The sequence below is a fragment of the Capra hircus genome, chromosome 16, assembly GCF_001704415.2.
Source record: "Capra hircus breed San Clemente chromosome 16, ASM170441v1, whole genome shotgun sequence".
In the NCBI taxonomy this organism is placed as follows: Eukaryota; Metazoa; Chordata; class Mammalia; order Artiodactyla; family Bovidae; genus Capra; species Capra hircus.
Genome location: NC_030823.1, coordinates 72049127 through 72120618, shown reverse-complemented (window position 1 = coordinate 72120618; position 71492 = coordinate 72049127). Strand labels below are relative to the sequence as shown.

General features: G+C 46.1%; 1 protein-coding gene across 3 annotated transcripts; it reads left to right on the top strand.

Moving 5' to 3' along the window:
* On the top strand, positions 18601-47621 carry DIEXF (digestive organ expansion factor homolog (zebrafish)). 3 transcript variants are annotated; one of them, XM_005691034.3, is made up of 12 exons: positions 18601-18818; positions 19832-19871; positions 21202-21445; positions 23136-23306; positions 25269-25357; positions 26707-27117; positions 29303-29522; positions 36357-36559; positions 37899-38081; positions 38214-38326; positions 39525-39770; positions 46739-47621. In XM_005691034.3, exons 1-12 carry the CDS (start codon positions 18712-18714, stop codon positions 46980-46982), a joined length of 2271 nt encoding a protein of 756 aa, XP_005691091.2. In that variant the 5' UTR covers positions 18601-18711; the 3' UTR covers positions 46983-47621. The 3 variants fall into 3 exon arrangements, with proteins under 3 accessions (XP_005691091.2, XP_005691092.2, XP_017916263.1); XM_005691035.3 differs by having other exon boundaries at positions 18602-18818; positions 21202-21442; XM_018060774.1 differs by lacking the exon at positions 19832-19871 and having other exon boundaries at positions 18722-18818.

Genomic DNA, 71492 nt, shown 5'->3' with positions numbered 1-71492 from the left:
TGCAGCCAGCCTGAATCTCAATTTGTCTGACCTAAGCTGAGGCCTGCAAGGTGACTAAACAAGATAGAGGGTTAACCCAATCCAGGAAGAAAGAGAAGATATACATACCATCATAAGAGTTCGGCATTAAACTCGTTTACTCCTGACCACGAGAACCTGAGAGTCAAGATCAAAAAAGGATCCAGATCTTTTCTAAGACAGACCCGAACCAGAGCCCTGGGTCCATCCCACGTGAGACACAGCATCATCCCTTCATTCATCCTTCAGTAAATATTTGTTCAGTGCCTCCTATTCGCCAGACAAAATCCCCACCATCAGGAAACTTACTGCCTCCTATTGTCTTCCTCTACTCCTACTGAAGCCCTCTGTTTAAACTTTCACTTATATATCTTTCTACTATTGTGCCCCCCCACCAGCTTCCACCCCCACCCTAATCTCTCCTAAGGCCCTTTGTGAGCTCTAATTGGTTTACTTTCCTCGTTGAAAACATTCTGTAAGACTTAGAGGAGGAACTTACAGTTGCCAGGGGGAAGGAATAGTTAGGAAGTTTGGGATGGACGTGTACAGACTGCTATGTTTAAAATAGATAATCAGCTAAGATCTACTGTACAGCCCAAAAAACTCTGCTCAATGTTATGTGGCAGCCTGGATGGGAGGGGAGTTTCGGGGCGAATGGAAACACGTGCATGTATGATGTGAGTCCCTTCGTTGTTCACCTGAAACTCTCACAATATTGCTAATCGGCCATACTCCAATATAAAACCAAAAGTTTTAAAAAATTTCTGTGACTCCTCAATGTTTATTGAGTCAAGAACCTTGATTCACTCATCCAGCAAATGTTTACTGTGTATCTCTGGGCCAAGCTCTGTTCTAGGTGCTGGGGATACATCAGTGAGCAAGAGAGAGAAAATTTTCTGTTCTCCTAGTGCTTATATTCCAGTGGTGGAGACAGACAGTAACCAAGATAAACGAATACAGTAAGAAAAGTCAGGTGGTGATAAGTTCAAAAAGGACTTCCCTCGTGGCTCAGCTGGTAAAGAATCCGCCTGCAATGCACGAGACCAGGGTGTGATCCCTGGGTTGGGAAGATCCCCTGGAGAAGGGAACGGCTCCCCACTCCAGTACTCTGGCCTGCAGAATTCCATGGACTGTATAGTCCATGGGGTCACAAAGAGTTGGACACGACTGAGGGACTTTCACTTTCACACTTTCAGGAAGAAGAGGGGGTGAGGGAGAAGTGGAATTTTAGATAGACTTACCAGAGAGAAGATGACAATCTGAGTAAAGATCTGAGATCGTGAACCCTGGGGATTGCAGAGGGAAGACGGTTCCAGAAAGAGGGGCTGGCAAGTGCAAAGGCCCTGGGGTGAGAGCACACTTGCCCAATAAAGGATGAGCAGAGAGGTCGGAATGAAGCCCAGTGACTGGCAGAGAGTGAGGAGAGAATAGAGGTTGTTGGGCTGTGAGATTTGAGATCTGATAGCTGCAGCTTTCACTCTAAGAGAGGGGGCGGGCCACTAGGGGCTTTTGAGCAGAAGAGTGGCAAGGGGTGACTGATTTTGCAGGATCAGTCTGGCTGCTGTGTTTCAGGCAGAGAGAAAGGAGAAAAGGGCCAAGCAGAGAGACGAGTTGAAAGGCTCCTTGCTGGCCTTCATCTGTTTGTCCAGTCGCATATCTTACTATTCCACTGCCGCCCTAATCAACACTTCTTCCCTGAACACACTTTGCAGCTGCTGACATATCACCCTCGATGAAGCGGCCTCTGCTTGAAATAATCATCGCAACCCGAATAATTGCTGCTGCTTATCCAGCATCCATAATTCCGTTCAATTTAAGTGTTGCCTAATTTCACTTACAGACGTGGTTTCGTTTAATGTTTCTATCTTGTCCCTATTTCTTGGGAAAGCTGAGGTTTTTTACAAGTTGTTGCCAATGGCAAGGTCCTTGGGCCCAATCATAACATATAGAACCATCGATGCCTCTTTGTTTTCAAGTGAACCATTTGATTTCTTTGCAGGTCTCCAGACTGTATGACCCTCTGAGCAATGCCTCACAGGAATGACACACAAAGGGAGAGGAAGATGTTTAAGATAACCCTTGAAAATCAACATCAATTATCTGCATAGAAAAACCAAAGCAAAAGACATTTTAGGCAAAGAAAATTGCACTGCAGAGCACCACACAGAATGGTCAGGAAGTTGCAGTTTGCTGGCACATAGCATTTATAGGGAGGCATTAAGCAGGAAGCTATGACCAACCTAGACAGCATACTAAAAAGTAGAGACATTACTTTACCAACAAAGGTCCATCTAGTCAAAGCTATTGTCTTTCCAGTAGTCATGTATGGATGCGAGAGTTGGATTATAAAGAAAGCTGAGCACCAAAGAATTGATGCTTTTGAACTGTGGTGTTGGAGAAGACTCTTGAGAGTCCTTTGGACTGCAAGGAGATCCAGCCAGTCCACCCTAAAGGAGATCAGTCATGGGTGTTCATTGGAAGGACTGATGCTGAAGCTGAAAGTCCAATACTTTGGCCACCTGATGCGAAGAACCAACTCATTTGAAAAGACCCTGACGCTGGGAAAGATTGAAGGCAGGAGGAGAAGGGGATGGCAGAGGCTGAGATGGTTGGACGGCGTAACCGACGCAATGGACATGAGCTTCCGTAAGCTCCAGGAGTTGGTGATGGACAAGGAGGCCTGGCGTGCTGTAGGCCATGGGGTTGCAAAGAGTCAGACACGACTGAGCGACTGAACTTAACTAATTAGGCAGGAAACAGAACTGAAAGGCCTTGAAGTTTACAGCAAACAGCTGGACTTTCTCTTGTTTACAGTGAGGGAACATCAGAGGGTTTAGATAAGCAAAAATATCATTTAATTTCTAGCAAGGTGGGAATGTTGAGGACTGTGGCGACCTGGAGAGCGTGATTTCCTTTCAAAGGAAACAGCCCTAGTCTGGTTGATAGTTGCTGTACAGAAAGGCAGGCCCAGTTTTGCCCACTGGGAAATCCAGATGTGTACATACAATCTTCCAACATTTTATATGTTTGCAACAAGTTTTTCAAAAATCTTAATAGCATATAAACCACCCCACAGGAGCTGCCCTTTGGGGACTACTGCCTGGAGTGTGAATAAGCGCCGCTGTGTTTTCAGAGCTTGCCACAGGGCCTGGCAGTCAGTCAGTGTTCAAACCCATTTGCTAAGTGCATGCGCATGGGTTATTTATTAGGATTCCCATTTTACACATAGGAAACTGAGGCTCGTGGAGGGTAATAGATGATGGGGGAAAGGGCCACAGTCATGTTCAAGTTCAAATCTCTGAACTTGGAAATCAGCAGAATGTCTTGTAAGAGAGACGGCTTAAGAGTAGAAGAGTAGAAACAGCTCTTCCTCAGACCCCTCCACCAGCCACCAGCCCCTACCCAGGTCGTGGGGACAGCCCCATGTCCTACGCGCACCTCCACCTGCTTTTGATCCCCCTGGGGAACTCCCCATCCCACACTCTGGGACTGTTTTCCCTCTCTCTTGTTCAGACCTAGGAATCGGAGATGATGCAGCCCACTCCCCACCTGTCCCTTCTCAGCCCACTGACATCTGTAAAACGTTGAGTTGCTAGCAGTAACAGTCTCTTTGGGGCCTTTCAGATCCAAACAAGGACCCATCAGATCTTGCTGGCCAGGAGTCTGGCCAACTAAATCCTTAGGGGTACCACGTAGCCTCAAGGCTTTTCCCGCTCTCGTTCACTATTTACAAATATTTATCAGCAGAGCTGGGCAGAGCTGCTGCATACATAGAAATGAAAGGAGGTGGGAGAACAGGAGAGCCAGGGAGGGGGAATTCGGGGAAATAGAATATCAGTGTTGGAGGCTTCTAAAATCAGAGTCAGGATTTCTGCTAAGACGTGCTCAGTTGACATAAAATTAATCCTTCCTTCCTTCCCTTCTTTCTTCCTCTCTTCCTTCCTTCATCAAATTAGACCGTAGGTTGGTTAGTCAGTCAAGGGACATTTATTGATCAGTTCAGTTCAGTTCATTTGCTCAGTTGTGTCCAACTCTTTGCGACCACATAATTGCAGCACGCCAGGCCTCCCTGTCCATCACCATCTCCTGGAGTTCACCCAAACTCATGTCCATCGAGTCGGTGATGCCATCCAGCCATCTCATCCTCTGTCGTCCCCTTCTCCTCCTGCCCCCAATCCCTCCCAGCATCAGAGTCTTTTCCAATGAGTCAACTCTTTGCATGAGGTGGCCAAAGTATTGGAGTTTCAGCTTTAGCATCATTCCTTCCAAAGAAGACCCAGGACTGATCTCCTTTAGAATGGACTGGTTGGATCTCCTTGCAGTCCAAGGGACTCTCAAGAGTCTTCTCCAACACCACAGCATCAATTCTTCAGTACTCAGCTTTCTTCACAGTCCAACTTTCACATCCCTACATGACCACTGGAAAAACCATAGCCTCAGTGTTCAACAAATTCCCTTAATTGGCAGGTAATCATTTGAATGATGCCCATGACCTAAGGGTGTCACAGTTTGTTCACTTTTAATTTATTAAGAAAGGATAATGTGAGAAGGAAACACTAGCAAGTTTTACCAACTATTACAGTTGGCGGAGGAAAGCTGTTGTTGTTCCCTATACAATTCTTAGAGTAATCCGCCGGTTTCTGGACTCCTTCCAGGATCTCGGATCTGAAAGCACAGTCGCGGCTCAGTGCTCTGCTTTCCCTACCAAAACCCCTTCTGCTGCCTTGGTCGCCAGTCAATTCATCTTGCACACATTCATTTTCCTTAAATGGATTTATTTTCAAGTCCACCGGGGGGATTTTTCTTAAATTTAATTTTTAAAAGAGTCTTTCTTCTCCGAGGTCATTCAGCTGGGGTACATGGTGAGTAGGAAGCTGGCCAGGCCTGACCTGTCTGACCTCGTGCCCTTTCCATTCGGTCATGGAAGGGAACCCGAGCTGCCAAATGTTAAATCTCATCCGTGGGCCCAGAGTGATCTCCTGGACCATCTGTCTGTCCTGGGGGTGTGAAGAAGGCACGAGGGGCTCTGCCCTTGACCCTGAATGACTTGAACCCAGGGGCTGGATCTGGGGCTTTTGAGTGGCCTGGGAACCTCTCTCCAAGGGCGTCAGTGTCTGGAGGCCCCGAGAGTTTCGGAGTTTCGGAGCAGGCCCGGCCGCCTCCCAGGTGCTCTCCTGCTGGTGGCAAGTGCCAGCTCGCCTTCGGCTCCCGCCCAGCCCAGGAAACCAGAGGTATTTCTAGCTCAGGCCCAGACCCGTCCCGGCTGCCTGGATTCCACTGCTGAGGTAGGGCGCTCATCAGTGCCCAGGGACCATTTCTCTCTGGGGTTTGTCACAGAGGAATTTCCATTCCAGCCGTTCAGGGCGATGCGGGCAGCTGGGTGGCCACGGGGCTTCTCCCTCAAGCTACGGAGGGCTGGGGTCTATAGCAGGGCATCAAGGGAAGGGGAGCTCTAGACATTCCATCCCCGAGGCTGTTTCATCCCCAAATCCAAGGCAAATAGAGGAGTTCGGAAGGCTGGACTGTCTGCCTGCCCCACGGCCCAACCCTGCGTCCCGCCTCGGATCTCTGAAAGAAGGACCTTCCCACAGGAGGCGGGGGGAAGAGGCTGGGTCTGGGCATGTCTGGAGAGCCCCAATCCCACGGCCCGGGGGGAACACGCCCCAGCTCGCTGAGCTCTCCGGTAGGTGTCTCTGGGGTTAGGAAGCCCAGCCTCTGATATGACTGGGGCCGTGTTTGCATGTGCGCATACGTGCACCCGTGAGTGTATGTGTGTGTGTGTGCATGCATGTGTGTGTGTGAGCAACAGATAATCATTTAGTGAACCCATGCACTTTTTGCTTATTTGAAATTCAGATTTAATTGAGTGTCCTCTACTTATCTGGCAACTCCAGTAGAGAGGGCAGGGTTCGGGAGGACTAGACTGAGGCTGACACTCCATGCCCCTGGGTCTTCAATTTCAGGGAGGCAAGGGCCAGCGTCTGGACACATATCCCTGCCTTGAGCTGCTCCCCACCCTGAAGCGAGAGAATTCCTTGAGCCCTGCCTTTCCCACAGAGCTGGGGCCCCTCGAACTCCAGACTGCAGTTTTGCAACTCCAGGGCCTTTCATGTCGACTGGTATGCAGCACCCTGGAGTCCCTTTGAAGATGAAAAGCTCTTCTGAGAAATGCTCGGTTGTTGTAATTAACGTAATTAAAAGCAGTTTTGCTCGCAGCCCTGTAGGAAATTGGGGGACTTCGCTTCTCATAAGAAACACCTACCTCACTCTCCCAGGAGATGGCCAGCCTCTTCTAATCCAGTGTTAGGGGTAGGTGTCCCTGCCAGCCCCAGTCTCTGCTCCCACCTAACTTGACTTCATTGTTGTTTCGTTGCTAAGTTGTGTCAGCCTCTTTGTGACCCTATAGGCTGTAGCCCTCCAGGCTCCTCTGTCCATGGAATTTTCCAGGCAAGAACACTGAGGTGTGACACAACATCATTGGAGGTTGCCATTTCCTCCTCCAGACGATCTTCCCGACCCAGGGATTGAAACAGCGTCTTCTACACTGGCAGGTGGATTCTTTACTACTGAGCCACCAGGGAAGCCCCAACCTGACTTAGGCTCATCTTTTTACCTGTTCAGATGATTTTTCACTACAAGACACCCAACTGTCCCCGCACAGTAGTCAGCCTCTCTGGGGAGATGTCTGTGCCTTTTTGATGATCAGTAAAGCCTGGAGCTAGCTACTCAGAGAAGGGGTGCTAGCTGCTGTCGTCTCTCCTCCCAGCCCAAAAGCCCTGACCACTGGGAGCAAACTCTCCTTTGATTCCAGGAATTAGGTTCTTGCTGTACCGCGTGAGCACACAGGAGGTGTGTAAGCATTTCCTTCTGAAGGTAACTAGTCATACAGTGGTAACCAGGGCACCTAGAGGTCATGCCCAGAGTTTGTTCCCTTAATTATTTATTTCTAGAAGTGCATCCTTCTGCTTTCCCCAAGGAGGTGATCTTGCACAGGAAGAACCAGAGCGTTTCATTCTGTAAAGGCGTAGCATGGAGGAGAGACTCAGCATTACAAATTGGGTTGTGCCAAATGAAGGTTTGTGATAAACCAAAGAAGGATGTCTGCCTTGCTCTGAATTCCCAGGGCTCTTGGCAGCTAGCTCTGGGTTTGCTGGCCTACCTACCCTATGATTTTTACCTGGCCTGTTATATGATGGTAAAGACTTACAGAAATGTTTTCTGCTGTTACTGTTGACAGTGCAACCCTCTGCCCAAACTGGCTGAAGCTTCAAGAATTCAGACAGTTGACTCTGATGATGGCAAATTAGTGAGAGGTTATAAAATTCCCCCATCGCCTCAAATCTGACTTCAGTAGTTTTGTATTTGTCCTACCCCAGACTCTCTGAGGAGATCACAAGAAAGAAAACTAGAGTCCTAGACCTCAGAAGAATAAGGTGTCAGTGCCTGGCCTTTACAGCCTGTTCCTCTCCCATACATGTACATACAGACAGACACACATGTACACACAGAGACACATGTACACACACACACACACACACACACACACACACACACACTCACCTGGGAGCAGCAGAGTCAACTCCTCCCTAGCCTTCCTGTTTCATTCAGTTGAACAGGGACTTGTGCTTAGTACATAATGCTCAACAGCAGTGGCGGCTCACCCTGAGCTTTGCAGATCTAGTCTCTTTGAGATTCAGCGTCACAGGAGCATGTCAGATGAATAAAGGGAGCCTGGCAGAGGCTCAGTGACAGACAGCTGTGACAAGGCCGCTGCAATGAACTTCACCATAAGACAGTGGCGACCTAGGGCCCGGAGCCCCTCCGAGGGAAGAGCTGGCTCTGGGAATAGCTTGAGGCTGAAGCTGAAGCCTCCTTCCAACCCACCCACCTTGGCTTATGGGCATGCCGAGGGAAATGACTATGCTCTTGTCAAGTGAAGAATCTGGACCCTAAAGAGCTCCACTGGGAGCTAGTTGCATGCCCGAGAATGAGTATAAACAATTGAGGGGAGCCGTGGGGAGGGCACAGGGAAGGCCAAGGAGAATGCCTGTTCTTGTCTCCTGGAGCACAGCCAGGCTTCAGCAGTGACCGCTAATGAATGTAACCAGGAGTGTCCCTTTGGGCTGGGTCAGCATCATTGAGAGACTTGGCCATAACCAGGGGGAAGACTGGACTTCTGGTTAATCTACTCATGGAGAAGCTTGGTCTCTTAGTCCGTCTGGGCTGCTGTAACAGAATACCACAGACTGGCCGGCTTATAAAAAACAGACATTTATTTCTCACGGTTATGGAACCTGGGAAGTCCAGGAAGATTTGGTGTCTCCCGAAGACTCACTTCTAAGCTCTTACAAGGCCATCTTCTTGCTGTGTCCTCCCACGGTCGAAAAAGTGAGGTCGCTCTCTGAAGTTCCTTTTAAAATGGCACCAATCCCATTCATGAAGTCTCCACTATAAGGATCAAGTCATTTTCCAGGGGCCCCAGTGCCTGCTAACATCACATTGGGGGTTAGGATTTCAATGTGTGAATGTGGTGCTGTGGCTTCCCTGGTGGCTCAGCTGCTAAAGAATCCGCCTGCAATGTGGGAGACCTAGGTTCCATCCCTGGGTTGGGAAGATCCCCTGGAGAAGGGATTGGGTACCCACTCCAGTATTCTGGCCTGGAGAATTCCATGGACTGTATAGTCCATGGGGTCCCAAAGAGTTGTGCACAACTGAGCAACTTTCACTTTCACTTTAGGTACGAGAGTAGGAGATGGGGGATGGGGACACACGCATTCAGTCCGTTGTACTCATTGACTACGCTAAAGCCCTTGACTGTGTGGATCACAACAAACTGTGGGAGATTCTTCAAGAGATGGGAACAACAGACCACCTTACCTGCCTCCTGATGAAATTAAAAGATGCTTGCTCCTTGGAAGAAAGCTATGACCAACCTAGACAGCATGTTAAAAAGCAAAGACATTACTTTGCCGACAAAGGTCCGTCTAGTCAAGGCTATGGTTTTTCCACTAGTCATGTATGGATGTGAGAGTTGGACTATAAAGAAAGCTGAGCGCTGAAGAATTGATGCTTTTGAAGTGTGATGTTGGAGGAGACTCTTGAAAGTCCCTTGGACAGCAAGGAGATCCAACTAGTCAATCCTAAAGGAAATCAGTCCTGAATATCCATTGAAAGGACAAATGTTGAAGCTGAAGCTCCAGTACTTTGGCCACCTCATGAGAAGAACTGACTCATTTAGAAAAGACCCTGATGCTAGGAAAGATTGAAGGTGAGAGAAGAAGGGGATGAAAGAGGATGAGATGGTTGGATGGCATCACTGACTCAAAGGACATGAGTTTGAGTACACTCTGGGAATTGGTGATGGACAGGGAGGCCTGGCGTGCTGCAGTCTATGGGGTCGCAAAGAGTCAGACACTACTGAGCGACTCTACTGAAATGACTCAGTGTCATTGGATACCTACTTTAAAAGAGACTCAGTCCCTTTAGCTAAAAAACAGAATCGCAGGGACAACTTTGAAGAACACTTATTTTTCAGATTAACATGTACCCTTTGTAGAAAATAAACCTTAGCTATCTTTTCTAAAAGAAAGGCTAGTATTTTCTTTATCTTTGAATAGGGCTACAAAATTCTCTAACTTTCTTTTCTTTTAATGAGTCTTTGTGGTCTTTTTGCTTTCAGAACAAACACCGATTCCTGGGTGTATTCCTGGGAGAATGTCTTCTGTGGATCCTACCTGACAATGCTCAACACTCACCCATGTTGCCCTCATCTCCTTGCCTCAGCCCAAATACAGTCATGTCATCCACCCCGTCATCAAAGAGACTGCAGTTACAGTCACTTTAGGATTAGAGGACACAATGATCCAAGCATGCATCTGACTCAAAAAAATCCCCTGTCCAGGCAGGGTTGGAGGAGCTCTAAGTTTGCAGAATGGGGGTAGTCCCCCACTGTACTCGGTATTAACTTACAAGCAGCTTTGCAATCTGCCTTTGTGGAATTTTCAATGCAAGAATATATGGTAAACTCACGAAGGACATCTTTAGTTGCAAATCTTACTTCTTAAATTTTTTAGTTCTAGCCAGAATAAATGCACAGAGAGGAAAACAAGGACAAATAGAAAGCAGAAGAAGATGCTAGAAAATCTTCTTCATGAGAAATGTATGGTAGTTAAATATGGGAAAGGCTGACATTCGTGAGGCTTCACCAAGTGAAGAAGAAAAGCCGCCCCTCAAATGAAAGGCAAATCATTGCCCAAGGAAAAAGATGAAGATCACTGAAGCCTCCCACACCAGATGTAATAGACTCCGCCATTAAGCCTGTGATGGGAGGACCACGCTGGGGAATGATTTGCTAACACTCAAAAGTGGGACAACATAACAGCTGCTGGTGCTTTGGGCTAATAGGCGATTATAAGTTCAATTTAATTCAAGATGGTAATTCTTAACTTCGTCTTTTTAATTTTTTTAAAGTAGGACCATAGTCTATATCCCGAGGATTTTCCCCCACTTCTTTCCTTCCAAAGAAGAACATTCTCAAATTGTCCTGTAGGTTAATTACTGGTGCTCAGCAGAGTTGTGAATTTCACGGGCAAAATGGCACATAAAAGATGAGCAAGAAAAAAAATGCATCCCATTTAAGCCAGGCCATTGCCGGCTGGATTAATCACGCCTCTTCTGTTCTCTCAGTGCATGGCTCATACTTTCATTCAAGAATTTACCATGTTGTGATGTCACAGAGACTCACTGGCTTCCAAGCCTTCGCCTTCCCTCTGGACTCCAAGGGCCCTGAGGCCAGGGCCTTCGTTTCATTCTTTCTCATCAGCTCCTTTGGCCCCGTGTGCCCAGTGTGCAGGAGGGCTCAGTCAATGGTTACTCAACAAATAAATACCCTCCAGGTCCGACACTAGCCCGAGTGGCACATATGAAGCATAACCTCATTTTGTTCTTACTAGGTTACTGAGATCCGAATCCTGACACAGCTGAGTCCAGTATCCTCGGGCTTAACCCCTTTGCAAACCTACCTTTCCTGAGAGGGATTGATTAGTAAGTGGGAGACAATACCAGCTTTCCGATGGAGATGGTTGCCCCTTCTCCATCACTTGCTGGTTCTTCCTCATCAACCCCCACCCTGAAATTTACAAGGCCCCAGGGCTCAGTTCTCAGGCTGTATTTACACAATGAGATCTCACTGGGTCTCATTTCCTTGCTGACCACTCCCGTTTGGGTATCCCGGCATTCTGGACTACCACCCCCCACCCCCACCCTGAGCCCCACGTGCACATGTATCCATCTCCTGGACTCTCCACTTGGACATCTAATAGAAACCTCAAGCTTAATGTGCGACTTGAATGATCTTGACATTTATTTTATTGTCTACTAAGGTCACAGACGTTGTTTATGATTTTAAGTTTACATACTGCTCCAGCATTATGTTAACACCCTACGAGCTTCAAAAAACCAAATACCTTTACAGTAGGATTATCGGTTGGTCACTAAAATGATGGGAAAGGAAACTTTACAGTTGTGAGAACGCAAAAAAAAAAAAAATGCTCTCATCAAGGCAATATTAACCCAGACAGTCATTTAGAATCTGTCAGCATGGATACAGAGATCTCTGAGCCACAGGAGCAAGCAGAGGGAGAACAGAAACAGCTAAACAGTGATGGGGAGCAGGGCCCATTAGCTTGCACCGTAAGATTCCTTCATGTTGTATCCACACCCTGCAAGGAACTAGCATGGATGGCATGGATTTCATAGACTGAATTCACTACAGTCTCAGCTTAGGAGAGACGATCAGGAGAGACTAGAAGTACTAGTTTCGAGAAACGTTGACAAGTGCGAGGAAGCATTTTGGAGGTGGGCAGCATGAAGAGTGAACTAACTGGGACTTCCCCGGTGATCCAGTGGGTAAGAATCCATCTGCCAATGCAGGGGCCCCGGGTTCGATCCCTGGTCTGGGAAGATCCCACATGTTGCAGAGAGACTAAGCCTGTGAGCCACAAGGACTGAAGCCCCCCCCCCCCCACACCTAGAGCCTGTGCTGTGCAACAAGAGAAGGCACCACAATGAGAAGCCTGCACACACAGCAGAGAGCAGCCCCTGCTCGCCACAACTAAAGAGAGCCTGCACGCAGCATCAAAGACCCAGTGCAGCCAAAAACAAATAAATAAAACGTTGAAAAAAGAGCACTAACTGCTCCAGGAAGGCGTCGGAAAGGAAGATTTAACATCCTCGCCATCCATACAGACATCATTGCAATTTCTCTAAAGTCCGCATCTGATCACATAACCCCCTTGCTTGAAATCCTTTAACAGCCCCTCACCTCTGCATGGAATTGGGCCTCAACTCCCCAGCAAGCGGTTTAGAAGACTGACTTCTCACCTGCCCGTCTCTCCAACCCCTCCCCTCCCACGCACTCATCTCAGCACCGTGAACCACGAGCAGTTCTCCAAACATATCTTTCCCACCTTGTTCATGCTGTCCCCTCTCTCTGGAACGTCCTTTCGCAGGAAACTCTGACTCACTGCATCCTCTGTGCAACTTCCCATGACCTTTCCTCTCTCCTCCACGGCAGGATGAACTTCTTTGTCTTCCAGGTTCCTAAAACCCTTTGCACAAGGGCATGGCAACCCACTCCAGTACTCTTGCTTGGAGAATCCCCCCTGCACAGAGGAGCCTGGCAGGCTATAGTCCATGGGGTCACAAAGAGTCGGACACCACTGAGCGACTAACAAAATCCTTTGTGCATCCTTCTCATCCAGCTTTTAGCCCATGGCTAACTGCTTTGTCTCGCCAACTAGACGGTGAGGTCTTCAAGGGGAAAGTCTGAGATCTGAGTATTTTAAATCCTCAGTGCCTAATGCTGTAACAGGAACATGGTAACTGCTTAGAAAATGTTTGATTAATGTTTGCCAGAAAATGTGAAAAACAAAAGTGTAGTTATACCAACATTCCGCTAGAGGGAGGAATTAAAACTTTATCCCCTGGAAGGATGCGAGCTCAGTCTGTCCAACTCTTTGCAACCCCCTGGACTATTGCCCTCCAGGCTCCTCTGTCCATAGAATTTTCAAGGCAGGAATACTGGAGTGGGTTGCCATTTTCTACTCAAGGGATATTCTTGACCTAGGGATTGAACCCACATCTCTTTCGTCTCCTGCATTGGCAGACGGGTTCTTTACCGCTTAGCCACCTGGGAAGTCCCTCCATCCCCTCTAGAGGAGCATTTTCCCTTGTTCTCAATAAATGAATGTAATCTGATAAAACATGTCCGTTTTAGGCTAGGTCTAATATAAATCAACCTCCGATAAGCTTGAGGAAGCATATTTAAAGGTCATTCTGTGCCAGGCTCTGGGTTTGATAATGGGTAGTTCTTATGGATACAGATGAATAGAAAGGGTAGACACTGTGTACAGTAGTATTTTACATTTTCAAGTTATGTGGAGTGCACCGAAATGCATCACAAAGCTTTCTCTTTTTTCAGACATCATCTCATTTTCTAAAATATGCTCCACCTAGAGAGCTCATTGCTCTTACACAATAAACACTGAGGAATCCGATGACTACATAGCTTTCTAATTTCCTGTTGCCCTATATCCCTCATACCCTGTCTTGAACACACACACACATGCTGTTCATGAAGTCAGCAGAAACACCGCCTACAGCCTAAGGTCTAGAATCTAGAGTCATCTCAAGTTCAATACTGATGTTCGGTGAACGTGACAGACGGAGAAATGCTCAACAGCAGAAAGTGACCCTCCGCCCCTGGCCCCCGACCCCCACGGGCCCCCAAACACTGACCTACCTGCTTCCTTAGCACCCAGCCTCTATCAGTTCAGCATTAATCATGGTGTATCTCTTCATACTTATCCATGCCTGGCTGAGGCTGAGAACTCCTTGAAGAGGCTGGCATGCACCCTCTTCTTTCTCCCAGCCTCAGCTGCTAGCCCAGCACCTGGCCCAGGGTGTTCAGTACACTTTTAAAAGTGAATAAACAAGCTCATTTCATTAGAAGGGTAGCGAGAGACTGATTCCCGCCGGCACTCTCAGGGAGGGGCTAGATTGCTTTAGGCTGTAAATAGACATGTGTGTGGACACGTGGTGGAGAAGCCGGTCTTGTATGTAGAAAACCCTCTGGTTTGAGGCCTCCGGGAGGAGACATACTCCCCTTCTCCAGAATCCTCCCAAATCAGTAGCTGAGGCGTAGGAGCTTTCATCATTAGAGTCATACCTTTGGTATGGCTCCCTGTCAACACATCTTGAAGCCATGTGCCCTTCTTATCACTGTATTATCACATAAATTTCAAACCCCAAACATCGCCAGTGTCTGATCTGTGTCCTCAAATTATGCTTCCCCTGCAGCCTCCCCTTCCTGCTCTGCTGGGAATCTCGAGCAGACTCCTGCTCACTTTGCGTGGTTTGCGTTACAACGTAGTTTGCCTTTTCAAACACATCACTATATATCAAACAAGCTCTTGCCAATCGTATACACCACAATCTTTACAAGGGACTGAAACACATCGATTTGTGTAATTCCACGAGTTCACAATGATACATAAATTAAAAAAAAATACTTGGTCAGCATTAGAAGATCTACGGAATTGATTCCTTGAGTTTAAAATTAGTAAAAGAAGGGAGGGAATCAAGCACTTTCCCTGCCTTTCCTATACTAACAGTTGTTGTTCAGTTGCCCAGTCATGTCCGACTCTTTGCGACCCCATGCACTGCAGCACGCCGCTTCCCTCTCCCTCACCATCTCCTGAAGTTTCCCCAAGTTCATGTCCATCCCATTGGTCATGCCATCCAGCCATCTCTTTCTCTGATGCCCTCTTCTCCTTCTTCCTTCAATCTTTCCCAGCATCAGGGACCATAAAGAAGGCAGAGTGCCAAAGAATTGATGGCTTGGGACTGTGGTGCTGGAGAAGACTCCCGAGAGTCCCTTGGACAGCAAGGAAATCAAACCAGTCAATGTTAAAGAAAATCAACTCTGAATATTCATTGGTAGGACTGATGCTAAAGCTGAAGCTCCAGTCTGTTGGTCATCTGATGCGAATAGTTGGCTCACTGGAGAAGTCCCTGATACAAACAGCACCATTGGGTAAACAAAATTTAGAAGGAAAAGCCTGTTTTCAGAGAAATAGTCCAACAAGGAAGTGAAGAAGAAACGATCGAATTAGAATATCACCCCCTATGATAGAATGCAACCTCTAGTTCCCTGGTGGCTCAGACGGTAAAGTGTCTGCATACAATGCAGGAAACCTGGGATCAATCCCTGGGATGGGAAGATCCCCTGGAGAAGGAAATGGCACCCCACTCCAGTACTCTTGCCTGGAGAATCCCACGGATGGAGGTGCCTGGTAGGCTACAGTCCATGTGGTCATGAAGAGTCAGACATGACTGAGCAACTTCACTTTCAATTTCTAATGAATTAACAAATTTAGACACTGATTACCTATGACTGACACTATCACAAAATGAAAGGCAACCAGATGTTGTATGCCTCCTGACAGAAGTATAAAATACCAACTACAGTGACGTGTGATCCAAGTTCTAGATCCAACAATGTATTCATGAGAGAGAGAGAACATCAGAATACATTAAATTAAGTGTGTAAAAAAAAGACATTTATGAGAAATTTGAACACTGACTGGATATATGATGATACCAAATATTTTATTAGGTAAAATAGTGCCATTGTGGCTGTCTTAAAGAAATAACCCTATCTTTTAGATATTTTAAAATATATGTTTACAGATGAAATAATACGATGTCAGAGACTGACTTCAAAAATAATATGGGGTGGGGGCTGGAGGGGTCAGGGGTAGCGGGTCGGTGATTGTATAAAACAAGATGGCTCTTGAAGCTGAGAGAAGGGAGCACAGGAGTGTCTTATACAGTCTCAACTACTTTAGCATTTGGCCACCTCATACGAAGAGTTGACTCACTGGAAAAGACTTTGATGCTGGGAGGGATTGGGAGAAGGAGAAGAAGGGGACGACAGAGGATGAGATGGCTGGATGGCATTACTCGATGGACGCGAGTCTGAGTGAACTCCGGGAGTTGGTGATGGACAGGGAGGCCTGGTGTGCTGCGATTCATGGGGTCGCAAAGAGTCAGACACAACTGAGCGACTGAGCTGAACTGAACTGAACTGAACTGAACTGAAATTTTCCAAAGAAAAGGTTTCAAAGAAAGAAAAATGAACACTATTCTGAATATTCTAACAATCTTGTCCTAAGGGGCAGTCATCCTTGTCTACCCCCAAGGATCAATATCCCAGGGAGTCTCCCCAAATGGAAAGCACCCAGGGAAAAGTAACACTGATTCATCAAGCTCTCTTTACAAACTAGTATAAAAGATTACTTCCTGCACTGTTTTCACCACTGAAAATACTGAGTGCCTGAGGGGAAAGGTGGAAGAAACCCTTGAAGGAGGGGGAAGAAGAGTCAAGTGTGGGAAGACGAAGGGGAAGAACACACTCTGCCTTCCCTACTCTTTTCCCAGGGCCCTCACTAGTTGGCACGTGTATGTTCTTTGTGGGGGCTTTACTAAGAGAACTTTCACAGGGGGCAGGAAGAAAGTGTTTCAGTTCTGAACTCTCGGGTTAAAACTGCACAAAGCACCCACTTTTATGTTGTCAAAGGCTAATATAAATAAATATTTTCGGAAGCAGGCTCACTGAGCCAATGATGAGACCGCTTGGGTGGAGCTAGGACACAGTTTTTTCTGGACCTGGGAACAGTCTGGACCTGTCCATAGGACTACAATGACGTGGAAACCAGGAGAGAGTTAACGAGCCACCTGAAGTGCTCAAGAGTATACCTTTTTATAGCAGATCTCTGGAAGAACACCAAGAAACTGGTTGCCTCTGGGGAGGGAAGCTGGGGCACTTGGAATAGGGTGGGAGGAGAAAAAAACAGTATGGCTTTATTGTTATAGCCAGGTTATACTGTGGTTAGTGCCTTAAACTATATGATGACATTCTGCAAACAGCCTTTTGTTGACATAAGTGACTGTACTTTTTATCTTGGAATTAGACAGAAGACAGATGTCTGTTTGTTTATGGCTTCCTTGGCTGGGTCAGCTGCTGGCTCTACCTGCTGTTTGCATATTTTCTTGATTCTCCCTCCTATCCCCACCCTCTCACCCAGCCTCCCAGAATTTAATTAGAAGTAGTAGATGGTCCCTAGAACCACAAGCCTAGGATTCTGATAGTTCTGGTGCAACTTCTGTAGGTGTGACATGGAATTGTACAAAGTTCAAATGCTCCCACTGAAGCGTCGGTAATAACAGAGCAAGTGAACACTGTCTTTAACGGCTCCTGTTTTACCTTAAATATTCAGGCGAATGCTGTGGTTTATAATTGACATTTTAACTTACTATTAGGAAAAAAGCATCTCTTTGTGTTTATTGAGTGGTTTTTAAGTAGTTCTGCATACATGCTGCATGTCTCTTGAGTTTTAAGTCCAGTTGCATTGTTTTTTCCTGTTTATCGAGATTATTATTTACTTACATTAAAACGGACCCATTTAAAATGTACAGTTTGATAAATTTTGATAATTGTATACAAGGTGTAACCAACCCCATGATCCAGGTGGAGAAAAGTTACTTTACCTTTAAAAGTGTTCCATCCTGCTTTGCCCCAATTCGGTTTTGAGGGTCTTGATTTTTACTGCTTTCGCTATTATGACTCTCTGGGTGATTTAGGAAAGTCACCTCTCTGGATGTGTTTCTGCTCTTGGACCATGAAAAAATGTCAAAACAGATTTGTTACTAGGGCCCCTTGCAATACTTTCAGAAAATGAGCAGGTAGGGTAAGGGCAAGGATCTCAGCCTTGTGTCCCTTCTGTCCCCAATGTCAAGACATGCCACAGGCATGCCACAGGTCCCGGTGGGAAAAGCCTGTGGTCGCATCCGACAGACTTGGGCTTCCATCTCCTCGCTTGTTAGTGTGCATGTAACCTTTTGAAAGCGTCAGCTTTCTCATCTCCAATATCAGGTTTATTAACAAGTCTCATTTGTGTACTGCTATGAGGATGAATTGAGACGAGCCAGCACCCTTAAATGTTGCTTAGTACTCTTGCCTGGAAAATCCCACGGACGGAAGAGCCTGGTAGGCTGCAGTCCATGAGGTCGCTAAGAGTCGGACACGACTGAGCGACTTCACTTTGACTTTTCACTTTCATGCATGGGAGAAGGAAATGGCAACCCACTCCCGCATTCTTGCCTGGAGAATCCCAGGGACAGGGGAGCCTGGTGGGCTGCCGTCTATGGGATCGCACAGAGTCGGACACGACTGAAGCGACTTAGCAGCAGCAGCAATATAAAGCACTGCATTCACCCATCTCCGCTACTACATGTTCACGCAGGCTGATTCTCGCAACCACAAGAGATGCACAAAATACATTCATCCATCTGGGGAAGCCGGAGGCCCGCCTGCCTGCTTTTGGCCTGTCTTCTTTTTACAGCCCAGAAGAGACGGGCATGCGAGCACGTCCTTCCAAAGAACCCCGCTAGAGGGCGAAACAGGAAACAGGAAGTTCCAACCCCTGTCGCACAAGCGCGACGTAAAGCGGGTCTGCTTTATGGTATGCCCCTGCCGCCGTAAAGCGCCGCCGGAGGTCGCGCGTGAATGGCTCGACAGGCCTACTCCCAGGCGTGAAGCTAGTGGAGGTGGGCGGACTTGCGGTGCTCACCATGGGCAAACGTGGGAGCCGGAGCCAGAGCCAGCTGCTCGGCTCCCTGACTAAAAAGCAGAAGAAGCATCTTCGGGATTTCGGCGAGGAGCACCCCTTCTATGACAGGTGTGGAGGGGCGCAGCGGGACCCGCGCTGCCGGCCCCCTCTCCCAGAGGGAGCCCGCGTGTCCCGGCGTTGGGCCCGCGCGCGCCCCGGGGCTGTGACAGGGCGCCCCCGCCGCCCCGGCTGGGCTTCCTGGCGACTTCCCGCCCGAAACGCGTTCTCCCGTCTGCCTGCCTTTCGTTGGGCCGGTCGCTTTCTGCCAGACCCTACACACCTTAAGTGGGGGCGGGTGTCAGGGGTTGGTTTTTGTATGGTCAGAGATTTTTCTGAGGTAGTTTTTTTATGTTTTTAAAGATTTGCTTGGGGCTACCCTGGTGGCTCAGACGGTAAAGAATCCGCCGGCAATGCGGGAGACCCGGGTTCCATCCCTGGATCGGGAAGATTCCCTGGAGTAGGAAATGGCAACCCACTCTAGGACTCTTGCCTCAAAAATCCCGTGGACAGAGGAGCCTGGGGGGCTACAGTCCATGGGGTCGCAAAGAGTCGGACGCGACTGAGCGACTTCACACTGGGGCCTTTAGCATCACCGGTCTATTCCGTGACCGTGAGGAAACTGATGTGTGGGTAGATGTGGGTTTCTTCTATAAGTGTCCAGACTCTCAGTTTGGTCATAGCTCTTACCGGACACTTTGGGCCGCTTTATCAAAAAGTTAGAGGGACGGCCTAATTAAGAAACTTGCTAGAAAAGGGTGAACCCCAAGAGCTTTTATTTGCCAAACTTTCCTATCTTTCGGATGAGAGCTAGTTACTGGGTGGCTCTGGTATTTGTCCTGAGATTTTGTTAAACTTTTACATTTGTCAATTATCTGTTTGGCATTTTCTTGCAATCCCTGCCCAAGTGCATATGGAGTTTTTACATGACTATGGTTATAATGTATTTATAATGTATAGTTATACTGTATTTATGTTACAATATATTGCTAGTCTGCCATGCTTATTTAAAGTTGTATCATTAGACTTTTTCCTAATTGTTACATACCAGTAGTGAGAGTTTAACACTACCTGTTTCTTCTCAGGGTTTCCAGAAAGGAAGCAAAACCACAGACTTGTCAACTGGTAATGCTTTATACCTTCCTTACGATAGTTAATTCTGGGCTGTTACTTCTCTGAGATTATATATAATAATAAAGTTTGACTACATTTCCGCTCTTTCATTTTAGATGTAAGCTATTTTCATAATATTGCTTAGTTCTGAATGTGGATGTGTGTTTAAATTCCACTGTGATAACTAATACAGTACAGAGTTTGAAACTGTCCTGAGAGATTAGCATTTTAGAACTTGTTAAGGAGGCATACCAGAGGGCTCTTAGTAAATCTTAAGAGGAAGTACCTTGTATACTTAATGTAAAATAGAGTGGAAAATCATCAAAGGTCTTAACTCATTAAAGCAAACTCAGAAAAATTGCTACATTTTTGTTGTTGTTGTTGCATTGTAGTTTTTTCTGTTGCTCCTTTAAAAGTGCCAAGTGTCTGACACAGGTGCGATTGCCTTATAACCTAACCCTCAGTGTCTCTAGTCGGCTTTCTTCCCATATGGAAGATTAGCAGTTCAAAGAAGAGGAAGAGCTTTTAGAAGCATAGCTAGGCTCAGTTCAGTTCAGTTCAGTCGCTCAGTCGTGTCTGACTCTTTGCGACCCCATGAATCGCAGCACGCCAGGCCTCCCTGTCCATCACCAACTCCTGGAGTTCACTCAGGCTCACGTCCATTGAGTCCGTGATGCCATCCAGCCATCTCATTCTCTGTCGTCCCCTTCTGCCCCCAATCCCTCCCAGCATCAGGGTCTTTTCCAATGAGTCAACTCTTCGCATGAGGTGGCCAAAGTACTCAAGTTTCAGCTTTAGCATCATTCCTTCCAAAGAAATCCCAGGGCTGATCTCCTTCAGAATGGACTGGTTGGATCTCTTTGCAGTCCAAGGGACTCTCAAGAGTCTTCTCCAACACCACAGTTCCAAAGCATCAATTCTTCGGTGTTCATCTTTCTTCACAGTCCAACTCTCACATCCATACATGACCACTGGAAAAACCATAGCCTTGACTAGACCGACCTTTGTTGGCAAAGTAATGTCTCTGGTTTTGAATATGCTATCTAGGTTGGTCATAACTTTTCTTCCAAGGAGTAAGGGTCTTTTAATTTCATGGCTGCAGTCACCATCTGCAGTGATTTTGGAGCCCCCAGAAATAAAGTCTGACACTGTTTCCACTGTTTCCCCACCTATTAAATAGATTTGGTGCAAGGTTTGGTTGAATAGATATTGCATATTTACAGAAAAGCTAATTTTAATTTAGAAAAATCTGAACTTGTTCCCCTGTGGACCTGATGATAGTGATGGGGTAACCATGAGAACAGTATACTTCTTGTTTTTAAAATCCCTATTTTCCTTCCAGTCAGAAAGTTCAGATACTTCAAGTTCTGAAAGTGAAGCAGAGAGTGAACCAGAACAAGTGTCTGGTTACCATCGATTACTCGCCACATTAAAGAATGTTTCCAAGGAAGAGGAGGAGGAGGAGGAGGAAGAGGAGGAAGAAGAAGACAGTGCTACGGATGAGACAGAAATGAATCTTGAAGATGGTGATAGTGACATCAGCGAGGAGGAAGAGATGGCAGCAGAGTCTGCTGACATGCAGGGCAGTAAGCGTCTCTGGTGTGGGTCTAAGATCTTTGCTGGGACCACAGACAGATTGCCCCAGGGGTACGGTGCCTTGTGCTATATGAGCTGGGTGAAAGCACATGGATTCAAAGCAGAGATTCTTAACTTTGCTGGGCTTGGTGATAACTCTGAGGTCTGACAAAACACAGGACCCTCTGGCCATAAACATGGAGAAGTGACATTTTTGCTTATGATTTCCAGGACTTCAATCTAGTTAAAGTTCCCCTGATTGGGAGGAAAGGGAGCATAATTCTGTTTTTGTAAGTCTCAACTTATTAAAGAGATTACTGTCCCTCCCTTAGAGGAACTGTGTGTAATGGAAGATAGACATGAAATACACAGAACATTTCAAGCAGCAGATGTGGATGGAACAGATAAATATAAGGTGGTGAAGAGATGCAAAGTGGTCACATGCTGCCAGGGTAAATGAGGGAAGGCTTCAGAGAAGAGCTGGGATTGAAAACCTAAAGGGACTCTGCCTCACTCAGACGTCTAGGTGACTTTTTCATTTAACTTTAAAATCAACTGTATTGAGGCATGATTTACATACAGAAAAGTATACCCATTTCAAGTATGTAATTCAGTAAGTTTTGACAAATGTGTCTGTCTGTATTACCACCACCGAAGTCGAGATACAGAATGTTTCCCATACCTACAAAAAGTTTTCCTGTCCCTTTGCAGTCAGCTTCCCAGGCTGGCATCAGGCAACCACTGACCAGCTCTCTTTCACTATATATTAATTTTCTCTTTTTTAGAAACTCTTACAAATGCGAGCATACCATAAGTAGCCTTTTGTGTCTGGCTTCTTTGGCTTCTCATGTTTTTGTGACTCATCCGTGCAGTTCATATTAGTAATTCACTTCTTTTTGTTGCTAGAGTAGTAGTCCATTGTCTGAATATGTCTTTATAGCCTTTTATACCCTATTATCTTAATACCTATTTGCCTGACTATTGTTTTCTGTACTTTAAGGTGTCACACACCAGTCTTAGTGTTTTAATTCATCATTTGTACTGGTGTAAATAAATCATTGTTTTAGACTGAGGGATTTCTTGTTTAATTTTGTTGCTTTTTCAGCTTGCTTTCATGTTTCGGGTTTTTGCAGATGAAAAGTTTTTTTTTTTTTTTTTTAATTGTAAAAGTAATATATATTTCCTGTAAAAGTTTAAGAGGATAATATAATATAGTATTTGCACCACCTTGAGATGAACACCTTTACCGTTGTATATAACCTTCCAGACTACTTTTTTATGGATATATGAGTGAATACAGGTCTATGCAGATATTTGTGAGTACGGTCTCATACATTCCTGTAACTCCCTTTTCTTTGTTAATAATACAATGTTTGTAACTGTGGATTCACATTGGCTTAATCACAGAGTATTCCATTGTGAATACTATGAGATAATTAGTACCCCATCAATAGAAATGATGAAATAATTTTTCCAGTTATTTTTTATAATTAGTGCTGCATTGAACATCCTTACACGTACTGGGTCAAAAAGTCCAGCGTAATTTTGAAACTTCTGTCTTTGAACCTGAGTTGGCTTAATGATGGCAGTGAGTGTCACTGTCAATATAGGCTGAGGAATTAGATTTCATTTGTCAACAGAAGTGTAATTGTATTCAAAAGCGTAGTAAATAATTTTATAAAATGTTTCCCAAAATTGCAGGTGTGCCCTCACCTGCTGACCCTGAGGGAAAAGACGGGCATGGGCCACCCGGCACATCAGAGGAGTCCCCCGAGGAGTTTACAGACGCAAAACATGAGTCACTCTTCAGCCTAGAAACCAATTTTCTCGAAGAGGAAAGTGGCGGTGACTCTTCCCCAAAAGCATCACAAGGTCAGAGCCTGGTGTACATTGTTTGAATTCACCTGGTGCTAGATAGGGGCTGCTGCTGCTAAGTCGCTTTAGTCGTGTCCGACTCTGTGCAACCCCGTAGATGGCAGTCCACCAGGCTCCCCTGTCCCTGGGATTCTCTAGGCAACAACAGTGGAGTGGGTTGCCATTTCCTTCTCCAGTGCATGAAAGTGAAAAGTGAAAGTGAATTCACTCAGTTGTGTCTGACTCTTAGTGACCCCTGGACTGCAGCCTACTAGTCTCCTCCGTCCATGGGGTTTTCCAGGCAGGAGTACTGGAGTGGGGTGCCATTGCCTTCTCCAGGTAGGGGCTAATGCGTGTTAAATCTCCTGATACTGGAATGGGCAACAATAGAAACAGTTTAGCAGCTAGATGTAGAGCTGGGAGGAAATGTTTCTCCAAGGTATTTTCTGTTTTTCAGGGCTTAGGCCTTGTTGGGAGTGGGAGGGTGTTCAGGAGAGCAGACAGTTGAAGAATGATAGCAGGCAAGACCAGTTCCCCAGACCTGACATTCCTGCAGTTGGGGTCAGGGGAAGATCTCTGATTTTGTTTCCCCGAGCAGAGAAGGAAGAGAATAGTACTTTGCATTTTTCTCTCTACCTGTCACTTCTCAATTCCTGTAAGCAGCAATTTTACAGGTTTGTGAGCCCCGGAAGTGGCTGATCTAGTTGGTCCTTATTACCAGGGAGCACCTCGGAAGCCAGCGCGCTCCGCCTTATCCGCTCAGTCTCTCTCCACCTCTTGACTGCCCTATGGTTGTGGCAGTCTCTTGGACAGGGCCTGCCTGTGGAAGGCTGAGGCAGGTCTCTGCCGTCTCTCAGGGTCCGTGTCTCCACGTGTGCCTGGATGGGCAAGTCAGCTTGGTCTCAGTCCCGCGTCCTGACTGCCCTTTTTGGTCCCAGTGCCATTCTTTAACCAGGTCTGCCACTGAAGTTGAGATTTTAGTCCTCATTTGGCTATTAGCTCTTCTGGAGAAGAGGGAGAAATAGCAGGTAGAATTTGGGCACGAACCCCATTCTGAACTTAAAAAAACCCTTATGTTTCATAAGGAAGCTTATCGTAAAGTTTCTCTGGTGGTTTTGCCTGTACAGATATATTAGCACCTTGAATTCTTGTTTCCTATCGTTCACCCTTGTCTTAGGTTTTGTTGTTAGGTGCATTGCATTTGAGGCTTTACTGCCTGGGTCCTGAAAAGGTCATTGAACTTTGCTTCTGAAATGGGTGGGACTGGAAGAGAAGACTGGTGCCAGCATGGAGCACTGAGGACGACCCTGAGTGCAGGTGGTGCCGTTTGAGCCTTTGTTCACCTCGGTTGAGTGTTGGGCATGTATGGATGTCTTCAGTGCAAGTTAAGTCAGACATGAAACCTGCCCTCAGGGATCTTGAGGTCTAATTAGATGAAGTAGGACATACACTTGTGTGTTGGGGTGGATGGTGGGGGTCTTGAGAGTGATGACTGTAGGGGACCAGAGATGGCCTCTTCGTGGAGCCAGCCCTGTGCCTGACACAGGAGCCTCCTGGGAAATAGTTGTTTACTATAATTCAGGGGTAACACTCAACTGATCCTGTTTGGATATATGAAAATGAGGTGAAGGAGAGGGTAGAATTTTCAGTTAAAGGAAGGAAAACCACAGTGGCAGAAGAATTTGAGAGCCATGTCATTCAAAAATTACATTGGAGAAGTAGGTTAGAGGTGTATGTTGATTTTCAGACTGAGAATTTTCTTCAAAGGTTTTTGAGCTCGGAAATAACGTGATTAAAGAAATGCTTTACGGAAATGAATGTGTCAGAAACTTTTATGCTCTGGACTGGGATAAATGATGGGGGATGTAGATGGGGAAGAAAGTTGAATTAATGTCATGAAGAACACCATGTCATTAAAAGGGGAGACTGAGAAATCACTGTCCTTTGCTCTAACTGTTCTCATCTTTATTTCTGGATTAGATCCATTTGTACAGCATGTGAACACAAAACTGAAAGAAAAAGAAATCCAGGCTGTTGCCACAAACCCCAGAACTACCCACCAGCTAAAAGTAAGCGTTGTTCCATCATCACAGTCACAAACGGGGAGAAGCGGTGATTTGGGGTTCCAGTGATCTCCCTAAATGTGTGATCCACACCAGTGGCAGATGACTTGGGGAGCAGGACCTCGGGAGGCTGGAAGAGCCTGTGTGTGTGCTCACTCACTCAGTCACTTCCGACTCTATGACCCCGTGGACTGTAGCCCGCCAGGCTCTGTGTTTGTTGGAATTTTTATTGAGATAGTTCTTACAGGTGTGGTTGTAAGAAATAATGCAAAGATACCCATGTACTCTATGCCTAGTTCACCCCAGTGGTAATGTCCTGCAAAACTGTAGTACAGTATCGCCGTTAGGAAATTTCCGTGGATCCAGTCTCCTTGTCTTGTTCACGTTTCCTTGGTTTTTTTGGTCCTGTTTTATGTGTGTTACTTAGTTCTGCACTGATTTATCACACGTGTAGTTTCCCGTTTCCACCACTATAGCCAGCGGACAGAGCATTTCCAGCTCTGTAAAGATCCCTCCTCTTCTCTGGAGCTGTTTTATGACCATACCCACCTCCCTTCCCCTTGGTAATAACCACTAATGTGTTCTCCATTTCTGTCGTCTTGTCATCTCAACGTGTTCTAGAAATACAATGATACAAATTGGCTTTTTTCACTCAGCACAGTTTCCTGGAAATTCATCCTACTTGTTGGCATATCTTTAGTAGTTAATTCTTTTTTATCGCAGAGGTCATCCTTTATTGCTAAGATCAGCAGTTTTGTTAGAGTGCAAACATCCCTGCCCTCCCCACCCCCCGAAAAAAAATCTCAAACAAACACAAAAACATTGTTCAAAAAAAAAAAAAAAACCTTGCTCCATGCCCAGGTAAATTTGGAAAACTCTGGGTTAAACAAAGTGGAACAGAGTCCTTGTTACAGGACTCAGCAGAACCTTCATATCTATTCTGCTGTGAGTCTCCCTGCGGGGGATTAGGTTTTGTAGTGTTTTCAAAGTTACTTGACCATTGGGTACCTGTACCTTTTTTTTTGTCTAGAATAAATTTTTGCTCCTACAGTGTGGTCCACAGCACAGTCTGTGACCCACTGATTGAGTGAAGAGCTCACAAGTTTTCTAAAGGCATAAACCTTGGGCTCTAACCCTTAGCTCTGTTCTCTCCTGTTTGTCTGAATCCTGTAACGTCTGAATCTCAGCATTTCCTAAACGGTAAGAAGAGCATTATAGCTTTTACCTTGCACAGTTGTTGTGAGGATTAAGTGAGAGAATCTGTGAGTCATCAAAGCCCGTTTTAAGTTATGAAGCACTGGATGAATGTAAGGTACTGTCACTCATTTCTAACTTCTTGATTCTTTCTCCCTCAGTGGCCCATCCTGGGCCAGGTTGTCTTTTCATCCAAGTTTCAGAAGTTGGAAACCTTTAAACCCCCAAAGGACATTGACTTAAAGTCAGTTCATCTTCAAAAGCCCCTGGAATCCACCTGGATCAAGACCAACAGCCAGTTCCTCTCTGGTCCCCAAAAATCAAGTAGCCCCTTCACACCCCTCCAGAAAGAGCTCTTCTTAATTATGAATTCTTACCGGGACCTGTTCTACCCAGAAAGGACCGCCCTGAAGAACGGGGAAGAGATCCGCCACGTGTACTGCCTGCATGTAATAAATCACGTCCTCAAAGCCAATGCCCAGGTGCTTGCCAACAACAGCAGACGCCGAAGCCAGAAACTTGGGGTGGGTGACGATGACGACTTCAGGGACCAAGGGCTGACAAGGCCCAAGGTGAGTGGCCCCAGAACTTTGCCCTCAAGGAGGCTGTAAAGCTCCACCGTATAGGCCCTGGCACTTCGCAGGTTCTCAGGTCCTTTAATGCTCGGAGCAAAGAACAAGTCCAGGACTGCGCGTATTAGCCGGCTGATACTAGAGTAGTGCTGCAGACAGCTCAGTGGGCTGGCTCTAACAGTGGCTCTACCTGGAAACTTGAGTACGAGGCTCCTCCGTGATAATTCTCCTTCAAGATAAACCCTGATCCTCTGTGAAGTGACTCTCCACTGTAAATCTGTTCTTTGTGACTGTCAGAGCTGGATGGGTCCTTAAAGAACTTTTTATTTGATCCCTACATGTTACATCTGTGGACACAGACTTAGATTCATAAAGTAAAGTGAAGTGAAGCCGTTCAGTCGTGTCCGACCCTTTGCGACCCCATGGACTGCAGCCTACCAGGCTCCTCCATCCATGGGATTTTCCAGGCAAGAGTACTGGAGTGGGGTGCCATTGCCTTCTCCAGGGGATCTTCCCGACCCAGGGATCAAACCCTGGTCTCCCTCATTGTAGACAGACGCTTTACCATCTGAGCCACCGGGGAAGTCACCAAGGGCCTTGCTAAAGAGAACCAGGGAGAGAGGAGCACAGACAGGACTGAACCAAGGGTTCTCTTCACTAAGCCCTGTAAATATGTAAACCTTCGAAAATAAAACCGCTATTTTCCCACTGTATCGTTACTGCAACTTAAAGTGATGATTACATTTATGTGGGCTCATAGGCTTAAGCGCCAGTGGATTGAGGGCTTACACAGAAAATGTCTTCTGACTTGCTACATTTTTCATGATGTCATGTAGCTAGATACTGTACCTCCCATCCCTCCCTACCCTTTCACCCATGTCTCTGTATTGAAGAAGCCTCCTCTTCTTAGATACTTCTCATTGAGCTTAATAGGATTCTCGGCTATTAAGATAACACGGCTCATAAGAGATTTCTTAGTCCAGCTCTCTTGTTCGATAGCTGGGGAAAACCACTAGACTCTTACTTAGTGTCCCAGCAGGACAGGAACTTGGCGCTCTTCAAGAGTGATCGGTCATCTCCATGTTGTACCAGACTGAGTCCCTGCACCCCTCTGGCTGTGCTGGTTGCCCTTCTTGGAAACGACCTCAGGATCTTGAACATCAGGATAAAAAGATTATCTGTTTAGAACTGCAGAACAGAGTATGAGGTAGAGCACCCAAATGAAGCAATTTAGAATTTGGTGAATTGTCAGAGCTGACTGGGTTATTTCCACTGGTTGTGTGGTTTACACAAGAGTTGAGTTGTTTAGTCAGTAAGTCATGTCTAACTCTTTTGTGTCCCCTTGGACTGTAGTCCGCCAGGCTCCTCTGTCCATGGGATTCCCCAGGCAAGAATATTGTGATGGGTTGCCATTTCCTCCTCCAGGGGACCTTCCCAAGTCAGGGATTGAACCCATGACCCCTGTATTGCAGGCGGATTCTTTACCATTGAGTCACCAGGGAAGCCTTAGCCAAATGTAGTTAGGAAAAAAACCCACGTACACAAGGGTAGTTAGAAATTATTTGTTAACCATCTTCTGTTTTTGTTTTTCTCAAGAGTTAATACTAAGCATTTTTGGAAATGTTTGGAAAACTGAACCCTCTATTTCCCATTGAAATATGATCTTACTTCAGAAATACTTTATCATTATTTCTGAAAAGTGTACCAGGAAATGTACTAGAGAAGTAATGATAGGTTATTTGTTCTCTGCCAACACATCTAATTCATTTATTCAGCACATTCCTTGTCTCTTATGAATCACAATGCTGAACTAGTTCTGTAGGAGACAGAAATGAGTAACATTTCTTGTCCTCAGAGAGCTTTGTCTGTTTATGTCCTTGGACTTTTGCTGGTGGATGCCTCTGTTAAAGGCATTGAGTTACCCTAAAAGGGATTTCCACATTCTGCTTGAGAATGTCCCCCAGGGACCATGAGATTGAAGTCCATAGGACCCTGCTGTGCATCTGAAAGATACTCAGCCTGCAGTACTGAGCCATGCCCTTTATAAGGCGGGTGACACGGGTGTGATCCCTGGCCCGGGGCCGTAGAACGGGGGACTCGTCAGCTCCAGGTCCCCAGCGGGCTCGCCTTGAGCTGCCCTCCCTTCCCCATGCCCCTCCAAGGCTGCCTACCTCTCTCTTGACAGGTGCTGATCGTGGTGCCATTCCGGGAAGCTGCTTTGCGGGTGGTGCAGCTCTTCATCAGCCTCCTGGAGGGCGACAGCAAGAAGAAAATCATTGTCAGCAACAAAAAGAGGTTTAATGGAGAGTACGGTTCTGATCCCGAGGAGAGACCACCCAACCTGAAGAGGCCTGAGGACTATGAAGCTGTGTTTGTCGGAAACATCGATGACCACTTCAGGATCGGTAATTCCTCCTTGTCCAGACTGAGACCCCGAGGGACCTGGGGTGTGAGGTGCACATGACTGGGAGCTAGAAGCCTGGAATTAGACATTCTCTCGGAGGGTCACTGGTAGACTCCTGGCAGAACCAGTGCATTTGAGACATCTCTTCTGCCAGGGGAGAGCCTTGCCTTGGCTAATTGGGTAGACGCTTGAATAATGAAATGGAGCGTCTCCAAAGGCATATGTGAAAAGCATATGTACATGTATAATAGATGTCTCGGCTCGCCCGTAGCTGGTAGCTCATCGTCAGTGCTGCAGGAGTCTGAGGGAGTGGGAGGTGAAGGGGCAGGGTGCGTCAGTCTGGGGAGGATGAGAAACTGAAGGGCCTGTGCCTAGTGGACTCCCTTCCGGCCTGCCTTAGGGAGCTGTCTCTACCCCGGACTTCCTGACCCCCAGCCAGCTTTTCACATGTGTGCTTGTCGCATCCAGCTCCCACGTATTTGGTTGGTTGTACATTGGAAAAGTGCTTGAAGACTATTTACTGTCACGTATGCTCATTTATTAATTATTTAGCTTCTACTATGTTAAGCACTGTAAAGTAGCTGGGGATATAGGATTAGAAGGATTAAAAGTTACTGTTAAGGAAGTCCAGCCTAAAGGCAAATCGGACAGTATGAGAAAGAAGATGTGTTATGGTTAGAGGATGCAGTGGCTGTTTTAAATATTTAAAGCAAATATCCCTGCTCAAAGTGGACACAGGACTGTTTGGGAAGATCTGCTGATGGATGTACTGTCTATACTAAGTTGAAACCCAAATAGGATTTAGCCAGTTACGAAGTAGGGAGATCTGAGTGGAGGAAAAAGTTTCAGACAGGAAACTGCAAAGACATCAGGATGAATAAACAGCATGACCTCGGACTCAGGCTTTAGCACGGCTGGAGCGTGAGGTGCAGGGGGTGAGAGTTGATGTTTAGTTTTAAACATGTGCAGGTGGGCAGTAAGCAGCTGATGAATCACTTTTTTTAATTGATGTATAACTGACGTGCTAGTTTCAGATGTACAATGTAGTGATTCAGTGTCTATATACCTTACAAACTGATCACAACAATAAGTATAGTTACCATTTGTTGCCATACAGAGTTAATACAGTACTGTTGACTATATTCTCCTTTGGCATACGTTGGATCCTTTTCATATGTTGGGTACGTTGGTGGCTGGTTCACTTGATACTGAATGTGTTGTACCTCTTGATCACCCCCCATGCATGTTGCCCACCCTCCAACCCCCGCCCCCATTTTCTGGCAGCCGCTGGTCTGTTCTCTGTATCTGTCAGTCTAGTTTTTTGTTTTGTTTCTTAGATTCACATCTAAGAGATGTCATGTGGTATTGATACTTGTCTTTATCTGACTTATTTCACTTATGGTGATACCTTCAAGGTCCATCCTGTTCACAGATGGCAAAATTTCATTCATTTATGGCTAAGTAATATTCCATTGTGTGTGTGTGTGTGTGTGTGTGTGTGCGCGCGTGTGTGTGCGTGCGTGCGTGTGTGTGTGTGTGTGTCTGTATACCACAGCTTTATCTATTCATCTACCTATGGACTCTTAGGCTGCGCATTGTGTGTGTGTGTGTGTGTATCTGTACTCTTAGGCTGCGCATTGTGTGTGTGTGTGTCTGTGTGTGTGTGCGCGCGCGCACGCGCGTGTGTGTGTCTGTATACCACAGCTCTATCTGTTCATCTACCTATGGACTCTTAGGCTGCACATTGTGTGTGTGTGTGTGTGTGTATCTGTACTCTTAGGCTGCGCATTGTGTGTGTGTGTGTGTCTGTGTGTGTCTGTGTGTGTCTGTGTGTGTCTGTGTGTGTCTGTATACCACAGCTTTATCTATTCACCTACCTACAGACTCTCAGGCTGCGTCCATACCTTGGCTGTTATAAATATTGCAGTGAAGAGAGGAGTGCATGTATCTTTTTGAGTTAGTGTTTTTGTTTCCTTTGCATCAGTACCCAGAAGTGGGGTTGCTCAGTTGTGCCGTGGCTCTGTTTTTTTCTTTTTTGGTGATGGTCCTAGTTTTCATTTCTGAGGAACCTCTGTACTGTTTTCCATAGTGGCTGCACCAATTTACATTCGCATTAACCATGTGCAAGGGTTCCCTGTTCTCCACATCCTTGCCAGCACTTGTTATTTCTTGTCTTTTTGATAAAACCTATTCTGACAGGTGTGAGGTAATATTTCATTGTGTTTCTCTTTTCCTCTGTGCTTGGTTTATTCAAATGTAAAATGAGGATAATACCAACTTACATGATGGCCATAAGAATTCTATAACTCCAGTGTCACAGTCTGTTATATTATTTCATTTTGGTCATTGCACTTACTAGCCACCTGATACATTGTTTGTTTTTTTTTTAATTGAAGTATGGTTGATCTACAATGTTGTGCTGATTTCTGCTGTACAGCAAAAGTGACTCAGTTATATATACATTCTTTTCAATATTCTTTTCCATTATGGCTTATCCCAGGAGATTGGATTATAGTTCCTTGGGCTGTGCCTGAGGACCTTGTTGTCTATCCATTCTAAATGTAACGGCTGGCATCAGCTAACTGCAAACCTCCAGTCCTTCCCTCCCCCTTCCCCCTCAGCAGCCGCAAGTCTGTTCTCTGTGCCTGTGAGTCTCTCTCTGTTTTGTAAACAGCTTCATTTGTGCCCTATTTTAGTCTGCATGTGTAAGTGAGATCGTACGGTATCTGCCTTTCTCTTTCTGACTTCCTTCACTCTTCACTCAGTGTGATAAGCTCTGGTTGTATTCATGTTGCTGCACATGGCATTAGTTTGCTCTTTTCATGACTGAGTAGTATTCCATCACACACACACATGAGCGCGCGCACACACGCGCGCACACACACAGCAGTAGTCCATTATATATATATACATATATTTACACATATATATGCACATACATGGAGACACACACCCTGCATGATTGTGCTCTTTTCATGACTAGTAGTCCATCACACACACACACACACACACACACACACACACACACACACACAGTAGTCCATTATATATATACATATATTTTTATTTATATATATACACATATGTACAGACACACACCCTGCATGATTGTGCTCTTTTCATGACTGAGTAGTATTCCGTCACACACACGCGCACACACACACAGTAGTAGTCCGTTTTATATATATATATATATATATTTACATATATATATACACATACCTACAGACACACACCCTGCATGATTGTGCTCTTTTTATGGCTGAGTAGTATTCTGTTACACACACACACACACACACACACACACCCGCATCTTCTTTATTCATTCTTCTGTTCATGGATATTTAGCTTGTTTCTATGTCTTGGCTGTTGTGAATAGTGCTGCTGTGAATATAGGGGTATGTGTGTCTTTTTGAATGATAGTTTTGGCCAGGTATATCCCCAGGAGTAAGATGACTGGATCATGTGGTAATTCTGAGGTTTTCTGAGGAAGCTCCATTCTGTTCTTCATGGTGGCTGTACCAGCTTACATTCCCACCAATAGTGTAAGAGGGTTCCCCTTTCTCCACCCCTTTCCAGCACTTGCTGTTTGTAGACTTTTTAATGATGGCCATTCTAACTGGAGTGGGATAGTACCTCATTGCAGTGTTGATTTTTTTTCCTGGTGGCTTTTGGTTTGCATTTCCCTGACCGTTAGTGATGTTGAGCATCTCTACGTATGCCTGTTGGTCATCCCTATGACTTTGAGAAAATGTCTATTCAGATCCTTAGCCCATTTTTATTGTTTTGCTGATAATGAGTCACATGCATTCTTTGTATATTTTGGATATTAACCCCTTACCACCTATGCAAATATCTTCTCCTGTTCAGTAGATCTCCTTTTTGTTTTGCTCTTGGTTTCCGTCACTGTGTATAATCTTTTTAGCTTGAAGTAGTCCCAGTACTCTTGCCTGGAAACTCCCATGGACAGAGGAGCCTGGTGGGCGGCAGTCCATGGGCTCTCTTAAAGTTGGACACGACTGAGCGACTTCACTTTCACTTTTCACTTTCATGCTTTGGAGAAGGAAATGGCAACCCACTCCAATATTCTTGCCTGGAGAATCCCAGGGACAGAAGAGCCTAATGGGCTGCCGTCTATGGGATCGCACAGAGTCGGACACGACTGAAGCGACTTAGCAGCAGCAGCAGTCCCGTTTAATTTTGCTTTCGTTGCCCTTGCCTGTGGAACAGATCAAAAAAAAAATCACTGAGACTGATGTCAAGAAAGTTGCTGCCTATATTTTCTTCTAGGGGTTTTGTGGTTTTTCAGGTCTTGTGTTCAAGTCTTCAGTCCATTTTGAGCTGATTTTTGTAGTTGGTGTAAGCTCGTGGCCCAGTTTCATTCTTCTGCACGCAGCTCTCCAGTTTCCCCAGTACCACTTGTTCATGAGACCGTCTTTTCCACATTGTTTATTCTTGCCTCCTTTTCATAGATTAATTAGCTATACAAATATGGGTTTATTTTGGGGCTCTCTATTTTTGTTCTGTTTGTGCTAGTACCATACAGTTTTGAATACTGTAGACTTGCAGTGTAGTTTAAGATCAGGGAGCAGGATACCTCCAGCTTTGTTCTTCTTTCCTATGATCAGTTTGGATATTCAAGGTGTTTTGTAGCTCTGAACATACTTTACGATTATTCTAGTTCTGTAAAATATGTCATGGGTATTTTGATAGTAATTGCATTGAGTCTGTAGTTTTCTTGGGTACTGTGGACATTTTAACAGTACTAATTTTTCTAGTCTATGAGCATGGTATATTTTTGCATTTGTTTGTATCGTCTTCAGTTTCTTTTAAGACCTTATAATTTCCAACTACAAGTCTTTTACCTTTTTGGCTAAATTTATTCCTAGGTATTTTATCCTTTTTGATGCAGTTGTAAATGGGATTGTTTTCTTAATTTCTCTTTCTGGTAGTTCATTGTGAATGTGTAGAAATGCACCAGATTCCTGTATGTTAATTTTGTATCTAGCAGCTTTACTAAATTCATTTGTTATAACAGTTTTTTGGTGGAGTCTTTAGGGTTTTCTCTAAAAAATACCATGTCTTTGTGCTTCCTGGAATGTCTGTTTCCTTCACTGGGTTAGGGAAATTTTCAGCCATTGTTTCTTCAAATAAGTTTTCTGCCCCTTTCTCTCTTCTCTTCCCTCTCCTGGGTCCCCTATAATGTGGATGTTAGTGACTCTCTCTCTCTTCTCCTTCTGGGACTCGTTAACACTGATGATAGACCCCTAGATGCTGTCCTGTAAACTGTCCTCATTTAAAGAAGAGTTTTTTATTTTCCCTTTGCCGTTCTCTTGGGGTGCTTTCCACCACCCTGTCTTTCAGATCACTGACACTCTTTCATATCATCTCTTCTGTGGATTCCCTCTGGTGTGTTTTTCAGCTCAGTTATATTCTTCAGCTCTGTGAGTTCTTTTAGAACTTTCTCAATATTTTGTCTTTATTGAGTTTCTCAATGTGTTTGTTTATTCATAATCTCCCAGGTTTGGTGAGCATTTTGATGACCATGACTTTGAATTCTTTATCAGATAAACTACTTACATCTGTCTCATTCAGTTTTTTTCTGGGGTTCTATCTTGTTCCTTCAGTTGAAACATGTTCCCCTGCTTCCTCATTTCGCTTGGCTGTTTCTGTATATTATGCAAAGCAGTTATGGCTCCCTGTCTTGAAGGAGTGGCTCTGTGTGGGAGATGAACTGTATTGTTTAACCTTTTCCTAGTTCTTGATTGTCCCACAAACTCTCTGCTTGTTTCATTCCCCTGGAGTCCAGAAACGCAGTCTGCCCGCCATCTGCCTGAGCCTGGCGCCCAAGGGGTGTCCCCTGTGTGGGCTGCACACAATCGTTGGCCCTGGTGGTGCCCTGCGAGTGGCGTGGGAGGGGGTCGGTGGGGCTGCTCGCTGTCCGTGTCTGCCGGCACTGCCCGCAAGCACTGCAGGGTGGTGGGGTGGGGGGTGCTCACCTGCCACTGTGGGCAGCTTAGACTGAGCGTGCAGAAATGGTGCCCACCAGTGTCATCAAGGTTGAGGGCGTTTGTAAAAGTGGTTTCCACCAGCATTCTACCCCTAGAGAGAGTCCCCAGCAGTCTTCTGCCCCTCTGGTACATGCTTTCAGATAAGCAAGTCAGTCTCCTTCACGTACGCTTTGGTCTCTTTACAAACTGCTGCTTTTTGCTTAAGAACGAGATGTGGGCAGGAAATACAAAATTTTGTGACAGTAGTGTTAAAACCATCATTAGTGAATATGTTTATCCAGAGCTTTATGTTTAGTGAAAGAGAACTTGCAGATGAATCCAGGGATTTGTAGAAGAGCTGTCTGAATATGGAAAGATAGATGAGGACCAGGTCAGTGACAAAAAAGTAAGTGTTGAAGTCATGGAAACCACCAGTAAGGAAAAGGCATTTCAAGGAGGATGTGCTTACGCGTTAATGACAAGAAACACCGAAGAGCCATTGCGTTGGTAACCAAGAGCTTTTGGTGACCTTAGCAAGGGTCATGTCAGTGGCGTCCTGAGAATCAGAGGCAGACTGCAGTGCGTTGAGGAGTGAAGAGGAGATTTTAAAGGAGAAACGATTTTCTGGGAAGATTTGCCAGTGAAGAAAAGGAAGAGAGTGGGGGCTGGAAGGGACCATCAAAGCAAGGAGGGGTGATGATTTAATAATGAAAGCAGTTTGAGTTCAGTTATATCCTAAGGGGGAAGCTGGAAGGTACAAGGGCAGGCGGCACTTTGAGAAGGTGGAAGCTGGTGGCTTGGTGGTGATTAAAGAACTGACATGTCCTTGGCTGTTTCATGTGTAGGAGTGGCGATTCTGCAGAGGAGCATCCGACTTTACGCCCCCTTCTACTCCTCGGACATCCTCATCGCCTCCCCTCTGGGCTTGAGGACCATCATTGGTGGAGAAGGAGAGAAGAAGAGAGATTTTGACTTCCTGTCTTCTGTCGAACTGCTTATCATTGATCAAGCTGACATTTACTTGATGCAGAACTGGGAGCATGTCCTGGTAATGTTGGTCATTCACATTTAGAGACAAGAAGCTCAGTGGGTTGAGTCTGAAAGGATTATTCAAGTCCAGATTAAAACTCAAGTTAGTTTGGAAATGGAAATGTTCCACATTTTCCAGTTTGCAAACGAGAAGTGTTCCCTCTGCTAGCCGCAGGTTGGTCAGTATCCAGAAAGATAAAAACTCTTGTCGATCTTCTCAAATCACCAGATAAGAGTTCCTCCCCTTATAAAGGTGGCTTCTACTAATAGACTGCTGTACTGTGGTTGGTTGGTTGAAATCCCTCCTCACCGAGGACGTCTTTATCTGAAATAATTCCTCCTGCAGTTTATGCTCATTCGCTTCTGTTCAGTGTTTGGCAGAGTTTGGGAAAAGATAGCTCATGTTTCACTGATAAATGTGAGATGCTTCCGTCCTCCTGCCATAATTAGTGCTGTGAGTTTTTTCCCCCTCTCCGCATATTCTGCAGTGTCTTTGAGTTTAGGATTGTGCTTTGGAACAGTCCTCCTCATGAAACCATAGGTGTATTTTGACAGTATAAGGCAAGTGAGAACTTACCTTTTCTACAACTCTAGGACTTAAAGTTTGCAGCAAATAAAGGCGAGTACTTATAAAGTAAGGAATAAATTTATAGTATTTGTAACCCTTCAGTATACAAGGTAAAAATATGATTAACATAGAAAAGGCATGTTGATAGTTGTGGTGGTGGTTTAGTTGCTAAGTTGTGTCCCGTTCTTGCGATCCCATGGACTGTAGCCCACCAGGCTCCTCTGTCCATGGGATTTCCCAGGCAAGGATACTGGAGTGGGTTGCCATTTCCTTCTCCAGGGGATCTTCCTGACCCGGGAATTGAACCCAGGTCTTCTGCATTACAGGCAGGTTCTTTACTGACTGAGCTACGAGGAAGCTAATGGTTAAGTCATATTTAATTGGTTGACGTGTAGTCACTCAGGGAATCTCCTAATGTTTTGAGAACCAGGTCATGGAAGGACAGCAATTCTGTTTTCTGTGTCATTTTTCTTCTTGTCCAAGTCTGAAGCCAGGTTGCTTATAGAGTAACCAGGGTGGCATTTCAGAAATACACTATATAGGTACTATCTCGATCCTTTTTGAAAGATCCACGAGGTAGCCAGTTTGAGCTTTATTTTCGTGTTGGGAATGTTTACCTGACTACGGACAAGTCACTCTCCCGCCTGAGCTGCAGTTTTCTTGCTGTAACTTGGGAGGTGATAGTGTGTATTTCTCCAGGTTAGGTAAGACAAAAGCTTATGGAACGCTTAGCAATGCCTTCCAGGTGAGTGCTCGGTAAGTATTAATGGAGTATTGTTTCTGCTCGCAGCATTTGATGAACCACATGAACCTTCTGCCCTTGGACTCACATGGGGTGGACTTTTCTCGAGTGCGGATGTGGAGCCTCAACAATTGGTCCAAGTACTATCGCCAGACCCTGCTGTTCGGGGCCCTGCAGGATGCCCAGATCAACTCCGTGTTCAACAAGTACTGCGTCAATGTGCAAGGCCAGGTGGGGTCTCCCCTTTCTCTGACCTTCGGGAAGTGTCGGGTGTTGTTTGGGTCACGAGGCAGAAGGGGAGGATTACATCTGGTCAGCAGCGGGGATAGCTCACCTCCTGATGCTCTCTCTGACCCCTGGCAGGTGGCCGTGAGGAACGTCCCGATGACAGGCTCCATCAGTCAGGTCCTGGTGCAGCTCCCGCATGTCTTCCAGAGGATGGAAGCGGAAAGCCTCGCTTCCGTGATTGATGCCAGGTACCCATATCCCCTGCCCTTCCCACTGGACCCTGGGAGTCACAGAGAGGGCTTTTACCTGGCCGTTCAAACTTAGAATCGGACTCCATGTTGACTTTATCGATGACCGTCTGTGAGATGAAATGAGTGATTCCCCTCCGTCGTGACATTAACAGAGGAGGACACTGAAGCCCAGAGAGGCGATGCCTCATCCTAGTTCTGATATCTAGTTAGTGGCAGAGCTGGTGAATCAGGGGTACTTTCCCCTAGAGGATGGCACTTTAAAATTACATGAATTGCTTAATGCTGCATGTCAGCAACTTAATTGTAAGCCTTTCAGGGCAAGAACTCCTTTTCTAATTCTCTATGTTATTTTCTCCTGTTTGCTCATTGCGTTTAGTCGGGGGACACTTGGCAGCAGAATGGTGCTTAGTATATGGTAGGTGTTCAGTAATTATTTGTTGACTGACTTGACAGCTGAATGAATGAGTGATGTGGTTATATACTTCCTAGAATATATATATGTCTAGTCAAGGCTATGGTTTTTCCTATGGTCATGTATGGATGTGAGAGTTGGACTGTGAAGAAGGCTGAGCGCCGAAGAATTGATGCTTTTGAACTGTGGTGTTGGAGAAGACTCTTGAGGGTCCCTTGGACTGCAAGGAGATCCAACCAGTCCATTCTAAAGGAGATCAGCCCTGGGATTTCTTTGGAAGGAATGATGCTAAAGCTGAAACTCCAGTACTTTGGCCACCTCGTGCAAAGAGTTGACTCATTGGAAAAGACTCTGATGCTGGAAGGGATTGGGGGCAGGAGGAGAAGGGGATGGCCCAGGATGAGATGGCTGGATGGCATCATGGACTCGATGGACGTGAGTCTGAGTGAACTCCGGGAGTTGGTGATGGACAGGGAGGCCTGGCGTGCTGCGATTCATGGGGTCGCAAAGAGCTGGACACGACTGAGCGACTGAACTGAACTGAACTTCCTAGAATAATTCTCGGGATATACCAGTGTCACATCCATACTGTATGATGAGCAGTGCTGGCACTTACTTTGTAGCGTGTTGAACAAGTCTCACCTCTTTGCAGTGCGGTAGACCAGATTAGCCTCTTAGGGGAGGTAGAGGGAGACAGTGACTTGCCCAGGGCCATGCAGTTAGCAGTGACCCTACGGGCTCACTTCCAGACCGCTGACTTTGCCCTTTGCCTTTCCAAATCAGGTTCAACTTTTTCGTGAACAAGATTCTGCCTCAATATCGGGATGCAGTCATGTCCCACACGCTTATCTATGTCCCCTCCTACTTTGACTTTGTGCGTCTCCGAAATTACTTCAAGAAGGAGGAACTGAACTTCACTCATATCTGCGAGTACACCCAGAAGTCTGGGGTCTCCAGGGCCAGACACTTCTTCCTTCAAGGGGAGAAGCAGTTCCTGCTGCTCACCGAGCGCTTCCATTTCTACAAAAGGTGAGAAGTAGGGCCGGGCTTCAAGCGTCCTCTCTGGAGGGCCTGCTTCTGAGTGTACAGGGGGCTTTGCCGTGCCGTGGTCCTCCCTATTCCATCTCCTGGAGAGACGCCAGAGTTCTAGGGGCTGGACAGGCCTTTCTTGGTGGGTTGTTTGGTTTTCTTGTAAAATGGGTGTTGCTGGAAAAGGTTGTAGAAATGAATGAGTGACTGCGCCATGTTATATATAGATGTGGAGTAGATCCATGCTTAGGGTGCTTCCTAAGTAGCTTTCTTGAGGATATGCCCCTCAAGGAAGGTGTTACAGAGCTGAGCAGCTCTTGACAGGGACGACTCGAGGGCAGCGAAGGGTGCATGGAGCCTGTCGTAGAAACACAGATAAAATACTGGGGGCTGTGTGGAGATCGAAGCTGAGTGCAGCGTCAGTGTTCACTGTCCAGAGGTGGTGTGCACACACTTCCTCACCAAAGAGAACAGGGGCTAAGGGGCCCCTGGATGTTCAGGAAGAGCAAAAGGCGAGGGCCTGAAAGGTGAATATTTAAGAGCTTCAGCATTTGCTTAGCTTCCCCACCACGTGACTTTGACAAAAATGTTGGGTTGACGTTTCTTTTAAATTAGAGTGTTAGTAATATTGATCCTTCTGTTACTGTTTGGGATAGCTGCAGCCCTTCATGCACCCAGAGCTCAGTGATTTTCTCGTTTTGCTAATTCTCTCTACTGCCAAGTGTAAAAGCCTCCTTTAAGCCCTTACCTAGAGAGAGATGGAAATTGCCTCCTATAACCTTTTCTTTCCTGATTCACAGTAATGTTCAGTGAGTTTAAGTTCTGACTTTACTATTTTATTAATTCTCAGTCATATACTACTGAGGGACACATTTCCTCAGAGAATCTCTTTAACAGCTAAGCCAGAAATCTTCTAGGCTTTGGAGCTTATTAGTTGGTGCACCTTGGCATTGCATTGCCTTTTAGTTTATGTTGGTATTGGGTGGTGTTCCCCAGAAACCCTCTCCTCACCAGGAAGACCCAGCACCCTCCGGGTGAAGCAGGCTGGCACGGCATGACCTCTGGCATTCTGCTGACAACGGTTATCTGTCAGCAGAGAGGCGAGGTGTGACTGCATCTGTGTTGACGGGGCCTCATTCTTGGCTGTTTGGCCCAAGAGTTTTAACAAATGCCTGCTTCCCAGCATTATTATTTGCTTCCTTCCAGTGATTTGTTGTTTTCATTCACGTTGAAAGTGGTATTTTGGGGGGGATTTGCATTCAGCAGGTCTTAAGAGCCCTTAGTTTTCCAAAAGCTTAACACATCAAAGCAAGTCCTTTGAATGAAGTGGATGGACTGGAAAACTTCCCAACGTGATTGTCTCTCACAGCTGTGAATTAAGCTGGAATGAGGACCTCTCTCAAAGAGCAGATCTTCATGGAGAGGGTGTGGTGTTAAGAGGAGCCCCTTCTCTTAAGTGGGACAGTCTCCTGTCTTACACTGTTCATTTAGTGACCAGATGGTTTTGTTCCCAAAGTCATGGTAAAGACAGACCTGACATGTGCCATTTGCTTTACACCCTGGATCCAGTTATTGGGTGTTAAATGTAAATCTAAGTAATTTGCAACTGCCAATTGTCTCAAGGTTCCCAGCTATAGAATTTTTTGCTTGAGAGGTCACGAAAGTGATGATAGGTATTTTGATCTGCAGTGTCTTTGTGATTTGATTTTGTAAATTTGACCGTGGGGAAAAGTACATGTGTTTTCAACTTTAGTAACCAACTCTAAAATTCTGTGTCTGTATTCTCTGAGGAAGTAGTGTTAGAAATACTGCAGTTCATTTGTGAGCTAATGAAAAATTTTCAACCTGAGGATTTGTTTTCTTTGGGGAGATGAAACCAATAGAATCTTAGGGCTGGATTGGCCTTTGGTCATGATACTCCTGAGGTGAGGACAGTTCACAGCTTCTTCTCTGAGCATTATCAGTGGGTAAGCACAGCATGAAGGATTGGCACTCAGAAGCTCTGGAGGTGGGGTTTCTAGAGTTGGGAAAGGCCGCCTGGGGTGTTTCCAGGTGCTCCTTGCCCCAGTGAGAACCCCAGCTATGGAAGTAGCAGATGGAGTCTTTATAGACTATGGAGGAACCAGCGTTTCAAGTCAGTTGTGGGTGCCTCATATCATTGACAGTCGGCAGGTAGCATAGATGTCTGGAATGTCCTTAATTTTAGGTCCTGTCAGAGTGTTAGGCCATATTTGTTGGGGTCATTGAAGACACAAAACATGTTTTGTACAGGAGAGGAGGAAGGCAGGGGAAGGGGTGCAGGAGGTTACAGGAGTTGGTACTGACTGCCCCTCTGAAGAGGCGCTGCTCACACTCTCTTATTTCCAGAAGACCCCTAGCCTCTCTTTGTCGCATTGTTTAGTCACTAAGTCGTGTCCGACTTTGAGGCCCCGTGGACTGTGGTCTGCCAGGCTCCTTTGTCCATGGGATTTTCCAGGAAAGAGTACTGGAGTGGGTAGCCATTCCCTTCATTGCAGGAAGATTCTTTACCACTGAGTCACCTGGGAAGCCCTAGTCTCTACTGTAGATAGATCGGCACTAAGAGATTTTCTTAGTTCTTAAGTGTAATAGCTATTGGAGTCGGTTTTGTTGTTTTATTTTGTTTTAAAAATACTCTCATTATAAGAGTATTATTGTTAGAGAACCTGGAAAATCCAGGTTAAAAAAATGGAATCACCTATAATCCCACTGATACAAATACTCATTTTGGTATATTTCTTCCCTGACTTTTTAATGTCAAAAAACTTGTGTACATGCACACAGACACAGGCAATTTGAAAAAAATAAAACCAAAGTTGAGATCCCCATATACACATAGGGACTTTTTTTCTTTTATCTTACATGTTTTATGTGCTCATTGAAAAAAAATAAGTTAGCGTTTTGGCGTGTATGCTTGCGTGTTATGGATATGTATTTCTAAGTCTTTATAAGTTTATATATGGTTCTGTTACCTCCTCCCCCCACCAACTTTTTATGTGGGAAGATTTCATTTCAAAAGTCATTGTAAAGCTCTCCCAGTGAGCGTCTGTAACTCCTGCCAGGTAGACTTGGCCAGCTGTTAGCATTCTGCCCCGCTCACACGCGCTCGCATTCTGCCTCTCCTCTCTTTCCTCCCACACCTTATTTTTTCTCTTCCTGAGCCATTTGACAGTAACTTATCGGAGGCTTCATGACACTTAGCTTCTAGATCTTTCAGCATGTAAAGTGGCTAAAAACAAAATTCTGTCATTTATTGACATTCCACTTGACATGATTGCAATAACATCATCTAATATTTAGTCTGTGTTCAGATTTTCCTAGTTGTTTTCCAGTGACGATCACAGCTGTCCCCCACCAGCAATCCAGGGTTTAGGATTTAGTTGAGTATCATACATTGCATTTGGTTAACATGTTTCTTCAGTTTATTTTAGCAGTTCTCAAGCTGGGAATAGTTTTGCTCCCCAAGGGACATTTGGAAATATCTGGAGACATTTTTGGTAGTTAGAGCTGGAAGGTTATTCTAGTGGTTCACACAGGTCAAGGCCTGAGTGCTGCTAATCACCCTTCAGTTCATAGGATGGCCCCTAAAACAAAGAATTATCTGGCTTAAAATGTCAGTAATACTGCGGTTAAGAAACCCTCATCTGGAATAATTCTCTTCCTTTTGTTCTTTGTCATGATACTGACATTTTTTTTGCAAAGTGTAGTCTGGTTTCCCGTAGAATGTCCCACAGTCTGGATTTGCTTTGTTCCTTATTATTTAGGTCAGTGTCCCCAAACTTTACTACACATTGGAATCCCCTAGTAGAGCTTTTAAAAAATCTGAATGCCCATGTCATACCCCAGTATCAATTAAATCATAGTGTTGGAGATGGGGACCAATTATATAATAGATATTTTTTAAAAACAAATAGGTGATTCGACAGGCGTCCAAGTTTGGGAATCACAGATTTAAACACTGTTTTGGTAAGAATTCTACATGAAGGCACAGGGTGTCAGTTTATCCCATTTTGGGTGATGCTAAACATAATCACCTGGTCAAGGTAGGGCTGCTAGATCTCTGCCTTGTAAAGATACCTTTTCTGTTTGATTATGAGTAACCTGTGAGGTGTGCATGGTATCCATTTCAGTGGTTACTGTTATGTACTTTGAATGGGGGTATAGTTAACCCAGTTTCCGTTTAACAGGCATGCTGTTGTTTTCCCCTATTAGGTACAATAATGCCATGAGCAGCCATCTGTGTAGTTGATGGCCTAGTTGCCTAGGTATTTCCTTGGAATAAATTTGGAAAGGAAAACTTGCTTGTTCAAAAACTGTGCACAATTTAATGTTTGCTGTACGTTGCAACTCCCATCTTCTCCCTTCCCCGCAAGATACATACAATAACTTATACTCCATTAACCTATCTCTGTAAAACCCTACCTGTTGCCAGTAGTTTGATAGTCAAAATGATACCTCATGGTCTTAATGTGTTTTTCTTGCTTTTCTGTGTTTTTTGTAATAGTTGAATGGAGTTCCTGAGTGGGTAGTTGGCCTGAACACACCTCTTGCATCAGGCCACTAGAGTGGGAGTTGGGAGCCTAGTGAGGATCTGGTTATTACCGTGGTTACCATCCAGGTACCACAGACTGCAGTTCCTCCAGCAGACGGTGGCCCGACGCGGGGCCCTGCTGGAGGGTCTTGTCTCAGGACCTGCTCCCCTCTCAGCTTTCCCCGAGCCCTGCGCCCCTGTTCCCAGGGAGAGCTTCTCCCCGCACTCCAGCCCCTCCTGCTCGTTCCTCCGCACAGGCTTGAAGTGAGGCAGGGGCCCTCCGACCTGTCCGGCTCAGATGCAGGCAGGTTCTCTCCACCCTGGGCTTTCTCAGGGTTCCTACACCACCCTGCGTGGTGGCAGACCTCTCTCTGCCTTGTTCTGTGAGGGTCTTGCAAAGAGTTTCCTGCTTCTCCCCACTGGCAGCAAGCCTCTGCTTGCATCAGCGCAGGCTTGGGCTCCGTAGGCTTCATGCCCTTTGCTTAGGGACAGACTGCTCTTGCTTTTTACTGGGTGTGAGTCTTGTGGTGGGGAGGGACAGGGTGAGGGGGTTAATGCCCCTCCCTTGAAAGTGAAAGTCTCAGTCGCATCCAACTCTTTGCGACCCCATGGACTGTACAGTCCGTAGAATTCTCCAGGCAAGAATACTGAAGTGGATAGCCTTTCCCTTCTTCAGGGGATCTTCCCAATCTAGGGATCGAATCCAGGTCTCCCGCATTGCAGGCAGATTATTTACCAGCTGAGCCACAAGGGAAACCCCGCTCCCTTAGGGTAGCGGATTTTTGCTTCGTCTGACTCCACCCCAGCAGTTGACCTTTTGTCCTGTTCATTGGCTTCAGGCTTTAGCTCCATACACAGTATGGGTCTGGGGAAAGAGTGAGTTTCCCTGTCTGTGCTGCCCGCGGGCTCTCTCCAGGTCTTCTGCCTTGCCTTCAGGGCCCCCAGTGGAGCCCTGTGGAAAGGACCTCGTGAAAATGAAGTAAAGGTGCGTCCGGAAATCCCAGGGATCCTGGACTCTCATGCAAACCCATAATTGCCCTTTGAGAACGTGTTCAAAGTGTAGCTGTTTCTTCCTTCCCGCTTTCATGGCAGCCACCCCCTTTCCCATGGTGAAGTGTCCTGTTTTTCTTCAGACGAGCTTGTCGCTCTGGAATTCAGTCAGTGATGGGCTGAAGCTGGCTCATGCCTGCTCTTGAGATCTGGTCGCACATCTCTTCCCATTTCCAAGTTCAGGAGCATGACATTGTTCGCTTGAAATGAAGGGTTTACACCACAAAAATTGGCAAGTGCTTCAAATCAGCACCTTCCCTCCCCCACTGAGAACCAGTTAAACACACACCAGGGCACCGCTGAATCAGTCCACCTGGTTGCCTCACATCGGCTGTCTAGGCTCAAGAAGAGGAATGTTGTTGTAGATTGTTTTTCTTGTTAGCATGGAAGCGTATTCTCTTGAATGTTCTACATAGTAAGCAGAAGTAAAACTCCGTGTTTGTGTGTTTTTGTTTTGATAACTGCTGAGGCAGAACTGTGTCTTGTCAACTTCACTCGTTAGCGTTAGAATTCCTTTATAGAACGGGGATGTGGAAAACGAACCAAGTAATGGACTGCAGTTATATTCTGAAAGAGGAGGGTCTCCAGAGAGATAAGGCTGAGCCATGGGATAAAAAGACAAGGAAAACTTATCCTCCGTGAATAAAATAAAATTCCCGAGGAAGTCTACCATCAGATGTGTCAGACAGGAAAAATCAGAACCTCGTCAGCCTGTGAAATCTTTTGTTAGGAGGCAGTGCTTGGCCTCGACCTAACCACAAGGTGAGTCCTTAGGATGTGCCTTCTGACCACCTCGGTGCAGCCCTGTGGGGCAGGGAGAGAGTGAGGAAGCTCCTGATACTAATCGCCTTCCCAGAATGCCTGATGGGCCCTTGGGCACAGTGTTATAAATGGATGAACTTGGACCATCTGCCATGGAGTTAACATGTTGTCAAAGTGGTAAGAAAAGACTTAATGGGAGAGCATTTGCAGTTTATGTACTGGATCTGACCTCATCTCCATTACAGAACATTGTTTTCCCTGATTATAAGGATAGTGTTAAATTGCAAGTTGTCTGCTTTTTATTTTGATGACCGATTTTTTACCCTTGTCTTCTATTCTTCCCCAGCCTACCTTGCTCTGCTCAGAGCAGGCTCAAGAAAGGCAAATTCATTTTATCATTATCTTAAACCAAACATTAGGAATTCAAACACGTTGTCACAAAAAATGAGCCCTTCCAGCTCAAATTAGAGTAACCGTTGGTCTGTCTGTTATGGTTCTTCCTCCTTGAGCACGAAGCGGTATGAGTGACTGTGTCCCTGTAAAATTCCGAGGTGGCTTCTCTGTAAATTTCTCCCGTAGACATAGCCTCTCTTTCTCCTTCTGGCAGATACACAATAAAAGGCATCAGGAACCTGATTTTCTATGAACTGCCAACATACCCGCACTTCTACAGTGAAGTCTGTAACATGCTGCGAGCCACCAGCAGCGGCGAGGAAGCCGCCTGGACCTGCACTGTCCTCTACTCCAAGTACGACGCCCAGCGCTTGGCCGCCGTGGTCGGGGTGGAGCGGGCCGCCCAGATGCTGCAGTCCAAGAAGAACGTCCATCTCTTCATTACTGGAGAAAGATGAGAGCTGGCTGGACAGGAAACGGTGTTGGCGTGGCGTGGTATGCCTGACACTCTGCGCCACTCGGACCCGATTCTGATCGCCTCTACAAAGAAGGGCTGCCAGCAGGAAGGGGCGCCAGGCAGCATCTTCTCAGACACTTCTTCCTTTTCAGGTCATGCATCCCTGAAAGGTTCGATGTGGACCAGATTTTGGTACAACCTATCTTTGAGAGGACAGGAGGAGCTCGTGGGGGCTCTGAGAAATCGATAGAAGGAATCCTCGACTTGCGAGTCTTTTTGTAAGCTGTAAATTGTTTTACTGTGATTTTACATCAGATTTATCCTGCTTGGTAAAGTCTGTCAGATTTGCCTGTTTCTGTTTGACACCCTCTTACACTGAGGCATACATTTCTATGCTTGTGAGAACTGGTGCTGAGAAACTGGAACCCTTCTTGCTGTCGAACATCATCTTTTGGATCGCACAGGTTTTGCAAAACTGTTACTTTCCCCCAGCCAAACTTTTTTAAACCTTACATATCCTATTTTAATTCAACCTAGAAGAGTATATTCATCCACTGATCTTTCTTTAACTCATAATAATAAGTGGGTTTGTTAAAATATGTACCTAAAAATCACATTATATAAAATAGTTTCTGCTCTATTCCAAGAAATAACTCTGTGACACTCTCGATGCTACAAATTCGCCTTGTCTCCGTCGTTGCCGCAGTCACTCGTCTGTTACACTGAGAAGCTGGCCTTTTAAGACCAGTTTTAGGGAACTCGTCCAGTGGTTAGGGCTCAGCGCTTTCACTGGCGTGGCCCGGGTTCGGTCCCCTCTCAGGGAACTAAGATCCCGTACGCTGTGTGGCGTGTGATTTCCGCTTGTCTCATCACTGTAACACTAACCGACCACTTGTTTAAGGTGGTGCTTGCCAGCCTTTTTCACTATAGGGTCACTCATTCCCCATTTATTTATTAGTTTATATTAGGAGTATGGAATCATTTTTGTATCCAGTGAGTTAAAATTAATTATTACAGTTATTCCTTTAGATGCTTAAATCATCTCAGGTGTCGCCAGCAGGAGCGCCTTCAAGCTGACTGCTGTGTCTTCTTGACATGTCTCCCTTATGCTTGGCCTTTTTCTTTATTTTCTGACACTGTAGGACAGTCCAGTTTTGTCTTGTACTTTTCATTACTCCGGCCCTACTTTCCTTGAAGTAAAGTTGCTCAGTCGTATCCACCTCTTCGCAACCCCATGGACTGGGGCCTACCAGGCTCCGTCCATGGGATTTCCAGGCAAGAGTACTGGAGTGGGTTGCCATTTCCTTCTCCAGAGGATCTTCCCCACCCAGGGATCAAACCCGGGTCTCCCACATTGTAGACAGACGCTTCACCGCTACTTTCCTTAGTGGAACACTATTTTAAAACTAAGATTTGAGGGCTAAGTGTGCTCAGTACTATTGTGGAGCCACTGGTCCCAGGTTATCTCAACAGTCAGAGCTTAGGAATGTCTGCACGTGTGTACATGCATGCACATACCTGTGTGCCCATGACATCTAAATTTATTTCTGCATCCATATTAAAAACCACGAATTTATCCCCTGCCTCCATTTCAGACTGACAGCACAGGGTTCCTTTTGTTTTCTCCCTTCCCATATTAATTTTCTTCTCAGATAGTGAGACTTGTGGATTCCATTATCCTCAGTGGAACAATCCATAATTGGAACAGATTTTGTTCCTCTTGGACATGCTTGAAATTTCTTATTAAAAAAAAAGTAAAATTACTTCTGGGGTACTCTTACTGCTAAATATTTATATAGGCATTTTTATGTCTGTCTTTCCCCAATATGGAGAGTACAACTATTCATTCCATATATAGATGGGTTCCTAAAGTCCATGTAATTCTCCAGGCCAGGATACTGGAGTGGGTAGCCTTTCCCTTCTCCAGGAGCTCTTCCCAACCCAGGGATCAAACCCAGGTCTCCCGCATTGCAGGCGAATTCTTTACCAGCTGAGCCACAAGATTGATTTACAGTGTTTTGTTAGTTTCAGGTGTATAGCAGAGAGAATCAGCTACACATGCACATTTATCTACAGAGAGCTGTTTTATCCATAGAGTGCCCTGTGGTTATTGGCATATTTGTGCCGCTGTTTACCAGACAGCCTGTGTATTCTGAGAAAAAAATTATTTGCCTGGTTCAGAGAAATGAGGAAGAAGAGATTCTGATTACCCTCGTCTTCTATTTCCACATTCTTTTCCCTGTGAATTGTAGCCGATCCGTGGCTTTTGTTATCACTAGTCACGAGACTCTGAAATCTCTGTCTTCTTTGGACCTCCACTCACAAGTGAGCCCGGATTTCAAGTCTGTGATATAGCCCCAGGAATACACATTTTATTAGGCTTTCCTGCTGACTTTAATGCTGGCTTATAGCCAGCTAACTGCTTCTTACCCACAGAGAACACCGAGAGTATCAAGTGTGAACAAAGCCGTGTGGCTTCTGTTCTTGGCTCAGCACCTGCGGAAGAAGGTAAGTAAGCTTACGCAGTGGCCCTGGCTCCTCAGCTGGTTGCAGAGGGCGGAATCTGGAGTGGTTTCACTACAAGGATACCTTCACATCAGGTCTCCCATAAAAAATGAGAGGAGAGAGTCTGCTGAACTATGGATAAAAACACCTATGCTGGAATTACACACGATCTTGATATTTCCTCTCAAGGCTCACCTTGAGCAAACGAGCGCCTGTATAGTGCTGGTAGAAGACAGAACATGGAATGGTCCCAATCCTGGGAAGAGGTAGAATTTTAAGGAAGGAAGAGGAACTTAACCCGAAGGTAAGAGTTTTAAACTTTTTTTTTTCTTCTTCCCGTGGTAATAAAACTAGCTTAGCACTTTTCTTTTTGAGGGGAAAAGAGCTTTGAATCATGAATGCTCTCTACAGCTGGCTACACCATATGCAGTATTCAAAAGACAAGAACTAGCTAATCATAGAGAACCAGCGGCAGCTAAACAGCCCTCTGCCGGCTTCCAAAGGGCTTGTAATTGAGTGCAGATGGCCCCGGCAGGGTGGGTACGTGTCCCTGCTGACTCCTCTCACCCCAGAGGGCCAAGGGGGGCTCGTGAAGCCTCCGCCCTGATGGTGCTCTCGTCGGGGCTGCTGAGGACGGAGCGGGAGGCGGGTGGGGTGGGAGCCCGCTTGGCCGCCTGCTGCCCAGCCCGCCCTCAGCCGCGCGAGCAGCCCTTCAGGCCGCAGGGCGTAGCTTTGATGAGTCTAGAATCTCGAGATGACAGAAGGCCAGGGGTAAGGGAACAGGGTTGGGAGTTCTTTATAACCAGACGAAGAGCCTCACTGTGCAGTCTGCAGGTGGCCGCGGGGTGCCCAGCCTCCCGGAGGAAGAGTGTGGTCGAAATGCACAGCCGGCTCCTTACAGGGAGCCGTCTCTCGGGTGGGGCCCGCCGCCGGCCCGCCCTGTCCCGCCCTCTCCTTCCCATCTCTTCCCCAGCTTCTCTCTTCAAAGGCGTTCTGCTCATCATCTTCATACCATTCAAAAAAGCCTTTCTGACTTTTCTAGCTAAATAGAAATCTAAACAAACTTCAGTCTCTTCACTTTTCCAGCTAAGCAGAATTCTAAACAAGTTTCAGTCCGCTTGTAACGTCAGAGCCGGTGACTTGGGAGTAGGTGACACAGATAATCCAACGTTGATGCAGTCTGTGGAAGGTGAAAGAACCCCCCCCCACACCTCTCTTCGTCCCTAGTAATTCCTTCCACGTGCATCCACCGTGTCCAGCTGACAGCAGGAAGTTCCTGTCTTTCTAAAGACTTGGGTCTCTTCCTCTTAAACGATACGCTCCAGCCGGAGCTGCAGTAAAATTCTATGCAGTGCGTTTTATGTCTTTGCTTTTTCTGAAGCTGGGTGTGTGTTCCTATCCCCTCATGGTTTTCCTTCTTTCCCCGAGGACCCACCTTTCTTTAGATGCGCGCTGCTGGCTTTTCAGACTAATTCCTGCATTTCCCCTTTACTACTCTGGCCACATGGCCGTCTTTCCTGTGGGACACTAGGACCCGAACAGCTCCAGGCCTCTGCCACACAAACGGGCTGCCATCTCCGTGGTTGGAGTCCCGGGCCCCAAAGGTTAGGGCCGAGATCGGATCGCCACAGGCTTGCTCGCCCTGCACAGGGAAACGTGAGCGTGGTGGGCCTTTCCGCCCAGGGGCGTCCCCCTCGCTGCCGGAGGAACCCCTGCACTCGCTGGCCCTCGTCCTGGCCTCCATGGTGGGCAGGGAATGGCACAGCCCTGGCCCAGCTGTCAGAGTCTTCAGGCTTGAGCCTCTGCCACTGGCTGGGACCCAGTGGGAACCGTAACCTCGGCTGACACAGGGAGGGAAGGCAGGTTTGCTGCTTGGCTGCTCTGGACGCTGTGCTGAATCCCTGCCCATCTGTTCTCCCAGCTGAGCCAAGGCCAGAGCCGTCTAGCTCTCGCCAACCAGGGGATGACACGGAGCATGGAGTCCTGCGGCCCCTGTCCTCGCTGCCCTCTGCAGCCCCTCTCATCTGCCAGTTGGACTCCCCGCAGGGAGATGGCCCCGGGCTCACACCTGCTGTTGGTCCACAGATGTTCTTGAGTCTCTGCCTTCTGCATTCGCCATTTTCCAAAAGCAGCCCCGAGCTGGGTGCCAGCACCGTCACCACCACCGCCCCGCTGCGGCTCTGCACAGGTCCTCCTGGCCGCCTCTCAGCTGTCTCGTCTTTGTAGAGTGGGGGACAAGCCCTGCCATCCTGACAGGGGCGCAAGAGACGGTGGCAGGCACTGCTTCTATTCGTCCCGCATGCACCTCCTCCTCCCCTAGTAACAGGGCCCTGGGTTTTACTGGTGGCCAGAGTGCCCGAGCCCCGTGGAGGTAAGGTGCAGCCAGAGGAGCAGGCACTCAACTTTGGAGCAGATTCTTAGGAGAGCACTTTGAGAGGAGCCCCTCTTTCGCCTCTTGTGCTTCCTGTTTCCTGCCTGGAGCACAGACGTGACAGTCGAAGCTCCCCGGGAAGATGTCTGTGCCCAGCAGATGGTGGCACCGAAAGGCAGCAGGAGCCCGGCTCCCTGGCTGCATCCCTGGCTGCATCCCGAGGCTGCCGTCGCAGCTCTGCGTGTCCTCCCTGCACCCTCCTCTGTGAAAACCTGAACCTTCGTTTGTTTCAGCCGCCAAGGCCAGGCTCTGTCGTCCACAACTCCTAACGGCTGCAGAGGACAGAAATCGGATCACGAGTCCCGGGAGCCAAAGGCCCTGCCTCTTCTTTCCTTCATCTCGTCTCTGCAGTAACCAGCATAGGGACTGTGCTTCAGGGCTGCTGTCTGGCACTTGGTGGGATGTGAGTGCTAAGGTGTCGCTGGTTTTGGGCCATCGCTTCCATCTTCTCCAATCCAACTGGGTCCTTAAGAATGAGGGAAGACACGTGTCTTCTCATAGGGTTTATGGAAACGGTAGGACAAAAATACCTGGCAAGAACACAGACTTCAGCTCTCTGCAAGCTGGGGATCACCTGTTTTTTCATTTCTTCAGGTGGATTTCAGGGCAAAATTGGGAAATGAAAAATTAGGACTAGAGTGGTCTTATGACCCAGCCTGCTGCTTGACCCGTGAGTTGCCTGCCTATTCCTTGTCTCTTGGAGGCGTTCTCAGCCTTGGGTGAATGTTTCAAGGATGAGCTGCTCTCTGTGGCTTTTCAGTCACCTTTGCTCACTAGAGGCTGAAACTTCCATCCATCGGTCCTCGCTCTGACGTGCAGGTCTTTCTCTTCCACTTGTTAACTCAGCAGCTTGAAGACATTTCAGTTTGAAGTGAAATGACAATTTGAAGACATACACTGTGTCCTCCATGAGACTTCTTTTTTCTGGTCAATTATCCTTAGTTCCTTCAATGAATTTTTTTTTCCTGTTAATCTTTAGTTTTGGTCTTCTTTCTAGGAAACAACCCATGCTTATTCGGCAGACAAGTCAAACAGTGAAAAACAATGAAAGTACACCTACTCGGTGGCAGCGATTACCATCTTGGTATGTTTCCTCTCAGATTCCTTTCTGCATTAATAATGTTAACAGCCAACAGTCTATACAGAGAGACCCTCGAATTAAAAGGTGGTTTTGTCACCTGTCTGCTTAGCATGGCGCCTGGCACATTACATGACAAGGTAACATTTTCAGAAGAACTTACTACGTGCTGGAAACTCTTCTGAACTCTTTACATGAATTAAATCAGTTCATCCTCACATACTCTTCTGAAGCAGGCACCATCATTTTCCCTATTCTACAGGGGAGATTAAGGCCTAGCTATGTGAAGGAACTTGTGCAGTCAATAGCAGCTAAGATTTGAGCCCAGATAGTACGATTCCTTCAAATCCACATTATTTTTCACTAGATCATTGCTTCTCTCAAGCAAAAACCAAGAAAAAGCACTCAATACACTATATCTATTGTTATTGTTATTATTTCCCTTTTAAAGGAGAGATTTGAAATTGTTGAACTCTTAAAAAGACTGAGGAGAATATAATACTTTCCTGACTGGGGTGCAGGGAGGTGTTATAAACAAACACTAATGAGCTTGTTCTGTGTACCATCCTTCCAGACTGCATGACATTCTAAAGGGCAATCTATGCTTCTGAGAAGCTTACTATCTCATATAGCAGAGGATTATTGGAGGCATTATTTTTTACCTTGTTTGTTGCTCTGTTTATCCTTGGTCCATCAAACTTTACCCAGAGAAATTAAAATTTTAATATCAGGCCAAATAAAAATTAAGAAGATACCTTTTCTTGAAACATGCACTTGCATGGAAAAGTGGTTAAAATCATGGGCAGTGGAACAAGGCTGCCTGGCCTGAAATCTTTGCTGATTTCTAGTTGTGTGATTTTTGGCAAATTCCTTAAACACTCTGTGTCTCAGTTGCTGCATCTGTAAAATGGGCATGTTAATAATAATAGCTGTCTCTAGAATTGTTATAATAGTGAAGTGACTTAATCCATGCAGCACACTTGGAACACTCCCTGGCACATAGTCACTGCTCAGTCAGTCTTAACTTGTATTACAAACAGACCTGCCCTCCCACATTTACACGAAGCTAGAATGAAACAAAAGTCCTTGTGCATCAGCTGTTGTTTTGGTTTACAACCCTTACTCTTTTTAAGTAAATGAAATCTTCTGAGAGAGGGAGTGCTTCAAAAAGTCGCTGTGGGGATTTTACTCAGCAAATTTCAGGGCTTAAGGACGAGGAGGCATTAGAGTTTAATGAGTTATAAACACCAGGTGGCGCTGCAGACAAGCTCAGTAACAGGCTCTTGGCCTCCCCTCTGACAGCCTCTGAGAGGCTGCTGTCCTGTGAGACGGAAAAACCCAGGCCTCTTTTTTTTTAAAAAAAATGGAAAACATTTCCAACACAGAGGAAATATGGAAATTCAAAAACAATTTTACAAAATCTTGTGCTATAATTCAATTGTTTATGAGTTAACACCTTTTAAAAATGATCCCACAAATAGCATATTTATGTCAGGAACTAGGTTTTATAGAGCAGTGCACATTATGTTTTCAGAAATGGAAAATCACCGCCAGGTGCAATCCATAATTAAACTCACAAATAACTGTTAAAAATTAACGTTTTAAACACAAACCCCAAACTATAACTCAGCGAATAACTTCCTTTGGAAATAAAACCAAATGTGTATATATGAGGCCCAGGTCACATGGTCCCCTGCTTCTGCAGCAGGCTCTGGAGGATTGAGCATAAGATTTAGGATTCTGGTGGCTTGTCGGAATCTTCCTTCTAGAGGGTCAGAGTTTTCCTTGGAGAGAAAACCGTGGGGTATTTTCCTGTCTCTTATCCACCTACCTCTTCCGGGCCTGGCTTGTCCCTGCCTTCCTTCTTGAGTTTGTCCACTTCCCTACCCACCCCAGAGCAGATGTCTTCTTTATACTTCCTCCCTCTTTGGTCCTCTTCTCAGGAACCATATTTCCCAGATGAAAAGACGGCAGGAGGCCATGGGGAAAAGAGAAGGGAGTTAATATTTATTGAACACCTCCTATGGGCCAGGAACTGGCCTGGGTACCTTACCCGCATCATCTCACAACTGTAAAGCTGGTATCTGTCCCCGTATTGTGGGGGAACATTCGTTGAGAAGGTAGATATCTAAGTCTTCCGAAGTGAACCAGCTCCTTGGTGGCCAATGCCGCGGGTTTTCTGTCATCCCCATGCGATTGGGAAGGCCAGGGCCAGCGGCTCAGATGGAGATGAAACTACAGAGGATTCTCTCTTCCAGCCTGTGGCCAAGTCTGGTCCACTCTGTCAGCACAACACCTCGCAGGCATGAATGCAACTCCCTTCCCACAGTTTTACTTAGTTCAGGCCTCTGTTAGCCTCTTCTTGGTATAGCCCAGACTTTGGAACCTGCTAGCTTAGGCTTCAATCCCAGATTTACCTTTTACTGGGTGTGTGACCTTTGGCAAGTTGCTTGCCATTGTCTCACCTCCGTTTCCTAATTTGTAGTATGGAGATAGTGCCGTCTCTTCGGGAGTGGAATTACGCAGATGCCGTGAAATGACATAAGTACTTGTAGATCTCGTCAAAGTCCTCTTGCCGCCCTTGTGCTTGGACTGCCTGTGGATCCATCCATGCTGCACACGCGCACCGTGCACCCCCCGCGTGCCAGGAATTCTTTGGGGCGCATGGGACAGACCTGCTCCCTATATTCAGGGAATTAGAGGGCATGAGGGAGACAGAAAATCAACATCCAGAAGCTACATGAAAATATAATTTCAGGTGGTGCTAAATGCTGGAATGAAATAGAGCAAGGTCAAAGCGCTGAGATCTTTTTGGCCGTCCTGTTTCTTTTGCACAGAATGCCTGGTCACCACTGTTGAACTCGTACTCGTCTTTGACGGCCCCCTTCAAATGATCATCTCGGTGAAATCGTCACAATTCACTATCAGATTCAATCATGGCCTCTCTATGAGGCTGAGGACAACCACTGTGTTACTCCTCTTTGCATTTTCCAAACCACCACCTACCCTCAAGAAAAGCTCCTTGGATATTCCACAGAGGAAAGTTGATCCTGTCACTCCGAGCAACTACCATATGTGCCAGTCTGAGAGTGGCAGATCCTCGGGTGGGCTTGGAGAGGGAAGAGAAGGGGAGCAGATATACAGGGGCCAAAGGAACAAGCTTCCAGACAGATGACTCAATGAGGCAACCACACTGTGCGTGTGTTAGAGGCAGGGATGAAGGCCGACAGGAGGGGCCGACAGTGGTTAGGAATCTGCCTTCTGCCGGGGAAGCAGGTTCCATCCCTGGGCAGGGAACTAAGATTCCACACACCATCGGGCAACTAAGCCTACGTGATGCAACTACTAAGTCCGTGTGCCACGGCTAGAGAGCCTGCACACTGCAGTGAAGACCCACCACGGCCTAAAAAAACCAAACCCAGCAAAAAAACCCCAGACATTTATTTTCAATTCTGGAAGCTGAGCATCCAAAATCAAGGTGTTTGCAGCGTTGGTTTCTTTTGAGGCCTCTGTGTTTGGCTTGTGGGTGACTGTTTTTCCTCTCTGTGACTTCATATGGCCCATCTGTGCCTATGTCCTCATCTCTTCTTCCTGCTGCTGCTCCTGCTAAGTCGCTTCAGTCATGTCCGACTCTGTGCGACCCCATAGACGGCAGCCCACCAGGCTCCCCCGTCCCCGGGATTCTCCAGGCAAGAACACTGGAGTGGGTTGCCATTTCCTTCTCCAATGCATGAAAGTGAAAAGTGAAATGGAAGCCGCTCAGTCGTGTCCGACTCTTAGCGACCCCATGGACTGCAGCCTACCAGGCTCCTCCGTCCATGGGATTTTCCAGGCAAGAGTACTGGAGTGGGCTGCCATTGCCTTCTCCTATAAGGACGTAAAGCGTAATAGATTAGGGCCCACCCTGATAAAACCCATTTTACCTTCACCAGCTTTTTAAAGTCTCTGTCTCCGAGTTAGTTACATTTTAAAGGACAGGGGGTTAGGACTTCAACATATAGATTAGAGGGGAAACACAATTCAGCCCATAGCAATAGCAGGTAGTCATACCCACTTTCTGCCCAGACCTTAATCTACATATAGATTCACCAGACTGCCTGGAAGAGGCCACACCTTCGGGAGAAAATGCCCCTGGGAAGCATAAATACAGGCCTCTGTAGGTATCCTTACTAGAAGGGGAAGTTGAGAACCTGTCTCTTTTCAACAGGTACTCTTGCTGCTTCCTGCACTGGGCCGTGGGCTTCCCAGGTGGCGCTAGTGGTAAAGAATGCATCTGCCGGTGCTAGAGACGTAAGAGATGCAGGTTCGATCCCTGGCTGGGGAAGATCCCCTGAAGGAGGGCATGGCAACCCACTCCAGCATTCTTGCCTGGAGAATCCCACGGATAGAGGAGCCTGGCGGGCCACAGTCCACGGGGTCGCAGAGAGTCAGACACGACCCAGGCAACTTAGCACGCGGGGCCTCAAGGTGAGGGCAAGCAGCCAGCCACCCACCTCTGCCCCGGTCTTCATGATTAGCCTGGGAGAAGCATTGTCATGTTTTCCTTTCCTTTCTCTAACTCTTCTAAGAGCAAGTTTGTGGTTGCAAAAGGCAGCACGTATTTTGCTGCAGAAAAGTAACCAAGTAAGAAAACAATCATTAAGAAACTACCTTATGAAACCAATGGTGGGAAAAGATGGGTCCTAGGGTGGGGTTGTTACGAGGGTACCAGGAAAGGGGGAAAGAATAAATTAGTCCACATGATTGAGTCTGGATGGACAGCATCTGTGGTCTCCTCAGCGGGCGTCTCAGGCTTTCCTGTGGGTGCCGATGACGGGGAGTCCCAGCAGATGGGACGTGACCGTGAGAAAGCATCCCCTCTCCCGGCTCCTCCCTGGTGGGCTGCTGCGAGGCAGGGGCTGCTTTGGCTCTGAAAACCACAGCTCCTGTTGGCCACCCTCTGCTGCCACAGCTCACTCTCTGGATTCCCTCCTCTTGCCCACGGGACACTCCACCTTGTTAGTTTCCCCTTTCCACATCTTTGGGAATAGACCTTTCATTATCTCTCCTTCAGGACTCCTCTAGGGCTTCCCAGGTGGTGCATTGGTAAAGAATGCGCCTGCCAGTACAGGAGAAGCAAGAGACATGGGTTCGATCCCTGAGTCAGAAAGATCCACAGGAGAAGGAAAGGGCAGCCCCCTCCAGTATTCTTAGCTGGAAAATTCCAAGCATGCGCGCGCACACACACACACACACGACTCATCTAAATATTGCATGGTTTCCTCTCAGGACTCAGAACTCACCTATGTGCTGTGCTTAGTTGCTCAGTCGTGTCTGACTCTTTGCACCATTCGGACTGTAGCCCAGCAGTCTCCTCTGCCCATGGGATTCTCCTGGTAAGAATACTGGAGTGGGTTGCCATGCCCTCCTCCAGGGGATCTTCCAAACCCAGGGATCGAACCCAGGTCTCCCACATTGCAGGCAGATTCTTTACCATCTGAGCCACCAGGGAAGCCCCTCCTATGTGCTAGGTACTGCTGTAAATATAAATGTACATCCTCTCTCTCTTCTTTTTAAAAAACTTTATTGAGATATAGTTCACATACCATACAATTCACGCACTTAAAGTATACAATTCAGTTGTTTTTTAGAATATTCACTGCTAGATGGAAACATCACCATGGTCATCTTAATACATTTTGTCAACTTAACAATAAAGCCCATATCCTTTAGCTATAAACTCCTTCAGCAACCTAAGCAACTACTAATCTACTCTCTCTAGATTTCCCTATTCTGGACATTTCATATGAAACGATTATACAGCGTGTAGGCTTTTGTGATTGACTTCTTTTGTGTAGCACAATGTTTTCAAGGTTCTTCCACATTACAGCATGTGTCAATACTCCATTCCTTTTTGTGGCTGAATAACACCTCGTTATGTGGTTAGACCATGTTTTGTTTAGCCGCTCGTCAGCTGATAGACATTTGGATAGTTTACACGCTTTGCTATTATGAACAGTGCTTCTGTGAATCCCCTGGGGAGGGAAATGGCAGCCCTCTCGAGTATTCTTGCCTGGAAATCCCGCGGACAAAAGGAGCCTGGAGGGCTACAGTCCACGTGGTTGCAAAGAGTTAGCAACTAAACAGCAAACACTCAGGTACAGGTTACTGTGTTTTCGCTTCTCTTAGAGTAGAATTTCTGAGACGCGTGGTAAATCTACGTGTAACCATTTGAAGAACGGCCAAACTGGTTTCCGAAACAGCTAACCCATCTCACATCACATTCGGATGTAACGTGATCAGATTTCTCTGCATCCTCACCAACAGTTGTTATTATCTGAACTTTCAATTCTAGCCGTCCAGGTATGAAGGAGCAGCTCCCTGTGGTTTGGATTTGCATTTATCTTGGATCCAGTGATGCCATACACTCTTCAGTGCGCTTATTCACATATATATCTTCCTTCACGCTCCCACTGCTTTATGAAGTAGGTGGATTATTATCTCCATTTTACAGATGATAAGACTGAGGCACAGTGAGGTGAAGGGACTTACCTAACGTATACAGCTGGTGAGGGTTAGACTAGGATATGAACTCCAGCAGGCAGCCTTCATGTCCCTAAGACCACTATACCACACTGCCTTTGCAAAAAAGAGCAAGAGGATTTAGGAGATAGCAGGGCAATAGGGCAGAGTGGCCAAGGGACTTTTAAGAAGAGGAATATCCACTATTCAATTTTAAATAGTTTCTATTGCTGCCTGTAAATCTCTTTCATCTCTTTGTGTGAATGGTTATTTTATGGAAAGGGGGCCAAGTTCTTCTTCCATGTTTGGGTTAAAGCTGGGTGAAAATGAAGGAACAGTCATAACACGTAGGGCAGACAACACGAACTCAGCAGGGGCAGAAAGTGAGAGCCAGAGATGGACAAGATCCTCTACAGCCCCTAATAGTTCACAGAAATCTGGGAGGGGGCTCCCACTTTGGAATAATGCAGACATTTCAAACAGACCTTATCTGGATCTGAAGGGACTGGGAGACCCCACCTAGGTTTCATTGATAAAGTTGTTTAATGGAAGTATGGCCAAAAGTGTCTGTGGTATCTCTGCCTCCTCCCCACTTAACCCCACCCAGTTCTTAGCCTCTCATCCCAATGGACATGTGGGTGCCGAAGCCCACTCTCCGCCGCTTCTCTGTTTGATTCAACAAGGAACACATTGGCCTTTGTTTCTGACCTTGAAGAGACTGTACTGCCAGCTTCATTCTCTAAAACCGTTCTAAAAGAGGAACTTATAAAAATTCAGAGAGGTTAGAGGACACCCCATTTAGAAGCTTTCTTCCTTCAAATTCATACCAGGAATCTTCTCCCATTTAGTCCAGGTGCTCCCATCCCTATCTTTCACACACACACGCGTGCACACGCACACACACTCCTCCTGACTCACTGCCAGACTGCCTGATGACTCTCTCTGATGTCAGAAGCCAGGCAAGGTAACAAGAAGGAAGGAATGAGCCTGTGAATCAGGTGATATTTTCTGAATTTCCATCTGTATCCCCAGCATCTGTCTGCTGATCTATCAAGAGGACCAGCGACGGTTTAGGGATGATGGACAGTCCGCTGAGGAAGCAGTGCCAGGGGCATGATGAGCAGAAATGCTGAACAAGATGCTGGCTGGAGGGGAATTCAATCTCCCAGGCTGATGAGTTGGGCAAGAGCCAAGAGAGGCAGAAACTTGTCACAGCCACACTCATCTTTCTTGCTACCTTTTTTTCTGGATCCTTGAGTAAAATTAGATCAGCCTCGGAGCTCAAGGTAGCTGGCTGGTCTGAGCTTATCACAGGCATGTCTCAACGCTGATGACTATTTAAAGATGCCTAAGATTCATCTCTTCAACTGATCTGTGAGATACCCAAGGAGAGGGCTCTGGCCTTTCTTCTGTAATTCATGGAGTAACCAGTACAACGCCGGGCCCAAAAGGTCACTAAGGAACCTGCTGAGGTGAATTAGCTTCATAGCAGAAATAAAAGGAACTTTCGTTTTTTAAAAAAAAAGAAAAATTGACTAAACTGCCAGCTGAGAAATGAAAGCCAGATGAGTCCAATTTATGATCCACCGAGAGTAAGATGGATAATTACAAACAGGGAAGCCCACAGTGAATTTTTTTTTTTTTTGGAGGGGAGGTTCTATAAAATGTATGGCAAAAACCACTACAATATTGTAAATAATTAGCCTGCAATTAAAGTAGATAAATTAAAAACCAAGATTCTCATACAGACATATAGTCAAAGATTTATCTAATTCATTAGAGAATCAGCAGGATGACAAAGCCCAATTACAGGGCAATACAAGGGACTGTTTCATATGATCCTTAAAAGAAAGGATGTGGAGGTAAGTTTGCACAGTAGATAAAGCTAGTTACTGTCACATGTGACAAGAAGAGCAGACCTTTTGGGGTTACATTTTCTGCCTGACAGAATTCATTTGCATTTCTACTGAATACAAGCCATTTGTAGCCTAGCAATATTCTGAAGTTAAGGTCTCCCAGAGAATCTGGGCCTGGATCATTAATAATTCGCAAGTCTAACTAGGTTACCTCACTATGAGCATCAGAAGACCCTTAAGTCGGCTTGTTAGACAGAGTGATGGCATGACACTAAAGGGCACATGTAATATTTTTTTGTCTTATTTCCAACTTTTAGGTAATTTTTCTTCATATCATTTGCATACAAATAAACTCACCGCATATGATAATGGGTGAGCCTAGAAAATCATTCCCAGAAGTTATCCAACCCAAGGAACTTCCCTGGTGGTCCAATAGCTAAGACTCCATGATCCCAATGGAGGGGGTACACTTTCAACCCTAGGCCAGGGACCTAGACCATCTGGACATGCCACAACTAAAGATCCCGTGTGCAACTAAGGCCAGGAGCAGCCAAATACAGAGTCTATATTTTAGATAAATATTTTATTTAATATATATGTATAAAGAATATCTGAAAAAATTTATTCTTTAGATATAAAGAATATATATGTATACATAAGTGAAGTGAATGAAAGTCGCTCAGTCGTGTCTGACTCTCTATGACCCCACGGACTATACAGTCCATGGAATTCTCCAGGCCAGAATACTGGAGTGGGTAGCCTTTCCCTTCTCCAGAGGATGTTCCCAACCCAGGGATTGAACCCAGGTCTCCCGCATTGCAGGCGGAATCTCTACCAGCTGAGCCACCAGGGAAACCCATATGTATATATATACCAAGGCATTATATAAAGAAATTATATCTAACCCAAACTGCAGACACTGCCTGCTTTCCCTGCCCTCAGTCTTTTGCCATTTTTACACCTCCCTCCATGGTCTTTAGTTTGTGGCAGTAAAAACTCAAGTGGAGTGAATAACTTATTTTAAGCCCGATTTATGAGCCAATATGTCCTACTATAAATGGGAATCACGGTTGTTAAGCAAGTGTTTGTTCTCTTTCGCTTTTCCCCTCACAGGCCAAAAGCATTTCCTTTGGATCCCACTCAAGTTTAGGTTGGCTGTGCCAATACCATCAACTACATTGACTATATTTATAGGCAGCGGCAACTGACAGTGAGGGAATTGCTTGTTAGATGACTTGGAGTTTATCCCTGCCCTATTGAACCAGGGTTAATGAACTCAACAGCAGAGCTTGGGAGGCTTAACTGTCCACATCCAAAGATATGACTTGGGGAGAGTCCAGACTTGCCCTCTAAGGCGCTCTCACACCAGCTGAGGCAGGTGGGGGTTGGCGGTGGTCACACTCAGTTCTGCCTGCTCTCCTGACCAGGGATAGAAACAATAGCATTTCACCTTTTTAGCCCCATTTGCTACTATGAACCCTCCAGCCTCATCAGAGTCCCCCTACTCCGTGGTTCTAGGGGTCCCCAAGGGGCGTTTCAGGTGCACAGATAGAAGAGTCCGCTGGGTGACCATGAACATCCATCATTTTTCTCCAGTCCTGCCCCAACCTGCTGGGCTGGGTTCTGTGAGAGAGCTGCCCATGAAGCTGCCTGGAGGCAACCACACCACCACTCGTGCCAAAGCCTCCTCAGTGGGGTCACAAAGCCCGTCTGTCTTACACCCTCGGTGCCCTGCCAGGTGCTGTGGAACCACTCACTTAGGTTTTTTGTTGTTGTTATTCTTCTGACTGCACCAGGTGGAATATGGGATCTTAGTTCCCAGACGAGGGATCGAACTTGTGCCCCTTGCAATAGAAGCATGGAGTCTTAAGCACTGGACCACCAAGGAAATCTTGCTCACATAGTTTGAATTCTTTCCTTATTGCACCCTTTCTCTCTGGAGCTCGAGCAGGTGTCCTGAGTACCTGGAGGGAAGAACACCTGTGTTTTCTATTCCTCCCACGTGGACCCAGATTTGTGCAACTCTACCCTTTGCAACAGTTATAACTGGACATGGAACAACAGACTGGTTCCAAATAGGAAAAGGAGTGCATCAAGGCTGTATATTGTCACCCTGCTTATTTAACTTATAGGCAGAGTACATCATGAGAAACACTGGACTGGAAGAAACACAAGCTGGAATCAAGATTGCCGGGAGAAATATCAATAACCTCAGATATGCAGATGACACCACCCTTATGGCAGAAAGTGAAGAGGAACTCAAAAGCCTCTTGATGAAAGTGAAAGAGGAGAGTGAAAAAGTTGGCTTAAAGCTCAACATTCAGAAAACGAAGATCATGGCATCCGGTCCCATAACTTCATGGGAAATAGATGGGAAACAGTGCAAACAGTGTCAGACTTTATTTTTGGGGGGTCCAAAATCACTGCAGATGGTGACTGCAGCCATGAAATTAAAAGACACTTACTCCTTGGAAGGAAAGTTATGACCAACCTAGATAGCATATTCAAAAGCAGAGACATTACTTTGCCAACAAAGGTCCATCTAGTCAAGGCTATGGTTTTTCCAGGCATCATGTATGGATGTGAGAGTTGGACTGTGAAGAAGGCTGAGCACCAAAGAATTGATGCTTTTGAACTGTGATGTTGCAGAAGACTCTTGAGAGTCCCTTGGACTGCAAGGAGATCCAACCAGTCCATTCTGAAGGAGATCAGCCCTGGGATTTCTTTGGAAGAATGATGCTAAAGCTGAAACTCCAGTACTTTGGCCACCTCATGCAAAGAGTTGACTCATTGGAAAAGACTCTGATGCTGGGAGGGATTGGGGGCAGGAGAAGAAGGGGACAACAGAGGATGAGATTGCTGGATGGCATCACGGACTCGATGGACGCGAGTCTGAGTGAACTCTGGGAGTTGGTGATGGACAGGGAGGCCTGGTGTGCTGCGATTCATGGGGTCGCAAAGAGTTGGACACGACTGAGCGACTGAACTGAACTGAACCCTTTGCTCCTTATGCATGCACGCTAAATCGCTTCAGTCGTGTTTGACTCTGTGCAACCCTATGGTCTGTTGCCTGGCAGGCCCCTCTGTCAGTGTGATTCTCCAGGCAAGAGTGCTGGAGCGGGTTGCCATGCCCTCCTCCAGGGCATCTCCCCGACCCAGGGGTGGAAGCCACGACTCTTCCATCTCCTGCACTGGCAGACAGGTTCTTTACCACTAGCGCCACCTGGGAAGCCCATAAGATGAACTCTTCTGGGAGGCCATGCTACGATTCTCCAGACTCTAAGCCCTCTGAGGAGGCCCAGTGCTGTGATTCTCCAAACATGCTCACATTGTCTGAATCCAGGGTGGACAGAGTTCAGGTTCAGGTGGAAACCCTGCCACTGCTTCAGATGGACACGCGTGGGAAAAGAGGACATCACGTGACAGCTCTGAGAGGCTCAGGGATGTTTCCCTGGCAAAGCAGAGGAGCTCATGACAGTCTTCTGGCTCTTCTGAATCCAATCTCCCAAGTGAGTTCTTGTTATTCAGGTGAAGGAAGAGTGAGATAATGAAGAAGATGAGACGGGGTGTGGAGACACAGAGCGTGCTGTTAATGAGTCACTTCCTCTCCCTGACCTCAGCGCCCTTGCATATAAAATTAGAGTGGTGCTCTGTCTAGATCAGAGGCCAGCAAACCTTTTCTGTAAAGGGCCAGCCAAGTGTTTCAGGGTTGGTGGGTCATACGGTCTCTGTTGTAATGATCAACTCTTTAGGTGTAGGACAAAACAGCGGTGGACAATGCATGGCTGTGTTCCAACAAAACCTGATTTATAGAAACTAGTGGTAGACTGAATTTGACGCCAAGGCCGTAGTCAACCGCAGGTCTAGGTGATCTCCAAAGTCTCTTTAAGTTTCAACAGTTCCTTTAGGTTAGAAGTGAATTACTTGGACACCAGATACACAATGCATTTAAACGTAAGATCCCAGATGTAGGAGCTCCAGTACTCTACTTGTTCTTTCAGATCACATTTTTTCTCTTCCCCAGTGAGGAGCTGAGTTTCAGTTTCATTTACTGAGAGGCTGGAATGTGCCCAGAGCTGCTTTTGCTGGAGGGGACTCTCACCACAGAGTGGCAAAATTGTACACCTCAAGTTATTCACCGTGTGATGAAAGAGATACACAATTACATGATTACAAAACATTCCAATTATTGTGCTATAATCAACTATGAGGACTTAAATCAAGTTCCATTACATTTCAGTTTCAGAGGTTAGAGGGGAACAGGTTCAAGGACATTGCAATGCTCTATGTGTAGGATATACAGGAAATTGGCTGGGCCATCTGAAATGTGTGCCTGTGAGAACTGATGGTCGTGATTTCTCAGCAAAATCCTGACTCAGACTAGGACAGATCCACACAGCAATGCCATGGCAGATTGCACTTGAGGCCTGATGGACAGCCAAAGAAAAAGGCGATCTAAAAAACAGGTAAACTGCTGGCGTTCTTACATCTGGGATCTTACATTTAATGTATTGTGTATCTGGTATCCAAGTAATTCACTTCTAACCTAAAGGAACTGCTGAAACTTAAAGAGACTTTGGGGGTCACCTAGATTTGGGGTTGACAAACTGCGGCCTGGGGGTCGCCAGTGAAGGTGGAAGTCAGACTCTTTGTCAATTGCAGAGAAGTGGGGAGGAGCCCAGGGTGCAGAACATGTAAAGGGCAGTTCTCATTCCGGAATGCCTCCGTGACATTTCATGTGAAAGGGGACCAACAGGGAGCGCGTCAGCCCTCACACGGCATGGTCTCCAGCTCCACAAAGCTTCGTATTTCTTGTTATACTTCCTTTTTCAGGGACGTGAAGTTTTGGTAGAGGAGAGGCTTAGACCACAAGCCATCCTGTACCAGGATTTCTGTCTTTGACATACTTATTTTTAAAATGTTATCATAATTTGATATCTTTCCATAAAACCTGCAGTAAGCTTAGCGTTCCTTGGACAGTGTGGCTGGATGGATCCGAAGGCTTATCTCAGCCAAGTCTTGTGTGGCCACATAGATGTCATTGGAGGAGCCACATTGCAGATAATTAAAAACACTCGCTACTGAAAAGGGAACCCTTCTACAGAGTTGGTGGGAATGTAAGTTGGTACAGCTACTATGGAGAACAGGATGGAGCTTCCTTAAAAAACTGTAAAGAGAACTACCGTATGACCCAGTAATCCTACTCCTGGGTATGTACCCAGAGAAAATAATAATTCAAAAAGATATATGCTCCCCAATGTTCATTACAGCACTATTTACAATAGCCAGGACATGGAAGCAGCCTAAATGTCCATCAAAAGATGAATGGATAAAACAGATGTCGTGCATATATACAATGGACTATTGCTCAGCTCTAAAAAGGAATGAAATTGTGCCATTTGCAGCCATGGATGGACCTGGAGATTGGCATATAGAGTGAAGTAAGTCAGAAAGAAAAAACAAATATTGCATATTAACGCATAGATGTGAAACATAGAAAAAATGGTACAGATGAACCGATTTGCAAAGAAGAAATAGAGACACAGATAAAGAGAACAAACATATGGATACCAAGGAGGAAAGGGCAGGGGGATGAACCGGGAGAATTGAGATCGACATATATGCACTATTGCTGCTACGTATGAAACAGATAACTGATGAGAACCTACTGCACAGCACAGGCAACTCTGCTCGGGGCTGTGTGGCGACTTAAATGGGAAGGAAATCCAGGAAAGAGGGGATGTATATACAGATAGCTGATCACTTTGCCGTGCAGTAGAAACGAACACAACATTGGAAAGCAACTATACTCCAAAAAAAAAACACCCTCAACCCATTTCTGCTTGACTTTGGGCTGTAGTACATTTGTGCAGGAATAAATTTCTATTCTTCCTATTTTATGGAATTACTAAAGCGTAGAACTTTACCAGAGCCCTTCATTTTACAGATCCTGAAAGTCAAGTTTAGGGAAGGGATGTTAGGTACTTGCTTCTGGTCGCATACTTAATGCTCTGCTTAGTCACTCAGTCATGTCCAACTCTTTGCAACCCTCTGGACTGTAGCCCGCCAGGCTCCTCTATCAATGGGATTCTCCAGGCAAGAATACTGGAGTGGGTTGCTGTGCCCTTTTCCAGGGGAGCTTCCTGACCCAGGCATTGAAGCAGGATCTCCTGCGTCGCAGGCAGATTCTTTACCAGCTGAACCACCAAGAAAGCTCAGTTAATGAACCTAGGTCTTCTGATGCCAAATTTAGGCTGAAAGAAGTGCATTTTACAGTGTGACTCAGTATGTGAGCAAAGGCACACCTACAGTCCTAAACTATTTGCTATTCTTTTCTCCTCCATTCGATTATCTCCTTTTAAAAAGTGTTGGTCATGACCCACTCAGTTGACCTTCAGTTCAGTTCAGTTGCTCAGTTGTGTCTGACTCTTTGTGACCCCATGAATTGCAGCACGCCAGGCCTCCCTGTCCATCACCAACTCCCGGAGTTCACTCAGACTCATGTCCATCGAGTCAGTGATGCCATCCAGCCATCTCATCCTCTGTCATCCCTTTCTCCTCTTGCCCCCAATCCCTCCCAGCATCAGAGTCTTTTCCAATGAGTCAACTCTTCGCATGAGGTGGCCAAAGTACTCGAGTTTCAGCTTTAGCATCATTCTTCCAAAGAAATCCCAGGGCTGATCTCCTTCAGAATAGACTGGTTGGATCTCCTTGCAGTCCAAGGGACTCTCAAGAGTCTTCTCCAACACCACAGTTCAAAAGCATCAATTCTTTGGCGCTCAGCCTTCTTCACAGTCCAACTCTCACATCCATACATGACCACAGGAAAAACCAGAGCCTTGACTAGACGGACCTTAGTCAGCAAAGTAATGTCTCTGCTTTTGAATATACTATCTACGTTGGTCATAACTTTTCTTCCAAGGAGTAAGCGTCTTTTAATTTCATGGCTGCAGTCACCACCTGCAGTGATTCTGGAGCCCCAATAAATTAAGTCTGACACTGTTTGCACTGTTTCCCCATCTATTTCCCATGAAGTGATGGGACCGGATGCCATGATCTTCGTTTTCTGAATGTTGAGCTTTAAGCCAACTTTTTCACTCTCCTCTTTTACTTTCATCAAGAGGCTTTTGAGTTCCTCTTCACTTTCTGCCATAAGGGTGGTGTCATCTGCATATCTGAGGTTATTGATATTTCTCCCAGCAATCTTGATTCCAGCTTGTGTTTCTTCCAGTCCAGTGTTTCTCATGATGTACTCTGCCTATAAGTTAAATAAGCAGGGTGACAATATACAGCCTTGACGCACTCCTTATCCTATTTGGAACCAGTCTGTTGTTCCATGTCCAGTTCTAACTGTTGCTTCCTGACCTGCATACAGATTTCTCAAGAGGCAGGTCAGGTGGTCTGGTATTCCCATCTCTTTCAGAATTTTCCACAGTTTATTGTGATCCACACAGTCAAAGGCTTTGGCACAGTCAATAAAGCAGAAATAGATGTTTTTCTGGAACTCTCTTGCTTTTTCCATGAGTTGACCTTACAACCCACTAAAAGGTCTCAGCTCAGCTCAGTTTTTGATAAACACTGCTCTAGGTGACAGCATCACTCATAAGCCATCACAGCTGCACATCGAACGAAAAGGAATACTTTCTTACAAAAGTATTTCCCTTTGAAAATATTTCCCTTTGAAAGATTACATGTGTATGCCACATTCCATAAGTGAGCAAAAAAAAATTGGACTATTGGGTTTTCGTAGGTTAAAAAAAAAGTTTAAATATGCATAAAGGGAGCCACAGATCTGTCAAAAATTTTCAAACCATGTTCAAAGCTCTCTTTCTCCATGAGTTCTTTCCAGACTAAACTCATGGAGCTCTGATCCTCTCAGCACTGTTATACATTTTTGCGGTCGCTAATCCTAAACCTCATCTTTATCCCCTTCCTTCTAGGAATTTGCAAAGAAAACAAAATTCCCACTGGGGTTTGGGAGATTCTCACCCTGCTTATTCCCAGCTCTGTGAGAGAGGGCTGGAGGCTCTGATGGATGATGCAGGGGTGACATAGTCTCTCTAAAGATACAAATTCTGCATATTTGAGTGCTGAAAATACAATGGCAGCACACCAAAAATGTGCAAATCAAGCTTGTCCAGAATGGAACACGGGCTTTCTTTGGGGCCAGGGGTGAGGGGCATCACAAGGCACGTAGGATCTGAGCTCCCCAACCAGACATCAAACCTGTGACCCCTGCAGAGGAAGCACGGATCCCTGCCCACTGGACTGCCAGGGAAGCCCTGGAACATGGGCTTTTATATGTATTTATAATTAGATTGCCAGTGCTGTTAGAGACTTTCCAGGCTCTGGACAGCACAGACCAACCTTGGTTCAACCTCCCACAGTTCTCCACCCAGAACATCCTTCAGAGTCATACGCTTTCAGCAAAGATCCCTTTACGAATTGTTTCGCTTTCTCAGCCACCAGAGCTGCAGGAGGTCATGACTAGGGGCAAGGAGCAGAATGCAGAAGCACAAGATGCAAAAAAGCTTGAAACATCCTTGTGCTGGAGAAAAGCGCTACAGATTGGAGAGCACAGCGAGACAATCGACTCTCTCGAAGATCGTACAACATGGCCCTCAGGCCTGACCTGCCTCCTTTCCCAGCTTGACCTGTGCTTTCCTAAAGTGATTTCTATTTCCTCCTTCTCCAAGAGGTGGCAGCAGAAAGGAGGGAGCCGGCAAGGCAGAGGCCTGGTGCTTTTCTCAGTGGCTGCCGGAGCTGTGCTCTGACACCCCAGCTGATGGGAAATGGCTCCTAATTAAATCACTTCATTAAAAAGGAGACACCATTTTCCATCTGAATGCACTGCAGTTCTCATCCTGGGTAATTTGTTGTCCTAATAAGCTGGAGAGGTTGAATTCCAAGGTTGTAGCTGCCGATGGTCCATAGAAACGGGGCCCATGCTTTAGCAGTGCCCTTGCCCCGTGGAGGGTAATGAGGAAGCCAGACAAATGGCAATTCCTTGTAATAATTCTGTTCTGGAGACCTTGGGGCTGAGATTCATGTTTCCCAGCCCATAAGTTTAGAACGAGTCTATGCTACTAAGCCAAAACAAAGCCAAGCTAGAAGGAAAGCCTCCATGCCATCTGTTAACTGAGAAAGAAGCAGGAGAGGACCCCTGTTTTCTATAGATCTTGCTGGGACGGGGGAAGGGGGTACTCCTTCAGCTGTGTTTGAACAGAAATGTGGATAATCTCCCTCTTCATTCCACGGTCTTGGGACAACTGGACGGGCCACGCCACCCAGAGTGAGGTTGCGGACCCTGAAGTTAGACCGAGTGTCGGTTCCAACACTTCCCAGCTCTGTGACCTTGGACAAGTTGCTACAATCTCTTTAAACCTCGTTTTCCTCGCCTGTCAACAGATGATAATAATACCTACCTCTTGGGGTGGTAGGGAAGAGTAAAGAAGATTATTAGACTGCACGGTATCTGGCAATAGAAAACTCATTAAATGGTAGACAGAGAGGCCATTTTCTTCATTTTACGGATGAGGAAATGGAGGAGTAGAGGAATTAAGGAATAGAGAAATTTTGTGACCAAGGTCATAGAACTAGTGAGTGCTCAGATCAGGATTCTACTTAACTCTAAATCCAGGCATCATGGTTTCATTCTTGGTGCCTATCAAAGTGGACACTTAAAGGCATATACTTTCATTGGCTGTGAGCTGAGCAGACCTATTCTTAATATACCTGTCTAGAGAAGACCCATCACAGACCATACAGATTATACTTCGAGAGGTGTATCTTAGCAAAGACAATGGCAACTCCCTTTGTTTCTTAGGCCCATCTTGCTCCAGGATTCCCTTGTACAGAGTGCCTGAGCCCATTTCTCTCTGAATGCTGGAGTATTTGCTCTCTTGGGTGCCCTGTATCCAGAGTCTGCCACTTCACTTCTTTCTCTAGTGTCTAAAATGATTCCTCCTCTTATTTCCTAAGATCCAAAACGAAGTTGGTGGTCCTGGCTCCCCGCCTCCTTACCTCCACTTCTCTCTCAAGTTTCCCTTTTAGTTCAGTTTCAATGGAAAATTCCACTGCGGCCTTCTATGGATGAATGCAGACTCTTTAATTATATTGAATTTACAGAGATCAATTTTT

What these genes read in the sequence shown, in the direction of transcription:
- DIEXF (XM_005691034.3), top strand. Translation starts at nt 18,712, where the DNA reads ATGGGCAAACGTGGGAGCCGGAGCCAGAGCCAGCTGCTCGGCTCCCTG. An exon ending in GAACTACCCACCAGCTAAAA is followed by an intron (nt 25,358 to 26,706) that starts GTAAGCGTTGTT and finishes TTTCTCCCTCAG; the next exon opens with TGGCCCATCCTGGGCCAGGT. An exon ending in CGCTTCCATTTCTACAAAAG is followed by an intron (nt 39,771 to 46,738) that starts GTGAGAAGTAGG and finishes TCCTTCTGGCAG; the next exon opens with ATACACAATAAAAGGCATCA.